Source organism: Amblyraja radiata, chromosome 10 (genome assembly GCF_010909765.2).
Source record: "Amblyraja radiata isolate CabotCenter1 chromosome 10, sAmbRad1.1.pri, whole genome shotgun sequence".
Taxonomy (NCBI): Eukaryota; Metazoa; Chordata; class Chondrichthyes; order Rajiformes; family Rajidae; genus Amblyraja; species Amblyraja radiata.
In genome coordinates this window covers 778,265-850,353 of record NC_045965.1, presented here as the reverse complement: position 1 = coordinate 850,353, position 72,089 = coordinate 778,265, and the positions used below count along the sequence as shown (strand labels likewise).

The 72,089-nt window shown below is 45.4% G+C and overlaps 1 protein-coding gene across 1 annotated transcript; it reads right to left on the bottom strand.

Annotated features, from left to right (window-relative positions):
• Window positions 1-31,957: 31,957 nt before the first annotated feature.
• On the bottom strand, window positions 31,958-69,835 carry tsen15 (tRNA splicing endonuclease subunit 15; the record flags this gene model as incomplete). The annotated part of the gene is made up of 3 exons (XM_033029120.1): window positions 31,958-32,433; window positions 66,661-66,796; window positions 69,703-69,835. Coding segments are annotated over 3 exons (459 nt in total), but the record flags the coding sequence as incomplete, so codon positions are not given.
• Window positions 69,836-72,089: the final 2,254 nt, after the last annotated feature.

Genomic DNA, 72,089 nt, shown 5'->3' with positions numbered 1-72,089 from the left:
CACTGCTGAAGTGTGGAGTCCGCTTCCTCTGACCAGACTTTAACTGTCCTCACAGTGGGTTTAACCCGTCTGATGAGTGGGGAGTACTTAGGGAGCAGGAACAATGAGAGGTGATCAGACTGACCAAGGTGGGGGAGGGGGACGGCTTTGTAAGCTTCAGCCATGTTAGTGTAGACTTTGTCCAGTGTCTTGTCTACTCTAGTGGGGAAGGATACATGTTGGTGGAATTTGGGGAGTACAGTCTTCAGGTTGGAGTGATTGAAGTCACCCGCAACAATGAAGGCTGCCTCGGGGTTGTGCGTCTGTTGTTTGCTAATGGCAGTATGCAGCTCTTTCATTGCAAGCTTGGCATTAGCATCAGGAGGGATATAGGCTGCAGTCACAACAGTGGAGGTGAACTCTCTGGGCAGATAGAACGGTCTGCATCTAACCAAGAGGAACTCAAGGTTAGCTGAGCAGTGACTCTCGATGATGGTGGAGTCCGTGCACCATGCTTTATTTACATAAATGCACAGACCCCCACCTCTGGTCTTACCGGAGTCTGATGTCCTGCCCGCTCGGAGTAAATGATGCCCCGTTAGCTGGATGGCGCTGTCAGGAACGTCAGTGTTGAGCCAAGTTTCCGTGAAGATCAGGATGTTGCAGTCTTTGATCCAGTTGTGGGAGGTGATCCTTAGCCGGAGTTCGTCCATTTTGTTTGCCAGTGAGCGCACGTTGGCGAGGAAAAGGCTAGGAATCGCTACCCTGTGCGGGGCTAGCTCTAACCTGGCCTGTGTGGGGCTAGCTCTAACCTGGCCTTTAACCCACCTCTGCGTCCCCGGCGGTGCTTTCGTACGCGTCGCCGTCTGTTGGTGCTTCCGGTCGGCCGAGCTGGCTTGGTGCGCGCTGGTGTTCTGCCGCTCCGTTGCTCCGCGCCTCCGCGGCTCCGCTGCCGTTCTCCAGCCCCGCGGCTCCGCTGCCGTTCTCCAGCCCCGCGGCTTCGCTGGCGTTCTCCATGATGCTGATGTACTCCTTTTGTAGTGACGAAGTGTGCTATGACAAAGCAAGCCGACTACTTCAGCCTTGGATGGAAGGAAGGACATGTTGCCAGATTACAGACCCAACAAGGTTACAACCGTACAGGCAGGATAGTGGTGCCGCACACGGCAGCCTCACTAGCAGTCAGTCATTTCCACTAGTTTTGTTTTTTTAGTATGTCTAAATCTATGTGTTAATGTCTCTTGGTATGTTTTTATCTTGGGGGGGGGGGGGGGGGGGCGAAAGGGGGAAACCATTTCCAGTCACTTACCTCGCCGACATTTCTCCTAGTCGCATTTTTCGCCCTCCGTCACGGTCTACCAACTTGGATTGGTGCGGCCTTTCCCGGAGACGGCCCAGAGCTTCAGCAGCGGGCGCGGTGCGGACTTCCATCGCGGAGCCAGGAGACAGGTTCCAACCACCGGCCTGCTGACTTTAACAGCATGAAGCCGCGGTCTGCGGAGCTTCTAGCCGCAGGCGTGGAGCGGACTTTACCATCCCGGAACGAGGCATCCCTTGCCAGGGATCGCTGGAGAAGAGCGCCGACCGCTGGCCTGCCTGAGGCCTATAACATCAAGAAACCGCAGTCGCCGGTAAGAAAGTGGCCGATTCGGGAACTCCGAACCCCGGAATGTGTTCCATCTGTCCTGACGTCGGAGCTTCGATCATCCCGACGAGAGGGCTAGTGCATCGGGCCGTCCGTAGCGGTGACTACGGAGGGTCAAGGCCCCAAACACGGGTGAACAAAGGAGGAAGATTGACTGAAGTTTATTGCCTTCCATCACGTGATCACTGTGCTGGATGTTTATGTTATGTTCTATCATTCTTTTTAATTGTGTTGTGTTCTTTTAATTGTGTGGCTGCATGGTAACTCAAATATCACTGTACCTTAATTGGTGCTTGTGACAATACATGTGAATCTGAATCTGGTAAAGGAAATATGCCAGGAGCCCAGGTCTTACCTTATTCACTCAAAGGAAAGTTGTACAGGAGGAATCACAGACACATTTTGCCTGTAGTCGAGCCAGCGCAATACAGCTAAATCCACGTGACACCGATCACTGGGATACTGGACTTGGGTCAAAAGACTATAACACTCTCACTAGAGGCAGACAGAAATAATGGACACTGAGCAGTTCTAGGTTCAGGTGCCTGTAGCCAAGCTGCCTTTGAACACACACGCTCAGCTCGTGTCAGTAATAACCCCAAACACAGAGGCTGAATTCACTTGTCAGATCACTATACATAGACACATTGTTCAGGCTATAGTGCGCTAAAAGCTGACAATCAGGTGTTCAAGTCAATATGTTAATCTGTCTCCGAAGACAGTTTAACAACCTCCTCTCTCACTGCCCCCCCCCCCTCTGTGATTCCCCCTTCCCTCCAATCCCTGTCTCCACCTCTTCCTTTCCTCTCCCCCCCCCCCCCCAATCCCCACATCAGTCTGAAGAAGGGTCTCGACCTGAAACGTCACCTATTCCTTCGCTCCATAGATGCTGCCTCACCCGCTGAGTTTCTCCAGCGTTTTTGTCTACCTTTGATTTTTCCAACATCTGCAGTTCCTTCAAGTTAATATGTTAAGCACATTTACTGGGCTGTGACCTTAATTTTGTGTTTCACAGTGTGTATACTTGTTTGGCTCTAGGACCTGAATTGGATTTTGGTCATTTTGCGACATTTTGTAAGTCCTGCTACATTTACTACTTAACAAGATATTTTGTCATTATATGGAGCAGAGGCCAAGGTAAGGGGACGTAGATCAGTCACAGTCTATGTTGAGCTATTGCAGACGCCATACCCGGAGGAAGTTATCCTGTGTATGCGGGCCTTACACAGGGAGGTACTGGTGATAACAGGGGTTTTTATAACGACTGCGGCAATATCTGTAATGTTGCACCCTCTATAGTCATTAAACTAGGTTTGAAACTAAAGGGCCTGTCCCACTTGGCCGTTATTTGCGCGTAATTTATGCGGCATCATTTATGCGTGGTGACACGCACGTGATACGCGCATGATGCGTGGTGACATAGGCAGTGACGCGTGGTTGCGTGCGGCGTTCCAGGATTTTAGGATGTACAAAATCTTCGTGCACCATCTGCATGATGCACAAATGACGGCCAAGTGGGACAGGCCCTTTAATAACTGGACATTATTGATGGAACCACAAACAAATATCATCATTGTATCTCCAACTACCGGTGACTTTTATGGTCAACTTCCTTCAGCTCTGTGGAAACAAGGTAGTGCAGATGCTGCTTTATACACAGGAGGGACTGATGTTGTCGACCTCCCCGTGGTGAGCCCTGTAAACTGACCTCCATCAGGTGAACGACAACAGAGACAGCAGCAGAAATAATGCGACATCAGTCGCCACAGCGTGCAGCCCTAATGCAACCTCAGTCGCCGCAGCGTGCAGCCCTAATGCAACCTCAGTCGCCGCAGCTTGCAGCCCTAATGCAACCTCAGTCGCCGCAGCTCGGCGCCAACCAGGAGCATGCGCCCTTTTTAGGGCGGGCACCTACGGATGTCGGACCGGATGGCATCACCCAGCTGCAGCTGAATGAGGAAGGCCTAACTGGCTACAGTGCCTGGAGGCCGTTACATGACATCTGCTGCCTCAAACGCAAGAAGAAGAAAACACAGAAGGAGACAAGAGTCCTGGAGTAACTGAGCAGGTCAGGCAGCATCTCTGGAGAGCACGGATAGAGTGGCACGGTGGTGCAGCGCTGGAGTTGCTGCCTTACAGCACCAGAGACCCTGGTTCGATCCTGACCGCGAATGCTGTCTGTACGGAGTTTGAATGTTTTCCCTGTGACCACGTGGGTTTTCTCCGGGTGCTCCGGTTTCCTCCCACACTCCAAACCTACAGGTTTTTAGGTTAATTTGCTTCTGTAAAAATTGTAAATTGTCCCAAGTGTGTAGGATAGAATTAGTGCACAGGGTGATCGCTGGTCAGCGCGGACTCGGTGGTCCTGTTTCCATGCTGTGTTTCTAAACTAAACTGAAGGTCAGGCAGCATATGTAGAGGAAGGCAAGAAATAAAGTGCTGGAGGAACCAGCGGCAAGGATGGGATGGGATTGCTCTAAGGGTGGCTTAGACTCACTGAGTCACAGAGTCACAGAGTGATACAGTGTGAAAACAGGCCCTTCAGCCCAACTTGCCCACACCGGACAACATGTCCCAGCTACACTAGTCCCACCTGCCTGCGTTTGGCCCATATCCCTCCAAACCTGTCCTATCCATGTACCTGTCTAACTGTCTCATAAACGATGGGATAGTCCCAGCCTCAACTACCTCCTCTGGCAGCTTGTTCCATACACCCACCACCCTTTGTGTGTGACAAAGTTACCCCTCAGATTCCTATTAAATCTTTTCCCCTACACCTTAAACCCATGTCCTCCGGTCCTCGATTCCCCATACTCTGGGCAATGGGCTGAATGGCTGCCTTCTCCATTGCAAGAAAGGTTGAGAAGGACTTTGATGATTGTCCCGCTGATAAGATAAGTTCACAGTAAACATGGCTGTCAAAACCTGACAAAACTCTGCGCACCTGCAGCCTGCTTGCGGAATATAAAAGGCTTTTGCTGTCTGGTTTGCATTTGAACTTTTTCCAGACAGCATGCTGAAAAAAAAATAGTGTCTGTCTAGGCCAGAAACTGGATAGGTTTCCACTCTGGTACAAGTTGCCGTTGGCTGTAGACTTTGCTCCAGCCTTTGCCAGGACCCGCATATGAACAGCTGAAGCCCTGTGTGTTTTGGGACTGATGCCATTGTTCTCACGTTTTCACACCATACTCTTCCTTATCTCTGCATCTCCCTCTCCCCCTGACTCTCAGTCTGAAGAAGGGTCTTGACCCGAAACATCACCCATTCCTTCTCTCCAGAGATGCCGCCTGACCCGCTGAGTTACTCCAGCACTTTGTGTCTATCTATCTAAACCAGCGTCTGCAGTTCCCTTCTGCACTCTTCCACTGAGATGCCAAGCGAAGGCCTTATATCAGGTGATGATATAAGGCTCAATCTAAACTGGTTCCCTATGAACGCACTCTGGCGCCTCGATTGTTCCACATGTGACTTATTCAATGGTCATTGGATCCAGGATGTCACGGACAGAGTGCAGAAAATCCTCAAGGGCGAAGGTGAACATCCGGAAGTGGTAGTGCATGTCGGCACAAACGATGTCGGTAAGAAGGGGATGAATATTCTGCAGCGTGAATTTAGAGAGCTCGGAAAAATGCTGAAAAGCAGGACCTCCAGGGTTGTTATCTCCGGTTTGCTTCCAGTTCCTCGTGCTGGCGAGAGCAGGAACAGGGAGATACGGGACCTGAACGTGTGGCTGAGGAACTGGTGCACGGGGCAGGGATTTAGATTCTTAGATCACTGGGATCTGTTTTGGGGTGAGGGGGAACTGTACAAAAGGGACGGATTGCATCTTAACAGGTGTGGGACCAGCATTCTGGCAGGCAGGTTTGCCACTGCTACACGGGTGGTTTTAAACTGAATAAGGGGGGTGGGGTGTCGAATGGGATAGTGGAGGATGGAGTTAAAGGGAAAGGGTTTCTTAAATGTGTGAGCGTAGAGACAGGGGGGTGTAAAATGAGGGTAGAAGCAATAGGTAGCAAGGTGAAAAGTAAAAGTGGCAGGCCGGCAAATCCAGGGCAAAAATCAAAAAGGGCCACTTTTCAGCATAATAGTATAAGGGGTAAGAGTGTTGTAAAAACAAGCCTGAAGGCGTTGTGTCTCAATGCAAGGAGCATTCATAATAAGGTGGATGAGTTGAATGTGCAGATAGCTATTAATGACTATGATATAGTTGGGATCACGGAGACATGGCTCCAGGGTGACCAAGGCTGGGAGCTGAACATCCAGGGATATTCAATATTCAGGAGGGATAGACAGAAAGGGAAAGGAGGTGGGGTAGCGTTGCTGGTTAGAGAGCAGATTAACGCAATAGAAAGGAAGGACATTAGCTTTGAGGATGTGGAATCGATATGGGTAGAGCTGCGAAACACTAAGGGGCAGAAAACGCTGGTGGGTGTTGTGTACAGGCCACCTAACAGTAGTAGTGGAGTTGGGGATGGCATCAAACAGGAAATTAGAAATGCGTGCAACAAAGGTAAAACAGTTATAATGGGTGACTTCAATCTGCATATAGATTGGGTGAATCAAATTGGCAAGGGTGCTGAGGAAGAGGATTTCTTGGAATGTATGCGGGATAGTTTTCTAAACCAACATGTAGAGGAACCAACGAGAGAGCAGGCTATTCTAGACTGGGTATTGAGTAATGAGGAAGGGTTAGTTAGCAGTCTTGTTGTGCGTGGACCCTTGGGCAAGAGTGACCATAATATGGTTGAGTTCTTCATTAGGATGGAGAGTGACATCGTTAATTCAGAAACAAGGGTCCTGAACTTAAAGAAAGGTAACTTTGAGGGTATGAGACGTGAATTAGCCAAGATAGACTGGCGATTGATTCTTAATGGGTTGACAGTGGATATACAATGGAAGGCATTTAAAGACTGCATGGATGAACTACAACAATTGTTCATCCCAGTTTGGCAAAAAAATAAATTGGGGAAGGTAGTGCATCCGTGGATAACAAACGAAATCAGGCATAGTATCAAAACAAAAGATGAAGCGTACAAATTAGCCAGAAGAAGCAGCCTACCAAAGGACTGGGAGAAATTCAGAGACCAGCAGAGGAGGACAAAGGGCTTAATTAGGAAAGGGAAAATAGATTATGAAAGAAAACTGGCAGGGAACATAAAAACTGACTGCAAAAGCTTTTATAGATATGTGAAGTGAAAAAGATTAGTTAAAACAAATGTGTAGGTCCCTTGCAGTCAGAAACGGGTGAATTGATCATGGGGAACAAGGACATGGCAGACCAATTGAATAACTACTTTGGTTCTGTCTTCACTAAGGAAGACATAAATAATCTGCCGGAAATAGCAGGGGACCGGGGGTCAAATGAGACGGAGGAACTGAGTGAAATCCAGGTTAGCCGGGAAGTGGTGTTAGGTAAATTGAATGGATTAAAGGCCGATAAATCCCCAGGGCCAGATAGGCTGCATCCCAGAGTACTTAAGGAAGTAGCCCCAGAAATAGTGGATGCATTAGTGATAATTTTTCAAAACTCTTTAGATTCTGGAGTAGTTCCTGAGGATTGGAGGGTAGCTAATGTAACACCACTTTTTAAAAAGGGAGGGAGAGAGAAAACGGGGATTTACAGACCAGTTAGTCTAACGTCGGTAGTGGGGAAACTGCTAGAATCAGTTATTAAAGATGGGATAGCAGCACATTTGGAAAGTGGTGAAATCATTGGACAAAGTCAGCATGGATTTATGAAGGGTAAATCATGTCTGACGAATCTTATAGAATTTTTCGAGGATGTAACTAGTAGAGTGGATAAGGGAGAACCAGTGGATGTGTTATATCTGGACTTTCAGAAGGCTTTCGACAAGGTCCCACATAAGAGATTAGTATACAAACTTAAAGCACACGGTATTGGGGGTTCAGTATTGATGTGGATAGAGAACTGGCTGGCAGACAGGAAGCAAAGAGTAGGAGTAAACGGGTCCTTTTCACAATGGCAGGCAGTGACTAGTGGGGTACCGCAAGGCTCAGTTCTGGGACCCCAGCTATTTACGATATATTTTAATGATTTGGACGAGGGAATTGAATGCAACATCTCCAAGTTTGCGGATGACACGAAGCTGGGGGGCAGTGTTAACTGTGAGGAGGATGCTAGGAGGCTGCAAGGTGACTTGGATAGGCTGGGTGAGTGGGCAAATGCATGGCAGATGCAGTATAATGTGGATAAATGTGAGGTTATCCACTTTGGTGGCAAAAACAGGAAAGTAGATTATTATCTGAATGGTGGCCGATTAGGAAAGGGGGAGATGCAACGAGACCTGGGTGTCATGGTACACCAGTCATTAAAAGTAGTCATGCAGGTGCAGCAGGCAGTGAAGAAGGCGAATGGTATGTTAGCATTCATAGCAAAAGGATTTGAGTATAGGAGCAGGGAGGTTCTACTGCAGTTGTACAGGCACTTGGTGAGACCACACCTGGAGTATTGCGTACAGTTTTGGTCTCCTAATCTGAGGAAAGACATTCTTGCCATAGAGGGAGTACAGAGAAGGTTCACCAGACTGATTTCTGGGATGTCAGGACTTTCATATGGAGAAAGACTGGATAGACTCGGCTTGTACTCGCTAGAATTTAGAAGATTGAGGGGGGATCTTATAGAAACTTACAAAATTCTTAAGGGGTTGGACAGGCTAGATGCAGGAAGATTGTTCCCGATGTTGGGGAAGTCCAGAACAAGGGGTCACAGTTTAAGGATAAGGGGGAAATCTTTTAGGACCGAGATGAGGAAAACCTTTTTCACACAGAGAGTGGTGAATCTCTGGAATTCTCTCCCGCAGAAGGTAGTTGAGGCCAGTTCATTGGCTATATTTAAGAGGGAGTTAGATGTGGCCCTTGTGGCTAAAGGGATCAGGGGGTATGGAGAGAAGGCAGGTACAGGATACTGAGTTGGATGATCAGCCATGATCATATTGAATGCCGGTGCAGGCTCGAAGGGCCGAATGGCCTACTCCTGCACCTATTTTCTATGTTTCTATGTTTCTATGTTACTATCACATGTACAGAGGTACAGTGAAATTATTTTTATCAAACAGTTTGGTAAAGTATTTCTATACAGTGGTGCAGCGGTAGAGTTGCTGCCTTACAGCGCCAAAGACCTGTGTTTGATCCTGACTATGTTTGTTGTCTGTATGGAGTTTGCATGTTCTCCCTGTGACCACGTGGGTTTTCTCCGGGTGCTCCGATTTCCTCCCACACTCCAAAGCCATGCAGGTTTGTAGGTGAACTGTCCCTGGTGCTTAGGATAGAACTAGTGTATGGGCAGTCTGAAGAAGGGTCTCGACACAAAACGTCACCCATTCCTTCTCTCTAGTGATGCTGCTTGTCGTACAGGTTTGTAGGTTAGTTGGCTTTGGTAAAATTGAAAATTGTCTTTAGTGTGTGTAGGATAGTTCTAGTGTAAGGGGTTAGTCGGTGAGGACTCGTGGGCCTGTTTCTGCGCTGTATCTCTAAATAAAAACAATCCCAGATGATGTACAAACCTATAGAACTAGTCCACTGAGACCACATACAAGAGTTGTCAGGTTTTGGGGCCATTTTCAAAGTCCAAGTTGCTTTCAATGCAGTTGACCATAAAGGCCTGTTGTCCTGGCGGCGTTGCAGGGTTGGCTTGGCCAAGCATGGCCGTGGTGTCCTCCGCCGCTGCTCCACCGCTCCACGCCACTGCAGGCTGCATCTGGACCGCACCCTCGGTCTCCTGGATCGGCGTCTGATCCAGGCGAGCCCCAGGCTGTTGCAGGGCCTCCAGCCGTCACCTCCATCCGGATCCTCCAGTGATCCAGCACTATCAATCCAGACGCCATTAGCCTGGTCTCCAGGAGTCATCCGTTTGATCCTCATCATCATCTTTATATAGCAGAGTAAGTTCATAAGTGCATCAAGATAAGAGCAGAATTAGGCCGTCAAGTGTACTCCGCCATTCAATCATGGCTGATCTATCTCTCCCTCTCAACCCCATTCTCCTGCCTTCTCTCCAGTAACATGGGATTGGCAGGGGAATCTCTACCAGATAATGAAGACCTCAAAAGGAGTAATTACTGGAACATAATTAACAGTAACGTTTTCAGTAATGAACCGTGTCTTCTGCTGGAACCTTAACAGAACAAATCAAACAAATATTCTGGGGGCAACAAGTCAATTCAATTCAATTCAATTCAACTTTATTGTCATTGCACAAATACAAGTACAGGTACAACGAAATGCAGTTTAGCGTCTGGTCATAGTGCAAGATAGTAGAAATAAAAATAAAAATACAAAATAAAAATACAAATACAAATGTGTGGACTGTGAATGAATTAAACTGGTACATAGGCAAATAACTGTATACAAATGGGAGAGTCTAAAGATAGCTAGCGACGGGACTGTGTGTTCAGCAGTGTAATGGTGTTATTGAAAAAGCTGTTCCTCAGCCTGCTTGTGCGAGACCTGAGGCTCCTGTACCGCCTCCCTGATGGGAGGAGGACAAACAGTCCATGGTTAGGGTGAGAGGGTTCCCGGCCCGTCTCAGACACCGTGTGCGGTGAAGGGCAGCCCTGGCAGGGAGCGGGGCACCGATGATGTGATGGGTGGTTTTCACCACCCGTTGTAGTACCTTCCTGTCAGCTGTGGTGCAGCCACTGTACCATACCGTGAAGCAGGTGGTCAGGATGCTTTCGATGGTGCAGCGGTAGAAGTTGGTCAGTATCTGGGGGGACAGGTGAACTTTCTTAAGCCTCCTCCGAAAGTAACGGCGCTGCTGCGCCTTTTTGATCAGTTTGGTGGTATTGAGGGACCAGGACAGATCCTATGAGATGTGTACCCCGAGGAATTTGTAGTTGGAGACGCGCTCCACCTCAGTCCCGTTTATGTGGATGGGGGTATGTCTGCCCCCTCTGGTCTTCCTGAAGTCAACAATGATTTCCTTCGTCTTCTTAGGGTTGAGGACGAGGTTATTATTGGCACACCAGGCTGCCAGGTTCTGGACCTCCTCCCTGTAGGCTGATTCGTTGTTGTCACTGATCAGTCCTACCACCGTGGTGTCATCGGCAAATTTTATGATGGCATTGGAGCCATACTTAGGGACGCAGTCATGGGTGAAGAGGGAGTAGAGGAGAAGGCTGAGCACTGTGGGAGGAGTGTTAGTGTTAGAGTGGAGGAGGTGAGGTTGTTGATCCTAACAGACTGGGGTCTGTTGGTGAGGAAATCCAGTGTCCAGTTGCAGAGGGAGGTGGTGATGCCAAGGCCGCTGAGTTTGGTGATCAAGCTGGCGGGGATGACAATATTAAATGCGGAGCTGAAGTCGATGAACAACAACCTGATGTAGGAGTTGTTGTTGTCCAGGTGGGTCAGGGCAGAGTGTAAGGCCGCAGATATGGCATCCTCTGTAGACCTGTTGGTCCGGTAGGCAAACTGATGGGGGTCCAGTGTGGGGGGGAGGCTGGCTTTGAGGTGAGCCAGGATCAGCCGCTCAAAGCACTTCGCGATGATGGGGTGAGTGCCACTGGGCGGAAATCGTTGAGAGTCCCTGAAGCTGACTGTTTGGGCACTGGCACCATGGTTGTGGTCTTGAGGCATGTAGGGACAACACCCTGGGCCAGTGACAGATTGAAGATATGTGAAGACCAGGGATAGTTGTCCAGCACATGCCCTGAGCACACGCTTTGTGCTCATTCACTTTGCTCAGTACGCCTTGTACAGCAGAGGTGGAGAGACTGAGGGGTTGTTCGTTCGGGGAAGGGGCAGCTTTGATGGCTGGTGTTTTGTTGTCCCGATCAAAACGAGCATAGAAATAGATTAGCTCGTCAGGAATGGAGGTGTTGACTGGGGGGGGGGGGGGGGGGGGGGGGGGGGGGGGGAGGAGGGGGGGTTAACTTTATTGTAGTCGGTAATGGACTTGATGCCTTGCCACATGCGTCTGGGGTCGGAGTTGTTTTGAAGATGCTCCTCGATCTGCAGCTTGTGTTTGAGTTTTGCGCTCCTGATTCCCTTTTTCAGGTTGGCCCTGGATGAGCTGTATCCCTCAGCGTCGCCTGATCTAAAAGCGGCATCGCGAGCCTTCAGCAAGAGTTTGACCTCTGTGCTCATCCACGGTGGACCACAGAGCTGTGTGCTCAGAAACGATTTAAGGGCCTGTCCCACTTTTACGACCTAATTCACAACCTTTTTTACTCGTGGACATTTTTCATCAGGCTAGAAAAACGCCCCGACCTACTTGATGCCACGAGTACCTACGACTAGCATCACGACCTACCCACGACCTCCTATGACCTCGTGATGACCATGCTGCGAGTAAACTCGGTCAAGTGCAAACTCGGCAGAGGTCGTGAATTAGGTCGTGAAAGTGGGACAGGCCCTTAACGAGGATGTTGCCAGGACTAGAGGGTGTGAGCTATAGGGAGAGGTTGAGTAGGCTGGGTCTCTATTCCATGGAGCGCAGGAGGATGAGGGGTGATCTTATAGAGGTCCATAAAATCATGAGAGGAATAGATCGGGTAGATGCACAGAGTCTCTTGCCGAGAGTAGGGGAATCGAGGACCAGAGGACATCGGTTCAAGGTGAAGGGGAAACGGTTTAATAGGAATCCAAGGGGTAACTTTTTCACACAAAGGGTGGTGGGTGTATGGAACAAGCTGCCAGAGGAGGTAGCTGAGGCTGGGACTATCCCATCGTTTAAGAAACAGTTAGACAGGTACATGGATAGGGCAGGTTTGGAGGGATATGGACCAAGAGCTGGCAAGTGAGACTAATGTAGCAGGGACATTGTTGGCCGGTGTGGGTGAGTTGGGCTGATGGGCCTGTTTCCCCCACTGTATCACTCTGTGACTCTATGGAGGAGGCCCAGCTCAAACAGGTCAGTGTGAGATAGGGAGAAGGAGTCAAAGTGTTGAGCAACCGGGAGATCAGGTTGGGTTAGGCGGACTGAACGGAGGTGTTCGGCGAAACGATCGCCAAGTCTGCACTTGGGTCTGAACCTTTTCATATCTCCAGTTTCCCTCTCCTATGACTCACACGAAGAAGGGTCTCGACCTGAAACACCACCCATTCCTTCTCTCTAGAGATGCTTCCTGTCCCACAGTTACTCTAGCATTTTGTGTCTATCTTTGGTGCAAACCAGCACCTGCAGTTCCTTGCCACACAACTCTCTGCTCACAGTGAAGTAATGTTGTGAATTGTGCAGCAACAGTGCCCTCTGCAGTTGAAAGCAAACACGACATGTAACTCGTGTAGAAAAGAACACCATTCTTCAGTCTGAAGAGGGGTCTCGACCTGAAACATCACCCATTCCTTCTCTCCAGAGATGCTGCCTGTCCCGCTGAGTTACTCCAGCATTTTCTGATCTACTCACAACATGTAACTTGCTGATAGTGGAAGCTGGAATCTGAAGTAAAGTTTCCTCCATCTTATAACCATATAACAATTACAGCACGGAAACAGGCCATCTCGGCCCTACAAGTCCGTGCTGAACAACATTTTTCCCTTAGTCCCACCTGCCTGCACTCAAACCATAACCCTCCATTCCCTTCTCATCCATATGCCTATCCAATTTATTTTTAAATGATACCAACGAACCTACCGCCACCACTTCCACTGGAAGCTCATTCCACACCGCTACCACTCTCTGAGTAAAGAAGTTCCCCCTCATGTTACCCCTAAACTTCTGTCCCTTAATTCTGAAGTCATGTCCTCTTGTTTGAATCTTCCCTATTCTCAAAGGGAAAAGCTTGATCACTTCAACTCTGTCTATCCCTCTCATCATTTTAAAGACCTCTATCAAGTCCCCCCTTAACCTTCTGCGCTCCAGAGAATAAAGACCTAACTTATTCAACCTATCTCTGTAACTTAGTTGTTGAAACCCAGGCAACATTCTAGTAAATCTCCTCTGTACTCTCTCTATTTTGTTGACATCCTTCCTATAATTGGGCGACCAAAATTATACACCATACTCCAGATTTGGTCTCACCAATGCCTTGTACAATTTTAACATTACATCCCAGCTTCTATACTCAATGCTCTGATTTATAAAGGCTAGCATACCAAAAGCTTTCTTTACCACCCTATCTATATGAGATTCCACCTTCAAGGAATTATGCACGGTTATTCCCAGATCCCTCTGTTCAACTGTATTCTTCAATTCCCTACCATTTATCATGTACGTCCTATTTTGATTTGTCCTGCCAAGGTGTAACACCTCACATTTATCAGCATTAAATCATATTTGATTATGAAACGATACGATAGAACTTTATTCTTCCCAGCAGGGAATTTGATCTGGCAACAGTAATAAACCACAAGACACACGAAACATGAAATTAAAGTGACCAGTGGAAAGGATTGGGGATTTGTAAAGATAGGGGAGGGGAGAGGGGGGGAGTCAGCCTACCCCACGACAGAAGGGGGAGGAGTTGTACAGTTTGATAGCCACAGGGAAGAAGGATCTCCTGTGGCGTTCTGTGCTGCATCTTGGTGGAACCAGTCTGTTGCTGAAGGTGCCATAGAGGGAGTACAGAGTAGGTTTGCTTATAGATGGAATTCTTGCCATAGAGGGAGTACAGAGAAGGTTCACCAGATTGATTCCTGGGATGTCAGGACTTTCATTTGAAGAAATACTGGATAGACTCGGCTTGTACTCGCTAGATTTTAGAAGATTGAGGGGGGATCTTATAGAAACGTACAAAATTCTTAAGAGGTTGGACAGGCTAGATGCAGGAAGATTGTTCCCGGAAGTCCAGAACAAGGGGTCACAGTTTAAGGATAAGGGGGAAATCTTTTAGAACCGAGATGAGAAAAACATTTTTCACACAGAGAGTGGTGAATCTCTGGAATTCTCTGCCACAGAGGGTAGTTGAGGCCAGTTCATTGGCTATATTTAAGAGGCAGTTAGATGTGGCCCTTGTGGCTAAAGAGATCAGGGGGTATGGAGAGAAGGCAGGTACAGGATACTGAGTTGGATGATCAGCCATGATCATACTGAATGGCGTGTGCAGGCTCGAAGGGCCGAATGGCCTACTCCTGCACCTATTTTCTATGTTTCTATGTTACTATCACATGTACAGAGGTACAGTGAAATTATTTTTATCAAACAGTTCAGTAAAGTATTTCTATACAGTGGTGCAGCGGTAGAGTTGCTGCCTTACAGCACCAAAGACCTGTGTTTGATCCTGACTATGTTTGTTGTCTGTATGGAGTTTGCACGTTCTCCCTGTGACCACGTGGGTTTTCTCCGGGTGCTCTGATTTCCTCCCACACTCCAAAGCCATGCAGGTTTGTAGGTGAACTGTCCCTGGTGCTTAGGATAGAACTAGTGTATGGGCAGTCTGAAGAAGGGTCTTGACACAAAACGTCACCCATTCCTTCTCTCTAGTGATGCTGCTTGGAGAGAAGGCAGGTACAGGATACTGAGTTGGATGATCAGCCATGATCATATTGAATGGCAGTGCAGGCTCGAAGGGCCGAATGGCCTACTCCTGCACCTATTTTCTATGTTTCTATGTGCTCCTCAGGTTGGAGGGGGTGAGCTGTATTGTCCAAGATGCTCCCAAGTTGCCTGATATTTCTTGGAGATATGTTAGTTTATGTCACATGTACCGAGGTACAGCGAAAAGCTTTTGTTACGTCAGTGGAAAGACAATGCATGATTTCAATCGAGCCATTTGCAGTGTATAGATACATGATGAGGGAATAACGTTTCTTCCTTATTCAAACTTTTTCTTTGTTACTCCGAAGTCTTGTGTTTTTTTCATATATTTCCCTTCCTCCTTAGGAGATTGAGGAGATTTGGTAGGTCATTAAGGGCCTGTCCCACTTGATTTTTTCTGCGACTGCCGGCGTCATTGACTGACGTATCAGTCGCTGAACATTTCAAAATCCAGCGGCGACAAAAAAATGTTGCGATACTTGAGGAAACACCACGCGTCAATACATCGTCACCGCCGCGTCATTGCCGAATCACGCCACGACTTTTTCGATGATCTGATACGTCAGTCAATATTGCCGACTGTTGCCGAAAAAATCGGCAAGTGGGACAGGCCCTTTAAACTCTATCGAACTTCTACAGGTGTATGGTTGCCAGCATATTGACTGGTAGGATCAGGCCTGGTTCAACAACTCGAATACCCAGGAACAAAGAAGGTTACAGAGAGCGGTGGACACTGCCCGGTCCATCATGGGTACTGACCTCCCCACCACTGAATGGATCTAGAGAAGACTCTGCCTCAAAAAGACAGCCAATACCATCAAAGACCCACACCCTCATTTACCCCCTACCCTTACGGTCACAGTGGCGCAGCGGTAGAGTTGCTGCCTTACAGCGAATGCAGCGCCAGAGACCCGGGTTCGATCCCGACTACGGGTGCTGTCTGTACGGAGTTTGTACATTCTCCCTGAGACCTGCTTGGGTTTTCTCCAAGATCTTCGGTTTTCTCCCACACTCCAAAGACATACAGGTTTGTAGGTTAATTAGCTTGGTAAATGTAAAAATTGTCCCTAGTGGGTGTGGGATAGTGTTAATGTGCGGGGATCGCTGGTCGGCGCGGACCCGGTGGGCCAAAAGGCCTGTTTCCGCGCTGTACCTCTAAACTAAACTAAACTAAAAAGGTACAGGAGCCTGAAAACCGTAACCATAAGGTTCAAGAATAGCTTCTTCTCAGTGACCAATGAACAATGGTTGAACAATGAACATCACTAACCTTAACAACTATGATCTTTCTATGGACCTATGGATTTCTGATGAATGATTCCCACCCGAAATGTCACCTATCCATATTCTCCAGGAATGTTGCCTCACCCGCTGAGTTACTCCAGCACTTTGTGTTTTTTGTTGTAAACCAGCATCTGCAGCTCTTTGTTTCTTCATATAGGCTGTGGGCCGAGGAGCTTTATTTCAGTGTTTTGTGACCCAAGTCACAGAACTACATGAAATTTTCACATATTGTGTAAAAAAATTATATAAATCACCCCTGAAACTCGTCATGAACAAGACTTGCACATTTATATTAAATTAGAGAAAAACTGGAAAAGTTTCGGGTATTTTTAGTCCAATCAAAGCACGTTTAATATTGAGTTGTCTGCCAGTTGGCCAATCACTTGCTTTGTTTCAGGCTAGCACACATCATAGCTGAGAGAGCTTCAACCTGACCTCCCGGTGGCTCAGCACTTCAACTCCCCCTCCCATTCCCAATCCGACCTCTCTGTCCTGGGTCTCCTCCATTGCCAGAGTGAGCAACAGCGGAAATTGGAGGAACAGCACCTCATATTCCGTCTGGGGACCTTGCGTCCGGATGGCATTAACATTGAATTCTCCCAATTTTGCTAGTCCTTGCTGTCTCCTCCCCTTCCTCAACCCTCTAGCTGTCTCCTCCCACCCTCCCATCCGCCCGCCCTCGGGCTCCTCCTCCTCCCCTTTTCCTTCCTTCTCCCCCCCACCCCCCATTAGTCTGAAGAAGGGTTTTGGCCCGAAACGTCGCCTATTTCCTTCGCTCCATAGATGCTGCTGCGCCCGCTGAGTTTCTCCAGCAATTTTGTGTACCTTCGATCTTCCAGCATCTGCAGTTCCTTCTTGAGAGCTTCACTGATGCCTGTTTTACTGGAGATTCCGATGAAGGTTCTTTGTCTGGAAACTTGCAGCAGGGTAATTGACAACAACATCATAGCAGATGATGATAAGGAGACGTAGAATGGTTCATTGTTAGCTGAAGGGAAGGTGACAACGAGGCATACAATCAGTAATATTTAATCAGGACAGTGAAACTAGTCGGTGAACTAGGATGGGGAGGGACAGAGAGAGAGGGAAAGCAAGGGTTACTTGAAGTTACTTGAAGAGGTGCTGTTCTTCCAGTTTGCGTCTGGCCTCACACTGGCAATGGAGGAGAGCCAGGGTTTAGTGTAAGTCGGAGATTAGATAGGGCGCAGACTCAATGGAGCAGTTCCTGTGCTCAATGGCTTTAATCTTGTCCAAAATCAGGGGAGGGATGAGTTACAAGGCACTCAAGCTTTGGAAGTACTGTAAGTAAGTAAGTCAATTTTATTTATATAGCACGTTAAAATCAACTTGCGTTGAAACCAAAGTGCTTTACATAGAAGAAATAATCAAGTTTCCGTACATCCATAGAATATTTTTTTTTTTTAAATGACACAACACATTATAGAATGTAACATGAACGTCCCCCCACAGCAGAATCAACATGTTCCACTGTGGGGAACGGCACCAGAAAGTTCAGTCCTCTTCCTCTGTGATCACCCGAGGTCGGGCCTATTTGCGGCCTCCGCAGCCAGTCGCCGCAACGGCAGTCCGATGTTTTCAGGCCCTCTTACCGGATGATGGAGCTCCGGCGTCGGGAGAAACACTCCTCAGCGGCTTGGAGTGTCTGGAACGGCCGCTCCCTCCTTGGAGACCGCGGCTCCTGATGTCCACAGGCCACGCTGGGCGGAGCCTGACTGAAGTAAGGGTTTCGGCCGATATACCCGGATGGGACCTCTGTTCCCAACTGCATCCCTGCTGTGGTTTGTTGTGTGATACTGGAATGGGCCGATCAAAACCTTAATAACATGTTCTCCCACATAGAAACATAGAAAATAGGTGCAGGAGGAGGCCATTCGGCCTTTCGAGCCAGCACCGCCATTCATTGTGATCATGGCTGATCGTCCCCTATCAATAACCCGTGCCTGCCTTCTCCCCATATCCCTTGACTCCACTAGCCCCTAGAGCTCTATCTAACTCTCTCTTAAATCCATCCAGTGACTTGGCCTCCACTGCCCTCTGTGGCAGGGAATTCCACAAATTCACAACTCTCTGGGTGAAAAAGTTTTTTCTCACCTCAGTCCTAAATGACCTCCCCTTTATTCTAAGACTGTGGCCCCTGGTTCTGGACTCCCCCAACATTGGGAACATTTTTCCTGCATCTAGCCTGTCCAGTCCTTTTATAATTTTATATGTTTCTATAAGATCATCCCCTCATCCTTCTAAACTCCAGTGAATACAAGCCTAGTCTTTTCAATCTTTCTTCATAGGGCAGTCCCATTATCCCGGGGATCAATCTCGTGAACCTACGCTGCACTGTGTCTATCTTTTGTGTCTATCTAGGGGTGATTGTGGACCTGGTGGGCCGAAGGGCCTGTTATCACAATGTATCTCTAAACTAACACTCAACAAAACTATGTTTTGGTCAGCAGATAGACACAAAAACTGGAGTCACTGAGCGGGTCAGGTAGAAGCTCTGGAGAAAAGGAATAGGTGACGTTTCGGGTTGAGACCCTTCTTCAGATTCAATGATTGGTGACATTTCACCTCATAAGTCTTGCTGTGCACAACGGTGGAATCCAGGGATATATTCCCCCAGGAATATACCTCCGGTCTCGGTGCTTTGAAAATTATAGTGGAACATGCAATGTCTTCAAATCTATGAACAGGGTGGAAAAGCATGAGCCCACAAGAGGGCGTATTGGATGCTGATTGTGCATGTTGGTCTGTGTGCTTGTGAAAGGCATCTTTGTTGTTGGCTTGTGATTTTTGTGCCACGCGCCAACTCATGCTGATCTTTTTTCCAAGGAATTTAATGACTTCCTTGTATATAAGAACTTTAACGGAGAGGTGATTTCTGAGGTGCTGAATTAATTCTTCAAACTCTGTCTTGAATTCACCGTGGGTCAATAAAACATTTCTACAATCGACTCAAGAGAGACATGGAAGTTTTTGATTAAATGTTATCATTGTATGCTTCGTTGTCACCTTCCCTTAGCTAACAATGATCTACTCTACATTTTCCTTGACTCCAGCATTTTGTGTCTACCTTCGGAAGTTTTTATTATTGAGAAAACGCACACCTCCAGATTCAGGAAGTTTCTTCCCAGCTGTTATCAGGCAACTGAATCATCCTGCCACAACCAGAGAGCAGTCCTGAACCTACCTCATTGGTGACCCTCAGACTATCCTTGATCGGACTTTGCTGGCTTTACCTTGCACTAAACGTTATTCCCTTATCATGCATCTACAGTGGCTGGCAAAAGTTTTCATACCGCTTGAACTTTTCCACATTTTGTCACGTTACAACCACAAATGTAAATGTATTTTATTGGGATTTTATGTGATAGAGCAACACGAAGTGGTGCATAATTGTGAAGTGAAAGGAAAATGATACATGGTTTTCAAATTTTTTTACAAATAAAAAACTGAAAAATGTGGCGTGCAAAGGTATTCATCCCCCCTGAGTCAATACTTTGTAGAACCACCTTTCGCTGCAATTACAGCTGCAAGTCTTTTGGGGGTATGTCTCTACCAGTTTTGCACATCTAGAGACTGAAATTTTTGCCCATTCTTCTTTGCAAAATAGCTCAAGCTCAGTCAGATTGGATGGAGAGCATCTGTGAACAGCAATTTTCAAGTCTTGCCAGAGATTCTCAATTGGATTTAGGTCTGGACTTTGACTGGGCCATTCTAACACATGAATATGCTTTGATCTAAACCATTCCATTGTAGCTCTGGCTGTATGTTTAGGGTCGTTGTCCTGCTGGAAGGCGAACCTCCGCCCCAGTCTCAAGTCTTTTGCAGACTCTAACAGGTTTTCTTCCAAGATTGCCCTGTATTTGGCTCCATCCATCTTCCAATCAACTCTGACCAGCTTCCCTGTCCCTGCTGAAGAAAAGCATCTCCACAGCATGATGCTGCCACCACCATGTTTCACAGTGGGGATGGTGTGTTCAGGGTGATGTGCAGTGTTAGTTTTCCGCCACACATAGCATTTTGCATTTAGGCCAAAAACTTCAATTTTGGTCTCATCTGACCTGAGCACCTTCCTCCACATGTTTGCTGTGTCCCCCACATGGCTTGTGGCAAACTGCAAACGGGACTTCTTATGGCTTTTTTTCAACAATGGCTTTCTTCTTGCCACTCTTCCATAAAGGCCCGATTTGTGGAGTGCACGACTAATAGTTGTCCTGTGGACAGATTCTCCCACCTGAGCTGTGGATCTCTGCAGCTCCTCCAGAGTTACCATGGCTGCTTCTTTGATCAATGCTCTCCTTGCCCTGCCTGTCAGTTTAGGTGGACGGCCATGTCTTGGTAGGTTTGCAGTTGTGCCATACTCTTTCCATTTTCGGATGATGGATTGAACAGTGCTCCGTGAGATGTTCAAAGCTTGGGATTTTTTTTATAACCTAACCCTGCTTTAAACTTCTCCACAACTTTATCCCTGGCCTGTCTGGTGTGTTCCTTGGGCTTCATGATGCTGTTTGTTCACTAATGTTCTCTAACAAACCTCTGAGGCCTTCACAGAACAGCTGTATTTATACTGAGATTAGATTACACACAAGTGGACTATTTACTAATTAGGTGACTTCTGAAGGCAATTGGTTGCACTGGATTTTATTTAGGGGTATCAGAGTAAAGGGGGCTGAATACTTTTGCACGCCACACTTTTCAGTTTTTTATTTGTAAAAAAATTTGAAAACCATGTATCATTTTCCTTCCACTTCACAATTATGAGCCACTTTGTGTTGGTCTATCACATAAAATCCCAATAAAATACATTTACGTTTGTGGTTGTAACGTGACAAAATGTGGAAAAGTTCAAGGGGTATGAATACTTTTGCAAGCCACTGTATACATTGTAAATAGATCGATTGTAATCATGTATTGTCTTTCCGCTGACTGGACAGCACGCAACAATAGCTTTTCACTGTACCTCGGTAAACTAAACTAACTAAATAAACTAGTTTCCATGTTATTTTATTATTCTAAATTATTTTATTATTCTATATTGTAATTGTACTTTCTGGATTAGCATGTTCATTCATTCACTTAATCTCAAAACACACATACACCTTTAAATATAAGTAGCAATATCAGTAGCAATGGGGTGGCACGGTGGCGCAGTGGTAGAGCTACTGACTTACAGCGCCAGAGACCCAGGTTCGATCCCGACTACGGGTGCTGTCTGTATGGAGTTTGTACGCTCTCCCCGTGACCTGCATGGGTTTTCTCCAGGATCTTTGGTTTCCTCCCACACTCCAAAGACGTACAGGTTTGTAGGTTAATTGGATAAATGTAAAATTGTTCTTAGTATGTGTAGGGTAGTGTTAATGTGCAGGGATCGCTGGTCGGTGTGGACTCGGTGGGCCGAAGGGTCTGTTTCCGCACTGCATCTCTAAAACGAAACTATTTCCAAGCCTGTGAAAAAGAGGGCTTTTTCTCAGTCTTTCATCCCCAGACATATAGCTTCTGGAATAGCTTGGAACTCACAGCAGCTGTCATTCACCTCAAATGTAGAAAGAGTGCAGTATCAAACCTGTTTTTGGTAACATGAGTGGGTTTTTTAAATAACCAATGCAGACAACAGTTCCAGTCAGTAAATAGTTTGTGGAAAGTTTGCTCAATGCAGCTGCAGTAGCCACACTACCAGGCACCAACACACTATTCCCAAGCCATTAGTTTAGTTTAGTTTATAGATACTGCGCGGAAACAGGCCCAGAGGCCACGCCGACCAGCGATCCCCGCACAACGTTAGGGACAATTTTTCCATTTATACTACAAACCTGAACGTCTTTGGATTGTGGGAGGAATCCGGAGCACCCGGAGAAAACGCATGCGGTCACAGGGAGAACGTACAAACCCCGTACACTCAGCACCCGTGGTCAAGATTGATCCCTGGTCTCTGGCGCTGTAAGGCAGCAAGTCTACCGCTGCGCCACCGTGCCAACCCCTGTGAGAAATGACTGGGGAATGAAAAACTCATTGGAAACCCGATTCTACATGATCAGGTTATTATTCTGTTAAGAAACATACAATTTCATCTTCCCACTGATAACTCTTTAAATGTGATGGACTGGGTTACAACGGCCGCATAGCAGAAGCGTCCACATCACGGGGCTGGAAACTGGAAGTATCCTGAGCTAATTCTGCTACCATCATCATCTATTGCAACAAGTGATGGCTCCCACTGATTGTCGCTGGAAGCTTGTCCATTTTCAAGACGAACGATGACAGCGATGTCAACATTTGTGACATGGAAGATGGACACGAAAGAAGAAGATTGGGTTACAACGCACCATTGTACCGTCAGTAACGAGATGTCATATCTTGGTTGCAAAAGCACCATCTTCTAACAATTTCACAAAGTGCTGGAGTAACTCAGCGGGTCAGGCAGCATCTCTGGAGAAAAGGAATAGGTGACGTTTCGGGTCAGGACTCTTCTTCAGACTGAAAGTAGAGGGGAGGGAACTAGAGGTAGGAAAAGGCCAGAACAAAACAGGGCCGGCAACAGATGACCAAGGAAGGGTGGAGCCCATAATGGCCCATTGTTGGCTGGGGAAGAGGTGATAACGAAGGGGATGTGCACAGTGGAACTAGTAGGATGACTAGGGTGAGGGAGGGGGGAGTGGAAATGCAGGAGTTACATGATGCTGTTGGGGTGTAAGCTGCCCAAGTGAAATATGAGGTGCTGTTCATCCAATTTGTACTTGAAATTAGAGATACTGTTATCTTATAAAGCATGTCAGAAAAGGCCAGCTTTATTATTGTGGGCCAGTAAATTACCATTCAATGTTTTATGGTGGTGTGAACATCACACTAACCACAGTTAAACAATGCCAGGGAGTTGTGTGTGGAACTTGTATTCCATTGTGCCTTGTAGGTTGGACTTTGTAGTGTGTAAATTATTTTATTTTATTTTCTGTTTCTATTTCACACTTCATCTGTCCTGTATGCAAATAATTGATAAGACAGTTTCTTTCAACAGCAACTAAGCCATGGTGGCACGTTGGGACATCGGTAGGGCTGCTGCCTTACAGCGCCGGAGACCCGGGTTTGATCCTGACCACGGGTGCTGTCTGTTCGGAGTTGGTACGTTCTCCCCGTGACCGCAGCGGTTTTCTCTGGTTTCCTCCCGCACTCCGAAGCCCTACAGGTTTGCAGGTTGACACAAAATGCTGGAGAAACTCAGCGTGTGTGGCAGCATCTTTGGAGAGATGGAATTAGCGACGTTTCGGGTCGAGACCCTTCTTCAGACTGATGTCAGGGGAGGGGGCAGGACAAAGAAAAAAAGTGGGTGGAGGCAGTTTCTTTGTGCTGAGTTTCTCCAGCATTTTTTGTCTACCTTCGATTTTCCAGCATCTGCAGTTCCTTCTTAAACAGGTTTGTAGGTTAATTGGCTTCGACAAAGATTGTAAATTGTCCCTAGTGTGTAGAATAGTGCTAGTGTATGGGGGTCACTGGTCAGTGCAGACTCGGTGGGCTGAAGGGACTGTTTCCATGCTGTATTTCTAAACTAAACTAAACTCATCACAAATAGGCACAGCTGCATTGTTTGTATTTTGTAGTTGAAGGATTATGATCCCATTGTTCCAAAGTCCAGCAGCTCCTAATAGGAATCTGTCATGGTTTACAGGTCATGCGGCATCTCTGGAGAAAAATAGGTGATGTTTCAGGTTGGAACCCTTCTTCAGACTGCCTGAATGCACATCCGCATTTGTGTCTATCTTCGGTATGAACCAGCATCTGCAGTTCCTTGTGTGGGAATGAACTGCACATGCTGGTTTAAACCAAAGATAAAGACACAAAATGCTGGAGTAACTCAGTGGAACGCAGCATCTCTGGATAGAAGGAATGGGTGATGTTTTGGGTCAAGACTAAAGAAGGGTCTCGACTCGAAACGTCACCCATTCCTTCTATCCAGAGATGTTCCAGCATTTTGTGTCCATCGGCAGTTCCTTCCTACACATGGTTTACAGGCTGTTTGGCTGCTGCAAGTGAGAGCCTGTTGTCAGTTCATATGACAATTAAATACTCTTGCCTTTTGGATCAGTGGCTATTTTAATATTGTTAATATTCACTTGTGTTATGCTTACCTTGCTCTTTGAACGGTGTCAAGGATAGCCGGCACTGGTTTACGCAGTGATTCAGAGATGTGAAACACAAAGTGCTGTTGGAACTCAGCAGGCCAGGCAGCATCTGTGGAGGGAATGGCCAGATGACATTTCGGAAGAAGGGTCCCAACCCTAAACCTTACCTGTCTTCCCTTCTTTACCTTGCACTAAACATTGATCATGTTATCCCCTTTATCGTGTATCTGTACACCGTGGATGCCTCGGTTGTAATCATGTATTGTCTTTCCACTGACTGGATAGCACACAACAAAAGCTTTTCACTGTACCTCGGTACACGTGACAATAAACTAAACTCAAATTCAGATTCTGTCTTGCCTAGACAGATCCTGTCCATTCCCTCCACAGATGCTGCCTGACCCGCTGAGTTCCACCAGCACTTTGTGTTTTGCTTAAGATTCCAGCATCTGCAGTTCCTTGTGTCTCCGAGATGGATAGTTCAATAGTGCATTATGTGTCACAAATTCAACTGCACAGTGAAATTATTTTGGCATATATTACATGCGTTGCCAATAATTCCAAAGTCCGTTTGGCCCAGGCGTTCCATGTATCGGTCCCAGTTGGAGGCTGCCAGCTCCGCGATTAGGCCTCAGCGCAGACGGAGACGTAGATACGACAAAGAAAAGGTCGCATCCCCCCGAAGGAAGAGACTAAAACAAGTTTCTCCCACCCTCCACACATACACAACTAAAAATAAACTAAAACATACGTCCAACAGGACAAAAGAAAACAAAAAAAAAGGAAAAGACAAACGGACTGCAGGCGAGCCGCCGCTGCTAGGGCAGCGCTGCCACTTCCAGCACTTTGTCCGACCCGGGCCGCGGAGTTTGAACCGGCCCGTTCGCGGAGCTCGGATTCGGCCGCGGGACTTACCATCACCTGGCGGGGAGGCCCAGCATTGGAAGCCTGGATCGCCTCAATGCAGAGGGAGAACAAGGAGGGAAGAGACAAGGTCTTTAAGACTTTTGCCTTCCATCACAGTGAGGAGGTGTCTGGTAGGTAGACTCACTGTGGTGGATGTTAAACTGTGTTCATTGTGTATTCTGTTATTTTATTTTCTGTCATGACTGCAAGGAACGTAATTTCATTCAAACTAAAAGTTTGGATGACAATAAAGGAAACTTTATACTTACTCTGACGTACTCTGAAGATGTTCAGCTTTGTAGGTTGTGTGGGAAAGAACTGCAGTTGCTGGTTTAAATCGACGGCAGACACAATATGCTGGAGTAAAAGAGGGGTCTCAACCCGAAACGTCACCCATTCCTTCTCTCCAGAGATACTCCAGCATTTTGTGTCCACCAGGTTTGTCGGTTAACTGGCTTGGTATAAATATAAATTGTCCCTATTGTGTGTAGGAAAGTGTTAATGTGCGGGGATCGCTGTTCGGCACGGACTCGGTGGGCCGAAGGGCCTAATTCCGCTCAGTATCTCTAAACTACACATCAAAAAGAAAATAGGTGCAGGAGTGGAGAAACTAACAGAATAATGCTGTAAATCTGAAACAAAAACACAAAATACTTGAAATGCTTAACAGGTCAGGCAGAAGTTGACTCAGAACTGCTGTAGATTTTGGGAACAACAGCAGCAGGAGCTTAGCAAGAGATACCACTGATTGGCTCTAGCCCAAGTGGGAGGAGAGAAGTGAAAACAGTTAAAGTAGAGGCTAAGGACAGGCAGACTTTACTCAGAATTGCTGTAGGTTTTGGAGCAACAGCAGCAGGAGATAACAAGAGATACGACTGATTGGCTCTAGCCCAAGTGGGAGGAGAGAAGTGAGTCAGTGCCGGGAAAACAGTTGAAAACTGAGGAATTTGGTTTGTAAATTGGTAAATCAGGCAATTTATCAGTCAATTTAAGCAAGACGGCTCTTAGCGAGCGGCAGTGAGTGAGCGGCCTTGCGAGGAAGTGCCCTGTGAGAAAAGTGTGAGTCTTTGGCTCGTGAGTCTTCGGAGAGGAGACCACGCAATACGCTTGAGAGGTAGAGACGAAAGAAGGAGATGTCAGGCAAGTTGATTCAGTGCGATGCTTGCAGTATGTGGGAGGTCAAGGACACCGCTGGTGCCTCTGGCTGCTACAAATGCGAAAAGTGCATCCAGGTAGAGCTCCTGAAGGGCCGTGTTGGGGAACTGGAGAAGCAAGTGGATGACCTCCGGTTCGTCCGAGAAACTGAGTCGTTCCTCGACAAGTCCTACAGTACGATTGTTATACCTAAGGTACTGGAAGAGAGAAGGTGGGAGACAGTGAGAACGGGAGGGAAGCATGGAATGCCAACGTCCCCGGTGTTGTACCTCTTGTGAACAGGTTCACCCACTTAGAAGCTGTCGGGACAGAAGAGGTGTTTACACTGGGCGGCGGACTGGCTTGTGATGCGAATAGGGCTGTTGAGCCAAAACCAAAAAGGCCTAAGGCAGGCAACGCCATTGTAGTGGGAGACTCCATTGTGAGAGGTACGGACAGGGGTTTCTGCGGCAACAGACGGGATGCGAGGATGGTGTGCTGCCTTCCTGGTGCCAGGATCCAGGATGTCACGGACAGAGTGCAGAAAATCCTCAAGGGCGAAGGTGAACATCCGGAAGTGGTAGTGCATATCGGCACAAACGATGTCGGAAAGAAGGGGAGACTCGAGACTTTAGAGAGCTCGGAAAAATGCTGAAAAGCAGGACCTCCAGGGTTGTTATCTCCGGTTTGCTTCCAGTTCCTCGTGCTGGCGAGAGCAGGAACAGGGAGATACGGGACCTGAACGTGTGGCTGAGGAACTGGTGCACGGGGCAGGGATTTAGATTCTTAGATCACTGGGATCTGTTTTGGGGTAAGGGGGAACTGTACAAAAGGGACGGATTGCATCTTAACAGGTGTGGGACCAGCATTCTGGCAGGCAGGTTTGCCACTGCTACACGGGTGGTTTTAAACTGAATAAGGGGGGTGGGGTGTCGAATGGGATAGTGGAGGATGGAGTTAAAGGGAAAGGGTTTCTTAAATGTGTGAGCGTAGAGACAGAGGGGTGTAAAATGAGGGTAGAAGCAATAGGTAGCAAGGTGAAAAGTAAAAGTGGCAGGCAGACAAAACCAGGGCAAAAATCAAAAAGGGCCACTTTTCAACATAATTGTATAAGGGGTAAGAGTGTTGTAAAAACAAGCCTGAAGGCTTTGTGTCTCAATGCAAGGAGCATTCGTAATAAGGTGGATGAGTTGAATGTGCAGATAGCTATTGACTATGACTATGATATAGTTGGGATCACGGAGACATGGCTCCAGGGTGACCAAGGCTGGGAGCTGAACATCCAGGGATATTCAATATTCAGGAGGGATAGAGAGAAAGGAAAAGGAGGTGGGGTAGCGTTGCTGATTAGAGAGGAGATTAACGCAATGGAAAGGAAGGACATTAGCTTGGAGGATGTGGAATCGGTATGGGTAGAGCTGCGAAACACTAAGGGGCAGAAAACGCTGGTGGGTGTTGTGTACAGGCCACCTAACAGTAGTAGTGAAGTTGGAGATGGTATCAAACAGGAAATTAGAAATGCGTGCGACAAAGGCAAAACCGTTATAATGGGCGACTTCAATCTACATATAGATTGGGTGAATCAAATTGGCAGGGGTGCTGAGGAAGAGGATTTCTTGGAATGTATGCGGGATAGTTATCTAAATCAACATGTAGAGGAACCAACGAGAGAGCAGGCTATTTTAGACTGGGTATTGAGTAATGAGGAAGGGTTAGTTAGCAGTCTTGTTGTACGTGCCCCCTTGGGCAAGAGTGACCATAATATGGTTGAGTTCTTCATTAGGATGGAGAGTGACATTGTTAATTCAGAAACAATGGTTCTGAACTTAAAGAAAGGAAACTTTGAGGGTATGAGATGTGAATTGGCCAAGATTGACTGGCAATTAATTCTAAAAGGGTTGACGGTGGATATGCAATGGAAGACATTTAAAGACTGCATGGATGAACTACAAACATTGTTCATCCCAGTTTGACAAAAGAATAAATCAGGGAAGGTAGTACATCCGTGGATAACAAGGGAAATCAGGGATAGTATCAAAGCGAAGGATGATGCGTACAAATTAGCCAGAAAAAGCAGCATACCGGAGGACTGGGAGAAATTCAGAGACCAGCAGAGGAGGACAAAGGGCTTAATTAGGAAAGGAAAAATAGATTATGAAAGAAAACTGGCAGGGAACATAAAAACTGACTGCAAAAGTTTTTATAGATATGTGAAAAGAAAGAGATTAGTTAAAACAAATGTAGGTCCCTTGCAGTCAGAAACAGGTGAGTTGATCATGGGGAACAAGGATATGGCGGACCAATTGAATAACTACTTTGGTTCCGTCTTCACTAAGGAAGACATAAATAATCTGCCGGAAATAGCAGGGGACCGCGGGTCAAAGGAGTTGGAGGAATTTAGTGAAATCCAGGTTAGCCGGGAAGTGGTGTTGGGTAAATTGAATGGATTAAAGGCCGATAAATCCCCAGGGCCAGATAGGCTGCATTCCAGAGTACTTAAGGAAGTAGCTCCAGAAATAGTGGATGCATTAGTAATAATCTTTCAAAACTCTTTAGATTCTGGAGTAGTTCCTGAGGATTGGCGGGTAGCAAACGTAACCCCACTTTTTAAGAAGGGAGGGAGAGAGAAAACGGGGAATTACAGACCAGTTAGTCTAACATCGGTAGTGGGGAAACTACTAGAGTCAGTTATTAAAGATGGGATAGCAGCACATTTGGAAAGTGGTGAAATCATTGGACAAAGTCAGCGTGGATTTACAAAAGGTAAATCATGTCTGAATAATCTTATAGATTTTTTCGAGGATGTAACTAGTAGCGTGGATAGGGGAGAACCAGTGGATGTGGTGTATCTGGACTTCCAGAAGGCTTTCGACAAGGTCCCACATAAGAGATTAGTATACAAACATAAAGCACACGGCATTGGGCGTTCAGTATTGATGTGGATAGAGAACTGGCTGACAAACAGGAAGCAAAGAGTAGGAGTAAACGGGTCCTTTTCACAATGGCAGGCAGTGACTAGTGGGGTACCGCAAGGCTCAGTGCTGGGACCCCAGCTATTTACAATATATATTAATGATCTGGATGAGGGAATTGAAGGCAATATCTCCAAGTTTGCGGATGACACTAAGCTGGGGGGGCAGTGTTAGCTGTGAGGAGGATGCTAGGAGACTGCAAGGTGACTTGGATAGGCTGGGTGAGTGGGCAAATGTTTGGCAGATGCAGTATAATGTGGATAAATGTGAGGTTATCCATTTTGGTGGCAAAAACAGGAAAGCAGAGTATTATCTAAATGGTGGCCGACTAGGAAAAGGGGAGATGCAGCGTGACCTGGGTGTCATGGTACACCAGTCATTGAAAGTAGGCATGCAGGTGCAGCAGGCAGTGAAGAAAGCGAATGGTATGTTAGCTTTCATAGCAAAAGGATTTGAGTATAGAAGCAGGGAGGTTCTACTGCAGTTGTATAGGGTCTTGGTGAGACCACACTTGGAGTATTGCGTACAGTTTTGGTCTCCAAATCTGAGGAAGGACATTATTGCCCTAGAGGGAGTGCAGAGAAGGTTCACCAGACTGATTCCTGGGATGTCAGGACTGTCTTATGAAGAAAGACTGGATAGACTTGGATAGACTCTCTAGAATTTAGGAGATTGAGAGGGGATCTTATAGAAACTTATAACATTCTTAATGGGTTGGACAGGCTAGATGCAGGAAGATTGCTCCCGATGTTGGGGAAGTCCAGGACAAGGGGTCACAGCTTAAAGATAAGGGGGAAATCCTTTAAAACCGAGATGAGAAGAACTTTTTTCACACAGAGAGTGGTGAATCTCCGGAACTCTCTGCCATAGAGGGTAGTCGAGGTCAGTTCATTGGCTATATTTAAGAGGGAGTTAGATGTGGCCCTTGTGGCTAAGGGGATCAGAGGGTATGGAGAGAAGGCAGGTACGGGATACTGAGTTGGATGATCAGCCATGATCATATTGAATGGCGGTGCAGGCTCGAAGGGCCGAATGGCCTACTCCTGCACCTAATTTCTATGTTTCTAAATTGTGGAGAGAGAAAAACAAAAGGTACTCGACTTTACACTCTTTCTGTCCACAGATACCTGGTCAGTATTTCCAGCATCATTTTAACCCATTCTGCTGCTGGTTTATGCCATGTACATTCATCATGTTCTAGCCCCACACTGATTTGTAGGAAGTCCTCTGCAGCAATATATAAAAAGTATTTCTAAAGTTGCTTCTAATGAGCGTGCACACACTGCAGGAAGAAAAGTAAAACAGTAACTACAACAAAAATATAAATGATGAGTGCAATGGTAGAGTTGCTGCCTTAAGCCTCTGTCCCACTTTCCCGAGTTACCCACGAATTCACCTGAGTTTTCCCCTTGATTGAAACTTCTAGAATGTCTGTAGCGAGTCCGTAGGAGTCCGTGGATATATCGTAGCGGCTCGTTACGCCAGCTGTAGGTACTCGGGGCATCAGGTAAGTCGGGACGTTTTTTCAGCATGATGAAAAATGTCCACGAGTAAAGAAATAGCCCCGAGTACCTTCGGCTGGCATCACCGAGTTTGAATCAAGGGGAAAACTCGGGAGAATTTGTAAGTAACTCAGGAAAGTGGGACAGGGGCTTTACAGTGGCTGCAGCGCCGGAGGCCCAGGTTCCATCCTGATGACGGGTGCTGTCTATATGGAGTTTGTACGTTCTCCCCGTGACCTGTGTGGGTTTTCTCCAAGATCTTCAGTTTCCTCCCACATCCCAAAGACGAGCAGGTGTGTAGGTTAATTGGCTTGGTATAAATGTAAATTGTCCCCAGTGCGTGTAGGATAGTGTAAGTGAGCGGGGATCGCTGGTCTGCGTGGACTCGGTGGGCCTAAGGGCATGTTTCCGCGCTGTGTCTCTAAACTACTATTTTTACACTAAATAGAATTTATAATTTGAACAAGAACAGTAAACCCTCACAGTAATGGCCCTCTATAGCGGATTTTGGTGATAGCGGACTGAGGCTCCCGTTGCACCGCGCTCACTTCCGCCACATGGTGCCACATGGTGGGAGCTTCTGCTTGTGGGAGTGGAGGGAGGGAGCAGCACGAAGGCGGTGTGAGTAGCGGGCCCGTCCCTGGCGCACCTCATGTGGAGCCGGGGGTTCTGTGTCTCCCCGGCCTGGGAATGCCCCTGGATTTAATCCCACCTCCCCCCGATGGCTCTGTGCTTCCTCCGACCCGGCCGGGGTTAAACTGTACCCCCCTCCCCCCTCACTCGGGTATAGCTTACAATTGGCAATAACAGACACCACCCCCCAAGGTTCAATACAGCAAGAGTTTACTGTACTTATTAAATCAATGGGCCTATTGCTTTCTCCAGGGATGCTGTCTGACCCGCTGAGTTACTCCAGCTTTTCGTGTCATATAAATGTGATTTAAAGTCAAGCAATTATCGAAAGCCACTGATTAAACCAACAAAACCATGGGTTCAGTTTTACTCCACAGTATAAAAGGACAATATGGAGGTAGTCCATATCTGGAGTCTGAAGAAAGGACTCGACCCGAAACTTCACCCAATCCTTCTCTCCAGAGATGCTACCTTCCCCTCTGAGTTACTCTGGTATTTTGTGTCTATCTTCGGTGTAAACTAGAAATACGGAGATACTCCTTGGCAACTCTGGAAATAGGAGAATCTTGACACATGGTTTGGGAAAAGGATCATCAGAAAGGGTTGTGACAAGGTGAAGATGGGTCATCTGTGAAACCTCCTTCGTTTCTTTTTACAGAGTTTGCCGTCTGCCCCCTCGCTGATCTGTGGTGGGTCTGGTACGACAAAGCCATCGGTAAGTTGATAATACACCACGGTAGAGTCGGAGTCCACGATGGCCAGGATGAACGCACGTTTACTTTGGTTGCAGACACATTCCATGATTCTTCTGATCCTAAAGAAAAATTAAAAATTAATACATGCTTCGACTACGGAGTTTGTACGTTCTCCCCGTGGCAGCGTGGGTTTTCTCCGGGTGCTCCGGTTTCCTTCCACACTCCAAAGGCGCACAGGTTTATAGGTTTAAGAAAGAACTGCAGTTGGTAGTAAAATTGAAAGTAGACGCAAAATGCTGAAGAAACTCAGCGGGTGAGGCAGCATCTATGGAGAGAAGGAATTGGCGATGCATTCGGGTCGAGACCCTTCTTCAGTTTGAGGAAGGGTCTCAACCCAAAGTGTTGCCAATACCTTCTCCCCATAGATGCTGCCTCACCCACTGAGTTTCTTCAGCATTTTATGTCTACCAGGTTTGTAGGTTGATTGGTCTATGTAAAAATTGTAAATTGTCCCAAGTGTGTAGGATAGTGCTAGTGTACGGGGTGATCGCTGGTCTGTGGGGACTTGGTGGGCCGAATGGCCTATTTCCACTCTATATCTCTAAAGTCTAAAGGTAGAACTACTGATTGGAAGATCGCTGGTTGGCGCAGACTAGGCGGCCAAAGTGTATCTCTAAACATGAAATGAATGCCATGGCAATCACTGTATTCTGCTCTCTAAACGCCATAGACATAAAATTCTGGAGTAACTCAGCGGGACAGGCAGCTTCACTGGGGAGAAGGAATGGGTGATGTTTTGTGTCGAGCCCCTTCTTCATACACCATATCTCCTCCAGTCATGGATGGATACCTTTCAGTGAAAGCATCCCCTATTGAAACTGCTCATTTATCTAGTCTATGCCACATTGTGGGCATTAATTAGCACTGAACTGATGACATGGAGGAATGTACAATTCAGATGACTGATTATCTAGTATCCTGACTAATTTGTCCTGTGCGATATCACAAAGAGCCCCTGCTTTCTTTGAGAGTTAAGCCCTCTGGGAACAGATTAACTTTGTAGTAACATACTGCAAAATGAATTCAGATCATTTCATTCAAAGCCAAAAAAACATAGAATGGCAGAGATGAGTCACAGTTAGTGTTGCTGCCACATAGTCCAGTGATCCGAGTAGGCACTGACGAGGTAGAATCACTGTGGATTGAGTTGAGGAATTGTAAAGGCAAGAAGACACTAATTGGCGTTATCTACAGACCCCCAAATAGTAGCCCGGATGAAGGGTGCAAGTTGCAGCAGGAGTTAAAACTGGCATGTAACAAAAGTAATGCCACTGTGGTGATGGGGGATTTCAATATACAGGTAGACTGGGAAAATCAGGTTGGTTCAGGACCCCAAGAAAGAGTTTGTTTGGATTCTTAGAGCAGCTTGTAATGGAGCCGACCAGAGAAAAGGCAATTCTGGATTTAGTGTTGTCCAATGAACCAGATATGATAAGAGAACTCGAGGTAAAGGAACCGCTTGGAGGTAGTGATCATAATATGATTAGTTTTAATCTGCAATTTGAGAAGGAGAAGGTTAAATCGGAAGTGGCAGTGATACAGTTGAACAAAGGGGACTATGAAGGCATGAGAGAGGAACTGGCCAAGGTAGACTGGAAAGGGATCCTAGCAGGAATGAAGGTGGAACAGCAATGGCAGGAATTTCTGGGCATAATCCGGAAGTAAGTAAGTAAGTAAGTAAGTAAACTTTATTTATATAGCGCATTTTAAGCCAATTTACATTGACCCCAAAGCGCTTTACATAATTTAAATAATAATAAGTTCCATTGCAAACCATAGAAAAAGGTTTAAAAAAAAAAATAAATAAATAAAAAAAAAAAAAAAAATGGACACAACATATTACAGAGTTCAACACAAACATCCCCCCACAGCAGAATCAAAACATTTCCACTGCGGGGGAAAGGCACCAGAAAGTTAAGTCCTCTTCCTCTGTGAAACATCCCGAGGTCAGGGCCCATCTGTGGCCGTGCAGCCAGTCCGATGATTTTCAGGGCCCTCTTGCCGTAAAGATGAAACATCGGCGTCGGGTGAAACATTCCTCAGCGGCTTTGAAAAGTCTGGAGCGGCTGTCCCCTCCCCGGAGACCGGAGAACGCGGCACTCGTAGTCCTCCGGCCGGAAGATGCAGGATCATTTCATTCCAAAAAGGAAGAAAGATTCTAAGGGGAGTAGGAGGCAACCGTGGCTGACAAGAGAAGTTAGGGATAGAATAAAACTAAAAGAAAAGATGTATAACACAGCAAAGAGTAGCCGGAAGCCAGAGGATTGGGAAACTTTCATTGGACAACAGAAGGAAACAAAACGGGCAATACGGGCTGAAAAGATGAAGTATGAAGGGAAGCTGGCCAGGAATATAAAGAAGGACAGTAAAAGCTTCTTTAGATATGTTAAGGGAAAAAGAGTGGAAAAGTCAAATGTGGGTCCCTTGAAGGCAGACACGGGTGAAATTATTATGGGCAACAAGGAAATGGCAGAAGAGTTGAATAGGTACTTCGGATCTGTCTTCACTAAGGAAGACACAAACAATCTCTCAGATGTACTGGTGGACAGAGAATCGAAGGGGGTAGAGGAATTTTCATTAGGCGAGAAATAGTATTGGGTAGGCTAATGGGACTGAAGGATGATAAATCCCCTGGGCCTGATGGTCTGCATCCCAGGGTCCTCAGGGAGGTGGCTCTAGAAATAGTGGACGCATTGGTGATCATTTTCCAATATTCAATAGATTCAGGATCAGTTCCTGTGGATTGGAGGATAGCTAATGTTATCCCACTTTTCAAGAAAGGAGCGGGAGAGAAAACGGGGAATTACAGGCCAGTTAGCCTGACTTCGGTGGTGGGAAAGATGCTGGAGTCAATTATTAAAGAGGTAATAATGGGGCATTTGGATAGAAGTAAAAGGATTAGTCCAAGTCAACATGGATTTATGAAAGGGAAATCATGCTTGACTAATCTTCTGGATTTTTTGAGGATGTGACAAGTAAAATGGATGAAGGGGTGCCAGTGGATGTAGCGTATCTAGACTTTCAGAAAGCCTTTGATAAGGTCCCGCACGGGAGACTGGTGACTAAAATTAGAGCACATGGTATTGGGGGTAGGGTGTTGACATGGATAGAAAATTGGTTGGCAGACCGGAAGCAAAGAGTAGGAGTGAACGGGTCGTTTTCAGGATGGCAGGCAGTGGCGAGTGGAGTGCTGCAAGGCTCGGTGTTGGGGCCACAACTGTTTACCATATATATTAATGATTTGGAAGAGGGAATTAGGAGCAACACTAGCAAGTTTGCAGATGACACAAAGGTGGCAGTGTGAACTGTGAAGAGGATGTTAGGAGGTTGCAGGGTGACCTGGACAGGTTGAATGAGTGGGCAGATGCGTGGCAGATGCAGTATAATATAGATAAATATGAGGTTATCCACTTTGGCGGCAAAAATGAGGGGGCAGATTATTATCTCAATGGGGTTAGGTTAGGTAAGGGGGAGGTGCAGCAAGACCTGGGCGTCCTTGTACACCGGTCACTGAAAGTTGGCTTACATGTACAGTAGGCAGTGAAGAAAGCTAATGGAATGTTGGCCTTCATAACAAGAGGATCTCAGTATATAGTAAAGAGGTTCTTCTGCAGTTGTATAGGGCTCTGGTGAGACCACATCTGGAGTATTGTGTACAGTTTTGGTCTCCTAATTTGAGGAAGGACATCCTTGTGATTGAGGCAGTGCAGCGTAGGTTCACGAGATTGATCCCTGGGATGGCGCACCTAGAGAGTTGTGAATTTGTGGAATTCCCTGCCACAGGGGGCAGTGGAGGCCAAATCATTGGATGGGTTTGAGAGTTAGATAGAGCTCTAGGGGCTAGTGGAGTCAAGGGATATGGGGAGAAGGCAGGCACGGGTTATTGATAGGGGACGATCAGCCATAATCACAATGAATGGCGGTGCTGGCTCGAAGGGCCAATTGGCCTCCTCCTGCACCTATTGTCTATGTTTCTATGTCTATGTTTCTAAAGCTGGAACAGAGGAGGAGCAGGACAAAATGTGGCAGGTAGACACAAGAGAGGGGGTTTGATAGGCAGATGATTGGAACGATGGCGTGGTTGGGGGAAAAAATACCCTGCACAAGAAGTACTTCTCATCCACTGTTAAAATCAGCTGGCTTGTCTTCCTGTGATCTGCTGCGGAACATTCACGACATCAAGGGAACCATTGTTGGATTTGGTGCAGTTAATCCCCAATGAATACATGTGCACATGCCTCAATAAGATTAGACTTCAGCAAAATTACAATAAAAACAAGCCTGACAATGGGGCCTTAATAGCAGAACTCTCTCCTCTATGCATATGACCTTGTTACCAACACTGGCAGAGAATGAAACAGGTTGAGAGGCCAACTCCCCCTCCCATTCCCACACTGAGCTCTCTGTCCTGTCCTGGGCCTCCTCCATTGTCAGAGTGAGGCCCAGCGCAAATTGGAGGAACAGCACCTCATATTTCACTTGGGCAGCTTACACCCCAGCGGTATCAGTATTGATTTCACTAACTTCAAGTAACCCTTACTTTCCCTCTTTCTCCGTCCCTCTCCCATCACAGTTCTCCGGCTAGTTTCACTGTCCTCCTGATTAAATATTACTGATTGGATGCCTCGTTGTCACCTTCCCCTCAACTAACAATGGACCATTCTACATTTTCCGTCAACATCGGCCCCTTTAAACTGTTTTCACACCTTACCCTTTCATATTTCTATTTTTCCCTCTCCCCTGACTCTCAGTATGAAGAAGTTCTCGTCCCGAAACGTCACCCATTCCTTCTCTCCAGAGATGAGTTACTCCAGCTTTTATTTGGTGCATCTGTACATCACAACATGGGACAATACTGTAATGACAGAAGGTAAAGTGCCTTTCCATCCAGATCCAAGAGCTGAAAGTTTGTACTTTAAGCTGCCTGGCGGAACACCGAAGGAATATTTATGAACGGGACCATTCGGCCCTATGCCGCTCCCACAGACTAGTTACCCTCCCCTTAAAATGCCATTGAGAACTAATGCAAAATATCACAGCAAGTTGCTATTGCATTTATGAAATCAGAAGTCTTTCCTATTTATTTGACTCAGATTCGATTACAATCTGTTGTGCACCTCTCTAAGGTCACCCTTCAACCTCCTGCGCTCCAAGAAATCAAGTCCTAGCTTGGCAACATCCTCGTTAATCTTCCCTGCACTCTTTCAAGCTCTGTGGCATCTTTCCTACAGAATGGCCACCAAAACTGAATAATGCTCCGTGCATCCTCACTAGTATTGGTAGCAGACTAAAGAATTCAAAATGGAGGAGCATGAATGAGTTTGTAAAGTGGGAATCAAGACAATATTTGAAAAATATATACATTTTATATTTATATATATAATATTTATACATTATACACATATAGATATATTTATATATTATACATTTATATATATTGTACATACAAATATATATTATATATATATATATCCTTATAACTATAAAACTCAGGACTTGGATGTGTCTCTGTGTGTCTTTGTGTATTTATTTGTTTGTGCGTTTTCACATCTTCTCGAAAAAACGACGTGCGAACGGGAAATTGTTTACATATTCCGGTAGAGATTTACCCCCTGGAGTCCAAAATCGGCTTATCTGAAAATGTTGTGCTTTATTTCTTGAGTTATTAATAAAAATCTTCACAAATCCGATCAAACTTTGAAATCAAAACGCTTGTTTTTCGCTGATGACGTGACAATGGATCTGCCTGCCTGCTGTCTGCTCGCGCTGCGACTGACGTCACTTCCCACCCCTCCCTCCTCCCCCCGTTATACAAAAGTCGCCCTGTCGGCTGAAGACCAAAGATCATAGCTGAAGACTGCGGCACGCGCTGCGAGTGAAGAACGAGCAAGTCGAGCCCTGTACTAGAGGTCTCAGGTCCAGTCCGTCGTTGACGGAAAACCGTTGAAAAAAACACCGCTGTCTTCTTGCTCGTCCTGCGAGTGATGTCTCCCCCTCCCCGACCACTCCCCCCCATACACGAGCCCAGCCTGCAGTCTGGAGCTCCCACCCCTCAAACTCTACCCTCTCCCTCTCTGCCCCCCTCTCACTCTCTGCACCCCTCCCTCTCTGCCCCCCTCATGCTCCCTCTCTGCCCCCCCCCCCTCTCTGCCCCCCCCCCCACTCTCTGCCCCCCCCCAATCCCTCAAACTCTACCCCCTCCTTCTCTGCCCCCCCCCCCCCCCCCGCTCCCTTGCTGCTACCCTCACGTTCCCCCTCCTCCCTCTCTGTGCCTCTGTGTCCCTCTCTGTGCCTGTGTCCTTCTCTGTGCCTCTGTGTCCCTCTCTGTGACTCTGTGTCCCTCTCTCTCTATCCCCCTCCCTCTCCAGCCGGGCCTGGGAGTTGGGGGCTATGCATGAGTGGATAGGGCGGGGATGGGGTAAAAGGAGTGAATGAATAATATTAATATAATATCAATGGGGGTGGTTAGTGTGTGTATGAGGGGTTGGTTAGTGTGTGTGTGACGCCGCAGGCCGCTCCCTCCCCCCGCAACTGCGCTTGAGGGGACGGGACTCAACTGGTCCTACTTGGTCTAGTATATATATATATATATAATTATATATATACGTGCATGTGGGTGTGCGTATATATATGTGGATATGTGCGTATATATATAAAATTAATGTTTAAAATTATTATTTCCAAAACAGACCTAACAGAATAATTTGAAATTATTGCAATTATTATTTATAGTCATAGCATGATACAACGTGAAAACAGGCCATTCAGCCAAACTTGCCCACACTGACCAACATGTCCCAAGAATAAGGAGTAAGCCATTTAGAACGGAGATGAGGAAACACTTTTTCACACAGAGAGTGGTGAGTCTGCCTCAGAGAGCGGTGGAGGCCGGTTCTTTGGATACTTTCAAGAGAGAGTTAGATTGGGAGTCAGGAGATATGGGGAGAAGGCAGGAACGGGGTAATGATTGTGGATGATCAGCCATGATCACACTGAATGGCGGTTCTGGCTCAAAGGGCCGAATGGCCTACTCCTGCACCTATTGTCTATTATCCTCTCCACATCCACTCCAAGGATATACAATCGAAACACCAGAGTTATTTTGACGTGTTTCATATTTTAATCATATTAATGTATCTTGATGCAGAAGAAGTATGAAAATAAATGAAGTGTAAGTCAAGAGTGCAACCAAAGGTGGAGTGGCTGCATAGTGTGTTGCTCAGTATTAATTACCTAAGAGATCCTTCGGCCCACTGAGTCCATGCTGACCATCGATCATCCGTTCACACGAGTTCTACCTCTTTCCATTTTCGCATCCACTCCCTACACACCTGGGGAAATTTACAGAGGGCCAATTAACCTACAAACCCACACATCATTTGGGATGTGGGAGGAAACCAGAGCTCTCGGAGGAAACCCACACGGGCACAGGGAGAACGTGCAAACTCCACACAGACAGCACACCCAAGGGCACAATCGAACTCTGGCACTGAGGCAGCGGTTCTACCTGCTGCGCCACCGTGTCGCTGAACCAGTATGACTTTCAACTCAAATTACAATCAAGTTACCTTGCTAAAACTAACGAAGTAATAGCAAAAATATCTTCACAATCATAATCTACCATTTAAGTCGCTTTTTAACAAAAATGAGCTCAGTTAATGAGTAAGCCTTTCATCAATTGAATTGCCGGCCGACATACAAATGCTTGTAGTTTAGTTTATTGTCATGTGTATCAATTTACAGTGAAAAGCTTTTGTTGCGTGCTATGCAGTCAGCGGAAAGACGATATATGTGATTGCAATCAAGCCGTCCACAGTGTACAGGTACAGGATAAAGTGTACAGGTACAGGAGGGCTAATGGAAGGAGCATTGTACTCTGTATTCAGAGCAGGGAACAAAATGTGATCTTTATGAGGCATCAATGAGTCAACAGTGGCAAAAATCCAAGGACACTGCTTCCAACAAACCTCTCTCATCACTGGTGAATACTGTTCAACATGGGTGGGAACACATATCATAAATTGAAACCTCTTGACATGTAATTGTGTATGCAGAGATCAGATGACTCAATGGACTACTAATTGGATCTCCGGAGAGGTTTATTTCTAGCAACTTGATGAAAAATCAGGATCCTACAGGTGTTTGGATCAGAAAGAGTCGAGGTTGTGTAAAGGCTAATTTTAAAAAGCACTTGTATTTCGCTGCAGCAACCTGGGGCTCGACTGGATCGGGCACCGCTGCAAAAGACTGAGCGCACGGACTGGGCATGACCTGCAGCGGTACAGAGCACAGAGCCAGGCCCACCCTGCAACACCGCCACGACAACGGGCCTTTATGGCCAGGTTAACAACTCAGCACCTGTATCACAGAGGTCGACACAGTGGCGCAGCTGTAGATGTGCTGCCTCACGCCCCAGAGACCCGGCTTTGATCCTGACCGTGGGTGGAGTTTGGAGTTTTCCCAGTGATCGCGTAGGTTGCTCCCACATCCTAAAGACGTGTGGGTTTGCAGGTTAATTGGCCTATGTAAATTGCCTCTAGTGTGTAGGGAGTGGATACGAAAGTGGGATAATATAGAACAGGTGTGAACAGGTGATCGATGGTTGCCGTGGGCTCGGTGAGCTGAATGGTCTGTATCCATGCTGTATCTCTTTCTAACCCATCTGAGAAAGGGCATGATTAGTGCACATAGTTTTGGACCTTGATAGACCTTCTTAGCCAAGAATTGTTTCATAATCCTGATCTAACATTGTAGTCTGGCCTTATCCCAGTAACTTCCTTTGACCAAATCATATTTGTCATGTCATTAACATCCACTTGTGAGATGCCATCAAACTGAAGCATTAACTCTCCACATGTGGTTTCATCTGCTACATATTTCCTTGGAGCGCAGGAGGAGGGGTGATCTTATAGCGGATACAAAATGAAGATGGGAAAGAAACGGAAAATGCACAGTCTTTTACCCAGAATAGAGGAATCAAGAACCAGGCTCTTCGGCCCACCGAGTCCGCACCAATCAGCGATCCCTGTACACTAGTACAATCTTACACACTAGGGCCAATTTACAATTATACAAAGCCAATTAACCTACAAACCTGTACGCCTTTGGAGTGTGGGAGGAAACCGGACATGCTAGAGAAAACCCATGCAGGTCACGGGAAGACTGTGCAAACTCCATACCGACAGCACCTGTAGTTAGGATCAAACATGGGTCACTGGAGCTGTGAGGCAGCAACTCTACTGCTGAGCCAGGTTTAAGCTAGGAGGGGAAAGATTTAATAGGAACCCGAGAGGTTCCAGAGAGAGGTTCCCGAGAGAGAACCAGAGGCGATAGTTGCGGCAGGTACTATAACATTGGAAAGGCATTGGGACAGGTACATGAACAGGACATATTTAGAGGGATATGGGTCTGATGGGGGTAGGTGGAACTAGTGTAAATGTGATATCTTGGTCTGCATGGGCAAGTTGGGGTGGAGGCCCCATGACGTTTGTATTTTTAATCGTAGTTCCCTGCATTGATTAAATAATACAATGCTTGTTCCATGAACTCTTGTATTTAAGACAGCTTTTTAAGGTTACCATGTGGTGCAGAATGTCTCAGGCATATGAAAAATAACAGTTCTGGTAGCGAATCAGACGGCTTTGCAACAGATTTAACTTTATGCAAGGTTTTCACAGTAACATGGAATTTGTTCATCACAAGGGCAAGGGAACCAGGATGGGTGATGTTTCGGGTCGAGACCCTGCATCATTGTATTAACAGGGTAGAGAGCTGGAAAAGAGGTGTGAGAGAGACAAAGCCTGGCAAGTGATAGGTGGACACAGGTTGGAAGGGAAGGGGGAGATGGGTGGACAAAGGCTAGAAATGGAAAAGCAAAAGGCTGCAAAATAGGGAGAAAAGAGTGAAATGTAAAGCCAGAGGGAGACATTTTGGAAGAAGGGAGGGGGGAAAGGGGGCAGGATAACGGAAAAAAAAGTGGGGTAATTTTTAGCATTGGGCAAGATTTGTGCTGTAATATGCATTTTCTTTTAACAGTACAAAAGAACATGTTGGACTATGAAAAACCAGTCCCTCCTGAATCCTGTTGCTTGTGCAAAGTACCTGAAGCACCCTTTGGCCTTTGCAACTGCAGGCTCGGCAGATGCGTGAGAAGGGACTTCTCAATGAGATGTCAGTACAGGTCACATTCCTGCCATGCACAATTTCATGCCATACTTCATGCAACATGCAACAAGCAAGAACTTGCGGCCAAAGTTCTCTTTGCACTGCAACAAAGAGAACGCAGCTGAAGAATTCATCGTTCAGCTTGATTCTTCGCAACATGCACGGTTCTCAATTGTTGATTAACATCAGATAATACAAATATTTGAGTGACAATACAGCTGGTCAGGAAATCTACATTAAAAATGAACTTCAAAAGCTGCACATGGCGCCTTTAATATTTTAAAGTAGTAAATAAATAATCGGACTATTTCGAGTCCTAGTCATTGAAATCACAGTGTGGAAACAGGCCCTTTGGCCCAACTTGCCCACGCCGACCAACATGCCCCATCTGTACTAATCCTACCTGCCCAGATACTTCTAAACCTATCCTGTCCATGTGCCTGTCTTTTGGTTAATTTAGTTTAGAGATACAGCGCAGAAACAGGTTCCTCGGCATACCGACTCCGCACCGACCAGCGATCACCCCGTACACTAGCACTATCCTTTACACTAGAAGCCAATTAAACATGTAATTTAAATTTGAAGATTGCGTCTAAGTATTTTTCTAGTTACATTTCTATTTGTTTTGAGAAATTCAGCACAGTAAAACATTTCTGCATAATTATGGTTCAAATTGTAAAACTAAATGGGGCCTCCCTTCAGTTCCCACGGCTCCATTATCTTGAATGTCATAGAGAGTCATGAAGCAAATATAGCTCGGCGTTTTATGACAAATAAAGAGGGTTAAGCAATGTATTGGGGTACATACAACAGTGAACCAAGAGATCCAAAGATACAATGTTTTTGGGATAGCTGAAACCTGATTATTTTCTCGGCAATTCATTGTTACAAGACAAAATAAGTTAAAAAACAGCAGCTTGTTTGGATGTCAGTAAGATAGAAGCAGAAGTAGGTTGTACATAGGTAGTGTTGGAAAAACTCTGCGGGTGAGGCAGCATCTATGGAGCGAAGGAAATAGGCAACGTTAGGGTTAGGCCCTTCAGTCTGAAGAAAGGTTTCGGCCCGAAACGTTGCCTATTTCCTTCGCTCCATAGATGCTGCCGCACCCGCTGAGTTTCCCCTGCACTTTTGTCTACCTTCGATTTTCCAGCATCTGCAGTTCCTTTTTGAACAATAGGTTGTACATAGGGTTGCCAACTGTCCCGTATTAGCCGGGACATCCCGTATATTGGGCTAAATTGGTTTGTCCCATACGGGACCACTCTTGTCCCGTATTTGACCGCTACTACTCTGGTCGAGGGAACTGTCGGATTGGAGCGCCGCGTCCAGTCCCGCCTCACCCATCTCGACGTAGTGCAGCCCATGGAGTGCAGCAGGGTTGCCATAATGATTTTTAGAATGGTGTTGGGCCATTTCTTGAAGCATTGAGATTTGTCATGTTTTGGCAGAGGATGTAGTACCCAGACTGGTCTTCAGACCTCTTCATAATGGATTTTGGTTATAGCGGATGGACCTACCGATCTTCACCGCCAGGCCGGGCTGCCGATGCCACCCATGGCCCACACAGCATCCCCAGCCACCGCACATTGCAGTACTGACACCTTGGAGCTTTGTAGCTCAGGGCAGGTCAGGCTTTGGTTTTTAAGACTTCAGCTGACAAAAGGCACCTCTGTCAGTGCAGTTCTTGCTCAGCCTAAACGTTATTGTTGGATCTTTACACATGAAAAGCCATATATTACACTCTGTTACAGCAGAATATCTGCAATAACAGCCCTCCATTCCCCTCCTATGGTCTGATATAACGAGGGTTTACTGTATTTTGAGTTGCATTGAACAAGCAGAAGCAGACATGGTTAACCTATCGCACAGGCTGATTGCCCAAGAAAATGTAACACTGTTTGCTAAAAAAGCACACCCTTCAGTGAAAGTTTATCATACCCATGTAAAATAGCAGTCGCCATTAACTAGAGAGCAGTTCTGAACTACTTTCTACCTCTTTGGAAACCCTCGGGCTGACTACCTTTGACCGGACCTTACTAGCTTTATCTTGCACTAAACGTTAATCACATGATTCCCTTTTTCCTGTATCTGTACGTTGTGGATGGCTCAGTTATAATCATGTATTGTCTTTCCACTGTATTCTGGATAGCATGGAACAAAAGCTTTTTACTGCACCTCCGTACACGTGACAATAAAACAAACTCAAACTCAGCATAGATACACACAAAATGCTGGAGTAACTCAGTGGGACAGGCAACATCTCTGGAGAGAAGGAATGGGTAACCTTTCAGGTCGAGACCCTTCTTTAGTCTGAAGAAGGGTCCCGAGCCGAAACGTCACGCATTCCTTCTCTCCAGAGACGCTGCCTGACCCGCTGAGTTACTCCAGCATTTTGTGTCTATCTTCGGTATAAAACAGCATCTGCAGTTCCTTCCTACACAAACTCAGTATAAATGATTTCACACGTGGATGCCTCATTAGTGAAATCAAAGGAACTATATTAAAACCAAATAAAATTGTTGTGTTGTTACTCTCCAAGATCACTACAAAGACAGATAAAGCTACAATTGCATGGGATCAAGCAGGTTGGTTAGATGTACAAGACGGTGCACTATTCTCAACAGAAGCTTTCCAGCTTTAGTTTGAGAGATATAGCATGGAAACAGACCCTTCGGCCCACCGGATCCACGCCGACCAACAATCACCCATACCCTAATGAGATCCTACACACTTGGGACAATTTACACAGGCCAATTAACCTACAAATCTGCACGTCTTTGGAGTGCGGGAGGAAACCGGAGCACCTGGAGAAATACCCACGCGATCACAGGGAGAGCGTACAAACTCCGTACAGACAGCACCCGTAGTTAGGATGGAACCCGGGTCTCTGGCGCTGTGAGGCAGCAACTCTACCACTGCATCACCCTGCCAACCCTCATCTTTCCCATCTCAATTTGGATACAGTTCTAGATATCCTTGCCAATATTTGCAGGTTTAAAAAAAAAATCCAGGAGAATTCCAGGTACTAGAATCATGAGAATGAGGGGTTTTTTTCCAGCGTACAACACATAAGGTACATAGCATTCTGCTTACAAACAGTCCCACAGACTATTGCTCAAGGGGCTATCAATCATTTGTCTCAACAGTGGCAACGTCACAAGGGCTTGCTTTCAGCAGTTCGGCTGACCACAGACCCCAGGAAGACACTCAAATAACAGATTTGTTTAAAACATCCACCTCAGAACATTCCTATTTCCCCAAGGCAGAGCGAAATGGCCGACAAGTTAAACAGTCTCTCGAAACTTCAAGCGGATGACTGAACGCCTTTAATAAAAGGGCAGGCTGCCTGACTTTGTGCAAGCTAAAAAATACTTTAAACCGTACAAATAACATTTTTCAACCAAACAAATTCATTTAGGTTCAAAAATGAAAAATAAAATCACAATTATCATTAGGGTGGCAAGAGTTGCTGCCTTGCAGCGCCAGAGACCCGGGTTCGATCCTGACCGCGGGTGCTGTCTGTACAGAGTTTGCACGTTCTCCCTTGACCTGCGTGGGCTTTCTCCGGGTGCTCCGGTTTCCTCCCATACTCCAAAGAAGTACAGGTTTGTAGGTTAATTGGTCTCTGTAAATTGTCCCTAGCGTGTAGGATCTAACTAGTGTACAGGGTTGTCGTTGGTCGGCGATGACTCGGTGGGCCGATGGGTCTGTTTTCACGCTATATCTCTAAAACTAAAACTTGTAAACTGTTCTTCGTGTAAGGGGCTCGCTGGTCGGTGTGGACTCAGTGGGCTGAAGGGCTTGTTTCCGCATTGTATCTCTGAACTAAACTAAACTAATCATCACAAAATATTTAGATTAATAGGGGAGATTCCTCCAGTACTTTTGCCAATATTTATCCCATTATCAAAATCACAATACAAATTGATCTGATGATTTTAACATTGTTGTTTGTGGAAGATCTCTGCACACACATTTACTATTGCATCTTTTGGGTTACAATGCTGCAATTAGGAGTGTGATGGAATACTCTCTACTTGACTTGACATCGGTAAGTCCAACAACTCTCAAGTAGCTCGACTGAACCACAGTTTGGTAAACAAGGGCAACAAGTACATGGAAACATCGTACTTGCAGGTCCCTTCAAGTCACACACTATTCTGATTTGGAAACATATAGTTGGTCCAAAAAGTAACTCCCAACCCAAACAGCACAGTGGGAGTAGCTTCACATGAAGGACTGCAGCAATTCAAGATGGCGGCACACTGCCACCTTCACAAAGGCACTTCAGGATCGAAGGAGGCAGCAGAGAGTGGTGAACAAGCCCAGTCCATCACACGTACTGATCTCCTCATCATCAAAGGGATCTGAGGGAAGCAATGCCTTCTGAAGAAAGCCAGTACTATCAAAGTCAAGAATTGAACAATAATCTTTAATTGACATATGCACCAACATGAAATCCTTACATGCAGCAACTTACCAGGCCTGTGCCACCTTGGCCAAGCTCTCATATCACCACCATCAGGAAGAAGGTACAGGAGCCTGCAAACTATGACCACTATATTCACAAACAGCTTTTTCCCAGCAACAGTCAGGCTCTTCAACAGCGCACAACACTAATCTCAACCATGATCTTCTATGGACTGTCTTTTGTTGCCCTATAATAGTTATTAATTTATTGTATTTTTGATTCTTGTATATTATCTGTGTGTGCGCAGTGGTAGAGTTGCTGCCTTACAGCGTCGATCCTGACTATGGGTGCTGTCTGTGTGGAGTTTGTACGTTCTCTCCGTGACCGTGTGGGTTTTCTCCGTGTGCTCCGATTTCCTCTCACATTCCAAAGACGTGCAGGTATGTAGGCTTATTAGCTCCGGTAAAATTGTAAATTGTCCCTAGTGTGTAGGATAGTGCTAGTGTGCAGGTAACACTAGTCGGCGCGGAGTCAGTGGGCCGAAGGGCCTGTTTCCACACTGAATCTCAAAACTAAACTAAACTATTGCAAATTGGAGCTGCACAGCTGCAGCGAGTAAGAATTTCATTTGTTTGGTTTCCAGTATATGTTAAAGAATCACGTGTGTTTAATTGTCATATGTACCGATAACGGAACAATGAAATTCTTAAGGGCCTGTCCCATTGTACGAGGTAATTCAAGAGCTCTCCTGAGTTAAAAAAAAAATCAAACTCGTGGTAAGCACGTAGAATGTACGTAGCGGGTACATCGGAGCTCGGGACGTCTCTTAGCGGCTTGTAACGCTAACGGCAGGTACTCGGGAAACACGGTAAGCTCGTGAAGGCTCGTGAAGATTTTTCAACATGTTGAAAAATGTCCACGAGAGCCCCGAGTACCTACGAGCGGCTATTACCGTAATTCGCCGAGTTCGAATCAGGGGAAACTCGGGAGAACTCTTGAATTAGCTCGTACAGTGGGACAGGCCCTTTACTTGCATCAACATTACAAGCCTGTAAATACAATACTCATACTAAACAAAAACAAACAAAAAACAATTCAATCATTTAATGTGACAATTAAACACTCTTGACTTTTGGCAATAAACACTGGCTTTCCAAATGTGACTAAGTGAGTAAATATAATGTATTCTGGTGACAGAACATTGCTTTGAACGGCAAAGGGTCGAGAAGAACATTAAATAAATGCACATGGTGTGGTTAAAGTAAATAGCAACGTGTTGTTTAAGGGGAAGTTAAATAAATGTACAAGACGAGTAGGATATGGCAGAATGGATGGATGATGGTGGTAGGAAGGAACCCTAGATGCTGGTTTACACCAAAAATAGACACAAAATGCTGGAGTAACTCAGCAGGACACACAGCATCTCTGGAGAGAAGGAATGGGTGTTGTTTCGGGTCGAGACCCTGTTCAGGTCTTGACCCTGAAACTTCACCCATTCCTTCTCTGCGAGATGCTGCTTGTCCTGCTGAGTTACCCCAGCATTTTGTGTCTACTTTTGGATAATGGTGGCGTGGTCCTATGTAGAAGATAGATAAGCTCTAGACTGCTGAGATCATCATCATCATGATTGAAAACATCAACGGGCACGTAGCCTTACAGTGCTATGTACCACAGAGATTGCAACTTCTACTGAAGTGTGGATGGCCGTTGGCTCGCTAGGAGTTCATCCGCCCTTTAGCAGGTCTTGTTTTTGGTCCTACTGGGGATCCACAGCCCCCTCCTCACCTGGCAAACCAGACGGTTTAGTCGCCGACTATCCGACCATGGAGCAGGTAGCACGGGATTACATGGTACCCGTGGTGGGGGGAACTCCCCCCAACCTGACAGATTGGACCAAGTGTCCTGTTTCATGAGACAAATGTTTCTTGTCGGTCCTTGTACGCCAAGCCAGAGCATGTGCTATTAAACCATGCAGACCGCCACAACAACAACTGCAACTCCAATCTGTATTGTGTGGTAGATGTTACCACATCCGCACCGACCAATGACAACCCGTACATTAGTTTTATGTAATGCCACTTTCGCATCCTGCACACGAGGGCCAATTTTACAGAGGGCGAATTAACCTACAAACCTGCACGTCTTTGGGATGAGGGAGGGAGCTTGAGCACCGGGAGGAATCCCACGTGGTCACAGGGAAAACTTGCAAACTCCACACAGACAACTCCTGAGGTCAGGATTGAACCCAGATCTCTGGAGCTGTGAGGCAGTAACTCTACCGCTGCGCCACCCAAGATTAGATTATCCAATTCGCCACCTCCACTACTCTGCTCAAGAGACGCCGTGCTTTCTCATCCTCTGCACAATTTTGCAGTTCTCTTTTCCCCATGTGGAGAACAAATTCCCACTGTCTCCACCAAAACAACTGCCCTCTACTGCTAAACTTATCCCACTCTTCATCATTCACCAGCCCTTCAGCAGGACGTTCAGGAGGACCATCTCATTCCCTTTTATCTGGAACCAATTCAACATCACTAGCGACGTCTTCCCATCTCCACCCCTTTCCGTTTTCTGCAGAGACCGTTCCCTCCGTAACTCCCTGCTTAACTCATCCCTTCTCACCCAAACCACCCCCTCCCCAAGTTCTTTCCCCTGCAATTGCCGGAGATGCAACACCTGTCCTTTTACCTCCCCCCTCGACTCTGTCCAGGGACCCAGACAGTCCTTTCAGGTCAGGCAGAGGTTCACTTGCACCTCCTCCAACCTCATCTACTGTATCTGCTGTTCAAGGTGTGGACCTTGGTGTGGACCACACATCGGTGAGACCAAATACAGACTGTGTGATTGTTTGGCTGAACACCTTCGTTCAGTCCACCTGGGCCGACCTGATCTCCCAGTTGCCAAACACTTTAATTCCCCCTCCCATTCTCACACTAACCTTTCTGTCCTGGGCCTCCTCCACTGTCAAAGTGAGGCCTAACCCAAATTGGAGGAACAGCACCTCATATTTCGGGCAGCTTACTCCCCAGCGGTATGAATATTGATTTCTCTAACTTCAAGTAACCCTTGCTTTCCCTCTCTCTCCGTCCCTCCCCCACCCTTTGTTGTATTAGTTGCAATGTCGTCCTGGTAAGTTTCATTGTCTGTAACTCATTTGCACCTACACCACAGTTAACAATGGCCTGTTTCCTTTATCATTGTGCCATTTTTGCATATCTTTCATTCATGTGTTCTATATCTCTCTACATCACCGTCTATATCTCTCGTTCCCCTTTCCCCTGACTCTCAGTCTGAATAAGGGTCTCGACCCAAAACGTCGCCCATTCCTTTACTCCAGAGATGCTGCCTGACCCACTGAGTTACTCCAGCTTTTTGTGTCTATCTTTAACTCCATCCCTACTTGCAAACCAGAGTCATTGAGCCCCGACCCATTCTGAATTTACTGAAAGGTAATCTGATCCTAGCGTAGCGGCATCTTTCCAACACTATCATCTTCTTTCACTCAACCTCCTCACTATTCATATTTTTGCATCTTTTAAAGAAATGGGGTCTGATCTGGTGTGACCTTCTCCAGCATTCCTTTCCTCTATCTTCTATCTCTATCCTCTTGCCGGGGCCAAGGAAAGAGCGTTCACGTCGCGGCCCTGTTTCAACCAATCTTTCCACCACCACGCACAAGAAGCGCAAGACAGACACCATTGTGCAGATGCCGAGAAGTGTGTTCAGCTCTGGCTGAACAACTTCTATTCTTGTGTGTGGACTCGATAAGAAGAAGAAGATCCTCTTGCCATTGTCAGCTTCGCTATTCTTCTTAAAGATAGACACAAAGTGTTGGAGTAACTCAGCGGGACAGGCAGCTTCTCTGAAGTACATGAATAGGTGAAGTTTCAAGTCGAGACCCTTCTTCTCACGCTCTATCCATCTTCCTGGCCACTTGGATCTGGTTATGCCACCATTTTCTTTTTTTTTAATATATTTTTTTATTAAAGATAATCAATTACAATGCTTCAAACAACTTTATATCAAATTAATTCAATTTGCATTAAGTAAAACACTAGTAATACTTATCTACTATTTTTTTAGAAATAATGATAGAGAAAGAATAGAACAGTTATAAATCATTAAGAGAGTGATTAAATAATAATTTGATTATATATAAGAAAGAAAAGAGAAATGAAAAAAAAATTTAAAAAAAATAAAAAATTTGAGTAACCACAATATGTATTATTAATAACACTACTACAAGTGATAGTATCAATAAAGACATATATGTTAATTCCAATATAAAAATGAATTATTCTCACCAAATCCCGCAGGGTGCACGCCGAGCTGTGTTGCCAAGAACAGCTACTTCTCTAAATACTGTATATATGGAGACCATATCTGTTCAAAAGAATTATACTTGTCCAATAGGACAAATCTAATTCTTTCCAGATGTAACGTCTCCATCATCTCTGTTGCCCACATTTTGGTTGTGGGGGATAATGTTCCCTTCCAAAATTTCAATATGATTTTTTTCCCAATTATCAAACAGTAATCAAAGAAATTTCTTTGATTTACTGTAAGTGATAGATGTAAATCCGGAATTCCAAATATTATTAGCTTTGGGTTAGGGTCCAATTTAACTTTGATGACTTCAGAAATAACTTTAAAAATTTCTGTCCAGTAATAATTCAATTTAGGACATGTAACGAAACTATGTATTAAATTTGCCTCTGCTTTCTTGCACTTATCACAAATAGCGGAGAGATTCGGAAAAATACTATTTAATTTAGTTTTCGAATAGTGTAACCTATATAATACTTTAAATTGTATCAGTATATGTCTGGCGTTTAATGAACACCGGTGTATTCGTTGTAGACTTTCTTCCCAGTTTTCTTTTGTTATAGCCAATCCCATTTCATTTTCCCATGCTTGACGATATGTTTCCGTTATTGGATTCTCCTTATCCAAAATGATGTTATATATATAGGCTATTAATTTTTCTGTATTTGGATGTAAATTAAACAGTTCGTCTAACAATCCTGCTTCTTTATTTTTATAATCTTGTGTATTGGATTTAATATAATCTCTAATTTGTAAATACCTAAACAAATGTTGTGGAGACAATCCATAAATATCTTGTAACTCCTGGAATAAAAGAAATTTTCCTTTTCTATAAAGGTGTTCTATCCTTGTAATTCCTAAATCATCCCATTGTTTAAACCCCCCATCTAATATAGCAGGTTTAAACGATGGATTATTCATAATTGGTAATCTAAATGAGAGATTATCCAAATGTAGAGTCTTAACTATTTGTTTCCAAATACGTCTATTATTATATATTATTAGGTTGTCTTTATAATATTTTTTTTGTACTTCCGTTGGTGCAAAAATTATCGAACCTACATTGAAAGGTAGACAGTCTTCCTTTTCTATATTTAACCATGTCGGTTCATGATCCATATTTACCCACCAGAAATTCATATTCTTAATCTGAACAGCCCAGAAATAATATAAAAAGTTTGGAAGTGCTAATCCTCCATTTATCTTAGCTTTGCATAGATGTTTTTTATTTATTCTGTGATTTTTATAATCCCAAATAAAACTATTGACAATATTATCAATTTTTTTTTAAAAAGTTTTCGGAAGAAAAAAAGGAATAGCCTGAAACAAATATAACAACTGCGGTAGAAATACCATCTTTATGGCACTTATTCTACCAATCATGGATATAGGAAGTGTTTTCCAATATAAAATATTTTTTCTAAGTTTATCTAATAGTTGAGGATAGTTGGATTTTATTAATGAGTTATGAGTTTTAGTTACGTTAATCCCTAAATATTTAAGTTTGTCTGTAACTACTTTTAATGGGTATTGTTGTAATGTATTTAGATTTATTCCTGTTATTGGCATAATCTCGCTTTTATCCCAATTAATCCTATACCCAGAAAATGCACCAAACTTAGTTATAATGTTTAGCAGGTTGGGAATACTAATTTCCGGTTTTGTAATGTAAATCAAAACATCATCTGCATATAAAGAAATTTTATTAATTGTTGTATCAGTATTATAGCCATATATTTCAGGTTCAGTTTCAAGTCGAGACCCTTCTTCTCACGCTCTATCCATCTTCCTGGCCACTTGGATCTGGTTATGCCACCATTTTCTAACTTACTTTCCTACACACTAGTCATTCTAGTCTAACAATAGAGAGCATAGCTATAAGGTGACGGGAGGAAATGTAATGGGGATGTGCGGGGCAAGTATATTTTTAAGGCAGTGAGAATGGTGTGTTCCTGGAACGCATTGCCAGGGGTAGTGGCGGAGGCAGATACGATAGTGGCGTTTAAGAGGCTTTTACATAAACACATGGAAGTGCAGGGAATAGAGGGAATATGGAACATGTGGAGGCAGATCAGATTAGACACAAAAAGCTGGAGTAACTCAGCGGGTCAGACAGTATCTCTGGCAAAAAGGAATAGTTGACGTTTCAGGTCGAGACTCTTCTTCAGACCTTATCTGTCTATCTGTACTGTTGTATGTTACATAGAAACATAGAAAATAGGTGCAGGAGGAAGCCATTCGGCCCTTCGAGCCAGCACCGCCATTCATTGTGATCATGGCTGATCATCCCCAATCAATAACCCGTGCCTGCCTTCTCCCCATATCCCTTGACTCCACTAGCCCCTAGACATATAACATATAACATATAACAATTACAGCACGGAAACAGGCCATCTCGGCCCTACAAGTCCGTGCCGAACAATTACTTTCCCTTAGTCCCACCTGCCTGCACTCATACCATAACCCTCCATTCCCTTCTCATCCATATGCCTATCCAATTTATTTTTAAATGATACCAACGAACCTGCCTCCACCACTTCCACTGGAAGCTCATTCCACACCGCTACCTCTCTGAGTAAAGAAGTTCCCCCTCATGTTACCCCTAAACATCTGTCCCTTAATTCTGAAGTCATGTCCTCTTGTTTGAATCTTCCCTATTCTCAAAGGGAAAAGCTTGTCCACATCAACTCTGTCTATCCCTCTCATCATTTTAATGACCTCTATCATGTCCCCCCTTAACCTTCTGCGCTCCAGAGAATAAAGACCTAACTTATTCAACCTTTCTCTGTAACTTAGTTGGTGAAACCCAGGCAACATTCTAGTAAATCTCCTCTGTACTCTCTCTATTTTGTTGACATCCTTCCTATAATTGGGCGACCAAAATTGTACACCATACTCCAGATTTGGTCTCACCAATGCCTTGTACAATTTTAACATTACATCCCAGCTTCTATACTCAATGCTCTGATTTATAAAGGCTAGCATACCAAAAGCTTTCTTTACCACCCTATCTATATGAGATTCCACCTTCAAGGAACTATGCACGGTTATTCCCAGATCCCTCTGTTCAACTGCATTCTTCAATTCCCTACCATTTACCATGTACGTCCTATTGTGATTTGTCCTGCCAAGGTGTAGCACCTCACATTTATCAGCATTAAACACCATCTGCCATCCTTCAGCCCATTCTTCCAAATGGCCTAAATCACTCTGTAGACTTTGGAAATCCTTTTCATTATCCACAACACCCCCTATCTTGGTATCATCTGCATACTTACTAATCCAATTTACCACCCCTTCATCCAGATCATTGATGTACATGACAAACAACAAAGGACCCAACACAGATCCCTGAGGCACCCACTAGTCACTAGAGCTCTATCTAACTCTCTCTTAAATCCATCCAGTGATTTGGCCTCCACTGCCCCGTGGCAGGGAATTCCACAAATTCACAACTCTCTGGGTGAAAAAGTTTTTTCTCACCTCAATCTTAAATGGCCATTGTGCGGTTTTGGTCCCCTAATTTGTGGAAGGACATTCTTGCAATTGAGGGAGTGCAGCGAAGGTTTACAAGGTTAATTCCCGGGATGGCGGGACTGTCATATGCTGAGAGAATGGAGCAGCTGGGCTTGTACACTCTGGAGTTTAGAAGGATGAGACGGGATCTCATTGAAACATATAAGATTGTTAAGGGTTTGGACACGCTAGAGGCAGGAAACACGTTCCTGATGTTGGGGGAGTCCAGAACCAGGGCGACAGTTTAAGAATAAGGGGTGCCATTTAGAACGGAGACGAGGAAACACTTTTTCTCACAGACAGTGGTGAGTCTGTGGAATTCTCTGCCTCAGAGGGCGGTGGAGGCGGGTTCTCTGGATGCTTTCAAGAGAGAGCTAGATAGGGCTCTTAAAAATAGCGAAGTCAGGGGATATGTGGAGAAGGCAGGAACGGGGTACTGATTGTGGATGATCAGCCATGATCACATTGAATGGCGGTGCTGGCTCGAAGGGCCGAATGGTCTACTCCTCCACCTATTGTCTATTGTCTTCCCTTTATTCTTGTTCTTGTTCTATGTTCACAACTCCCTCTGTGCAACCCCAAGATATTAGCAGGGCATTTTATTTATAGTACAAAATCACCCGTCCACAGTAGCCCAAACACTCCAATACATCAAGGCTAATTAAATATTTGCCAGTCAGTTTGTAATAGAGTGTTGAATCAAAAGTTGAATTTGGCATTCTCAAGAAGGGAAAATGAGAGGTGGGGGGGGGGGGGAGTGGGGGGAATGGGGGGGGGGGGGAGATGAGAAATCTATTGCAGGCTCACATCTGTCTCACTAGAGTTTGGTGCCAGCCAGATCTTGCCAGATTATTTATGCAGGTTACAGAACCCACCAAAAATGTGCCCCATTTCCAGCCCAGCCCCCCCCCCCCCCATTTTGTGGTGCATTAATGGTGGAATAAACAAAAATCCTGTGGGTACCACAAAAATGAAACTGGCTGTTTCAAAGGTATATTTGTGATATTCCGCTGTATCTAGGCACGTCTCCAATGTAAATTAATAACCTGCTCACTCCCAGGAGAAAGAGAGAAAATGTCCATTCATCCACTTCATTGCGTGTGGACCTGACATCATATGGGAAACAGCCGTGCTAAATGAACCTGTGCTGTCTCATTGGTTTCACCATAGAGTCTTACAGTGTGGAAACAGGCCCTTCAGCCCATCTTGCCCACACCAGCCAACATGTCCCAGCTACACTAGTCCCACCTGCCTGCACTTGACCCATATCTCTCTAAACCTATCATATCCATGTACCTATCTAAATGTTTCTTAAATGTTGCGATAGCACCTGCCTCATGTATCTCCTCCGGCACCTCGCTCCATACATCTACCATCCTTTGCATGAAATAGTTACCCCTCAGATTCTTATTACAACTTTCCCGCCCCACCTTAAGCCTATGTCCTCTGATTCTCCATTCACATACTCTGGGCAAGAAACCGCCCGTCTACCCGAACTATTCCTCTCAGTTACTCCAGCACTCTGTGAAACGTCACCTATCCATGTTCTCCACAGATGCTGCCTGACCCGCTGAGTTACTCCAGCACTCTGTGAAACGTCACCTATCCATGTTCTCCACAGATGCTGCCTGACCCGCTGAGTTACTCCAACACCTTGTGACCATTTTTTTGTTGCCTTAGTGACCTTAGAGGCAGATCAAGAGTATTTCTAATCCACATTTCTCAAAGAATGCTTTGGCTTGAGTAGCTTACAACCGAACGATATGAACATTGAATTTTGGCAATTTTAGGCCATCCCTTTTTCCCTCGCCTTCTTGCCCATGTCCCACCTAGACACATCCATTTCCCCCTCCCCTTCCTGTCCTGCTGAGTTACTCCAGCACTTTGTGCCCTAATTAGTTTGGTTGTTTTTAAAACAATCAATGATTCATAGACATGATCCTTATCAAAGCCGACACATACTAAATTCCTGTTGAGTTACTCCAGCATTTTGTGTCTATCTTCGGTGTAAACCAGCATCTGCAGTTCCTTCCCACACAATGAATCCCCTTAACATTCTGTGGATAGAACAATCTGTACATTCAAAGTTTAGTTTAAAACTAATAGCTTTCAAAACCAAATGAACTTGCCCAACAAACCTCTCTGCCTCTTCTGAATTTGCCACTCACATTCTCTGATACACATGATGAGGAGAATGTAGAGTATAATGCTCTGTTACGTTACAAATAATGAACTAACACACTCAGGGTTTTCATCCAAAGACATTGGGAACTCGGCAAGTCCCGGTGAGACATAGGCAGCACAAGGTCCTGGTGAGCCGCGTCCACACGGCAACTGTAGGCCTGTCTCACCGGCTGTGGAACCGGGAGGTAAGGACCTGTCCCACATAGGCAATTTTTTAGGCACCTGTGGCGACTGTCACTGTCACGGCATGACGCCGGAAATGCACCCACCCCACGACAATGTCCGCGACAAGCCACCACCTAGTCGACATCAACCTACGACAAGCTACGTCAACCGGCGACAAAATTCCTCAAGACTCGGGACGTCCACCTACGACCACACCTACGGTAACCTACGACCACACCTACGACACCCGAAGTCAACCTACCCCCAACCAGCGACAAGCTACGACAAGCTATGACCCTGTCGGCCACAAATGAAGACAACTGAAGACTTCTCTTGACGCCGGAGCTGTCGCCGGTTGACGTAGGATGATGTAGGTCGCCAATGGAATTCACCGAGGTCATGATCCAGTGACAAATAACGTCACCTGGGCGTCAACCTACGACGGAAGACAGGCAACGTCAGGCAACGTCAAGCCCACTGTCAGCAAGAGGTTTTGAACATTTCAAAATCCAGCGGTGACAAGACACTTAAGGAGACCGCTCACGACAATACAGGCGTCACCCAGCATCAATGTGGCAAAAGCCTATTTTTCTTCGCTCCATAGATGCTGCTGCACCCGCTGAGTTTCTCCAGCACTTTTGTCTACCTTCGATTTTCCAGCATCTGCAGTTCCTTCTTAAACAAGTTTTCTACATGGTTTGAAGCACTCTGAGTAGCAATGTTACAAAATTTTGAGATTTTAAAAATCAAGTCTGTAATTTATCCCATCAGATAAAGCATAAAAATAAGTTTAATTTGACATCTAATTCACTTTCATATCTCAAGTATTTAAAAAGTTATGGCCATTTTCATACTCGGAAATGAGCATCTTGTTCCCTATTGATTTTCTATGGACATAACAAAAAAGTTGTGATCGTGAACAGTCAAAAGCCCATAACTTTCTTAAAAATTAAGAGAACTGAATGAAATTTTCAGTTATCATAGATTGAAGCATTCTGAAACAAATATAAAATAATCTTACTTGGATGACCTGAAATTAAAGCATATAATTAGTTAGTTACCTAATTGCAGCTAATTTCAGACTTCAATTACTAGATCTCAACATCTATCCATTTCTTAATAAATGATTAACATTTTTAAATAGCCTAAATGTCCAAATAATATTCACAAATAATTCACAATAAAACATGATTTTAAAATCTCATTTACATTAATTTATAGGCCAAATGGAAGGAATTCAGTGTTCAATTGCTGTAAATAAATGCCCATTTAAATCAGCTTTCTAGCGGGATCCTGTGGAACGCGCTGGTTTAGAACGTTCACATTGCGGTAGATTTGTGCCTCAAATGCCGAGAAAAATACTGCGCGATATAATGGGCCCAAATTGAGCTACTTGCAATATTAAATTTTGTATAAAAGGATCTTTAGAAGCCCTTTTGAATGTAAAAATATACAACCTACCTTCTGCTATTTTCTTTATGAGACTCTGCGGTTGCTGACGGTCGCGGGTTTAAAGATTGATTTTTAAACTACTATAACTATTATTCAAGGCCTTTAAACCTAATAATAGCTTTTGCGACGGGGTCTATCAGCGATTTTTCGTTAATAATTAACTAGGCTGAACATTTTCGATTGGAACAGCTTAGAGAAAATCGCGTTTTAAACCCGCCCCCTCTAAACGGCGCCAAAATCGCGCACAACCTCAGCGGCAGATCTTCAACGACGCTTCAGGTAGGCTTTGCAACATACCTACTCTGAGTGAAGCTCAAACAGTAACCTGGCAATTAGGCTTGAACAATGCAACGCTCTCGAACTGTAAGTAAATTAGACCACAGTGAAAGCACATTATTTGAACTGAAAGAAAAACACTAAAACAAAATGGAAAAGTCATATGACTACAATTAGTGTATCCCCCATAAATATTATTGCATGATCAATTCTGGGCCAGGCAAAATACTTCAATTAACCATATAACCATATAACCATATTAACACAGATATTGCGAAAAATATGGATAGGGCAGGTTTTGAGAGATATGGGCAGGTGGGACTAGTGTAGATGGGGCATCTTGGTCAGCATGTTCAATTTTGGCCAGAGGGCCTGTTTCAATGCTGTATGAGTCTTATCACAAACAGTAAAGAAATATTTGACATGCTGGTTTTCGATGATAGTGCAGTTTCATGGCCATTTTTATGACAGCACCATTGTGTGAAAGGATACATTTAGAAGATGTATCTTTCACACAGTGGTGTTGTAATAAAAATGGCCCTGAATTCTCAGTGACTTGTCTGAACAAGATTTGCTGGCTGTACAATAAGAAAGATTTGACAGCATGACTAGCAAGAAATCCACACATGAAAAGCATATGGTAAAGTATTATAATGTATGAAATTGGAATTTTTGCAACTGTATATTTAATCATCGAAGTGTTGGAGTAACTCAGTGGGTCAGGCAGCATTACCGGAGTGCATGAATGGGTGGCGTTTTGGCTCAGGACCTTTCTTCGGAATGGGGAAGGCCTCCGACGCAAAACATCGCCTATCCATGTCCTTTTGAGATGCTGCCTAATACGCTGGTTTACTCAAATACCGTGCCTTATTTCATAAAACAGCGTCTGCAATTCCTTATTTCCACGATTTAATCATTTGGTAGTTTGGTAGACTTCATTGTGGGCTGCAGGGGCCTGTTCCAATGCTGTACTTCGCAATGTTTTCTAGGTGTCTATGCCTCTTGGAATTATATCAACATAATGGGCCTTATATTTAGGTGAGCAGTGCAAATTTTATAATGTAAAATGTTGCGATAGTACCTGTCTCAGCCACCTCCTCCAGCAGCTCGTTCCACACACCCCTTTGTGTGTAAACGGTACTCTTCAGGTCCACCTCTTCCCCCCCCCCCCCTCTCCCTCCCCACCCCGCACCTTAAACCTATGTCTTCTCATCCATGATTCCCCTACTCTGGGTAAGAGACTCGATCTAGTCCTCTCATGAATATGTCTCCTAACTCATGAAAGTATAAAACAAACCTTAGATGCCAAATCATAAAACCTAATGTTGCTCTGGTAAAACCTGCTAGTTCACATTTTTTTCCAAAAACAAACACTACTTCCTAGTATTATAAAATATTACAAACATCAAGATGTTCTTTGTTCAAGGAGTTCAACCAGTTTCCTCTATTTACATCAAAAAAGCCAAAGGATAAGATAACAGTGGCACAATTTACTCATCTTCTAGTCTGGCTTGAAAACTCTGAAACTCCTTTCCAAAGTGTTATAATAGTTTCGAATGGCCATACAGCATGGAAACAGGCCCTTCGGCCCTCCAAATCTACTCCCTATGCATTAGGAACATTTTCACAGAGGCCAATTAAGCTCCAAACCCGCACGTCTACGGGATGTGCGAACCCGCACGATCACAGGGAGAACATGCAAACTCCACACAGACAGCACCCGAGGTGAGGATCGAACCTGGGTCTCTGTAACGCAGCAGCTCCACCAGTTGCACCACTGTGCCACCAGTTTTTAGTTTTAAATGTTTATGTAAAGTTTGGAATTCACAAAACCAAAGCTATGAGAATGAAAATTCTAAATGCAGACAGCTAGTAAAATAAGTGTATAAACTGTACAACTTTGAGTTGAAGGGGCAGTTTCTGTAATGTATTATTCTACATATAAACGTAGAACGATAAAAAATAGGTGCAGGAGTAGGCCATTCGGCCCTTCGAGCCAGCACCACCATTCAATATGATCATGGCTGATCAATCAAAATCAGTGCCCCGTTCCTGTTTTTTCCCTCATATCCTTTGATTCCGTTAGCCCCAAGAACTAAATCTAACTCTCACATGAAAACATCCAGTGAATTGGCCTCCGCTGTCATCTGTGGCAGGGAATTCCACAGATTCACAACTCTCTGGGTGAAAATGTTTTTCCTCATCTTAGTCAGAAATGACCCACCCCTTATTCTTCAGAAGGAACTGCAGATGCTGGAAAAATCGAAGGTAGACAAAAATGCTGGAGAAACTCTGGACTCCGGACTCCAGAACCAGGGTCTCGACACAAAACATCACCCATTCCTTCTCTCCAGAGATGCTGCCTGACCCGCTGAGTAGTCCAGCATTTTATGTCTATCTTCAGTGTTAAACCAGCATCTGCAGTTCCTTCCTTTCTATCGCTGAAAGAAAAGATAAGAGATGTTCCACAGCATTTTGTCTCAAGAATCTTGTGTTTTCCAAATATATATTTTATGAAGCAAACAGTGTTTACCTTAAATACCTGCAGATTCCGTATTTAGATTTAGTTTAGTCGATTATTGCCACGTGTGCCAAGGTACAGTGAAAAGCTTTTACATTGCACGCTATCCAGTCAGCAAAAACATTATACGGGTATTAGTGTGGATGTCAGGGGTTCTGGGGAAAAGGCAGGAGAATGGGGTTGAGAGGGAAAGATAGATAGATTAGCCATGATTAGACCTGATGGGCCGAGAGATTCACCCAGAGAATTGTGAATCTGTGGAATTCTCTGCCTCAGAAGGCAGTGGAGGCCAATTCTCTGGATGCTTTCAAGAGAGAGTTAGATAGAGCTCTTAAAAATAGCGGAGTCAGGATATAAGGCAGGAACGGGGGTACTGAATGTGGATGATCAGCCATGATCAATCACAGTAAATGGCGGTGCTGGCTCGAAGGGCCGAATGGCCTACTCCTGCACCTATTGTCTATTGTCCATTGAATGGCCCAATTCTGCTCGTATAACGTATGAATATACAAACTATGCATGATTACAATCAGGCGGTCCACAGTGTACAGATATAGGTTTGGAAGAGAGGTTGGTTTGCGTGATGGTCTGGGCTACATCCACAACTCTCTGCAATTCCTACACAACAAAGAGCTTGGTGTTGACAGGCAACCCCTCCCGACTCCCCCTCTCTTGCAGTTAAGGGCCTGTCCCACGTGGGCGGCTGTCGGCATCATTGACTGACGTATCAGGTCACCGAAAAATACGCGGCGTGATGGCGTATGACGTGGCGTGATGCGGCTGTGACGCGGCATGATGACGTGTGACGTGGCGTGATGCGGCTGTGACGCGGCGTGATGACGTGTGACGTGGCGTGATGGCGTATGACGTGGCGTGATGCGGCTGTGACGCGGTGTGATGACGTATGACGTGGCGTGATGCGGCTGTGACGCGGCGTGATGGCGTATGACGCGGCGTGATGCGGCTGTGACGCGGTGTGATGACGTATGACGTGGCGTGATGCGGCTGTGACGCGGCGTGATGGCGTATGACGCGGCGTGATGATGTATTGACACATGGTGTTTTTTCAAGTGTCACAACATTTCTTTTGTCGCCGCTGGATTTTGAAATGTTCAAAATCTTTTGGCGGCGACTGATATGCCGCTGGCAAAATGGCCAAGTGGGACAGGCTCTTTAGAGGTGCATTTGCTCTCCTCGTGAGCTCATTGCACCAGTGTACACTGTGGGTTGGATCCAGCATCACAACGCCTACACAAGGCAAACTTAATCCTGCAATAAATGCATCAGCCGTGCTCCTTTGATCAGAAAACACGGGAGCTAGAACAATGTTGAACTGTAAATTCAGACAGAGTATAAAATTAACTTCGCCCTGCTCCACAGAAGGGTCTCGACCCAAAACGTCACCCATTCCTTCTCTCCAGAAATGCTGCCTGTCCCACTGAGTTACACCAGCATTTTGTGTCTATCTTTGGTGTAAACCAGCATCTGCAGTTCCTTCCTCCACACTCCACATTGTGTGGGTTAAAATTGCTCATTGTATCTCCGCATGCGGTTCAACCTGAAAGTCCACTTAAACATTGCTGGAAAATGACGTCAATCACAAATTGCATCTTATTTTATAGGCAGACAGTACAAAATGATCACACCAGTCAGAACCCAACTATTTAGGTCAATTCAATTTAGTTTAGAGATACAGCATGAAACAGGCTTTTTGGCCCAGTGAGTCCACACTGACCATCAACCATTGTATTGGGAAGGGTGATTATAGAGTGATGGGTTGTATATATGACTAAGATACTGTATAGTATATGCGGTTTCTTCTTTTCTTTTTCTTTTTTGTATGGCTTTGTAAATATTTGATTAGTGTTCAAATGTAAATAACTTGGTGTACATATAGTGGCTGGTGTACATATGGTGTACATATAGCTGCTAAATTTGTATAAGATAATTACAAGCAGTTGAATAAGGGGTGGGAATTAATAAGCTTTGGCTTCTTCCTGCTCCTTTTCGGACACATACGATTTCATTTATTTATAGATATTGTTTATGACACTTTATAAATATTCTTGTTTTGTTTTTTGTATGCTGTTTCACACTTGCTTTTTATTCTTTTATTCTGTTTGAAACAAATAATAAAATAAATAAATAAATAAAATGCCCATTCACACTAGTTCAGTTTAGTTTATTATTGTCACGTGTACCAAGGTACAGTTGAAAGCTTTTTGTTGCGTGCTATCCAGTCAAGTCAATACATGATTACAGTCAAGCAATCTACAGTAAACAGAGAAAGGATAAATAGTGGGATGAGAGAGAGCTCAGAAGGGGAGGAGAAAGTAGGGACTACCTGAAATTAGAGAAGTCAATTTGAGTGCCGGATGGAAGTTAGTGGTGAAGCGGATGAAGTTAGTCAGTTGTGCGTGGGTGCAGGAGTCAGCACCAATGCAGTCGTCGATGTAGCGGAGGTAGATCTCGGGGATGGCGCCCTGATACGTCTCGAACAAGGATTGTTCGACGTACCCTACAAAGAGGCAGGCATAGCTAGGGCCCATGCGCGTGCCCATAACTACGCCTTGTATTTGGAGTAAATGGAGGAGCCAAATGAAAAGTTATTAAGGGTAAGGACCAGCTCCGCTAGGCGGAAGAGAGTATCAGTAATTAAGGGTAAGGACCAGCTTCTTGTTCGTGGCGTACCATGGCCCCATCCCCAAACTCAACCTCCGTTACATCGACGACTGCATTGGTGTCACCTCCTGCACCCACACACAATGCACTGACTTCATCCATTTCACCACTAACTTCCATCCGGCACTCAAATACACCAGGACCATTTCCGACACTTCCCTACCATTTCTTGACCTCACTATCACCATCGCAGGTGATAGACTTCTGACTGACATCCACTACAAACCCACTGACTCCCATGGCTATCTGGACTACACTTCTTCCCACCCTGCTTCCTGTAAGGACTCCATCCCCTACTCCCAATTCCTCCGTCTACACCGCAGCTGCTCCCAGGATGAGACGTTCCACACCAGGGCATCAGAGGTGTCCTCATTCTTCAGGGAACGGGGGATCCCCTCTTCGACTATAGATGAGGCTCTCACCAGGGTCTCTTCTATACCCCGTGACTCTGCTCTCACTCCCCATCCCCCCACTCGTAACAAGGGTAGAGTCTCCCTTGTCCTCACCTTCCACCCTACCAGCCGTCACATACAACAGATAATCCTCCAACATTTTCGCTGCCTTCAACGTGACCCCACCACTTGCCACATCTTCGCATCTCCTCCCCTGTCTGCTTTCTGCAGAGACCGCTCCCTCCGTAACTCCCTGGTCAATTTGTCTCTTCCCACCCGAACCACCCCCTCCCCGGGCACTTTCCCTTGCAACCGCAGGAAATGCTACACTTGTCGCTTTACCTCCCCCCTTGACTCCATTCAAAGACCCAAGCAATCTTTCCAGGTGTGGCAGAGGTTCACCTGCACCTCCTCCAACCTCATCTATTGCATCCGCTGCTCTAGATGTCAGCTGCTCTACATCGGTGAGACCAAGCGCAGGCTTGGCGATCGCTTCACCGAACACCTCGACTCGGTTCGCAATAACCAACCTGATCTCCCGGTGACTCAGCACTTCAACTCCCCCTCCCATTCCGAATCCGACCTTTCTGTCCTGGGCCTCCTCCATGGCCAGAGTGAGGCCCACCGGAAATTGGAGGAGTAGCACCTCATATTCCGCTTTTGGGGCAGTTTGCACTCCAGCGGTATGAACATTGACTTCTCTAATTTCAGGTAGTCCTTGCTTTCTCCTCCCCTTCTCAGCTCTCCCGCAGCCCAATGTCTCCCGCCTCTTCCTTTCTTCTTCCCACCCCCCACATCAGTCTGAAGTAGGGTTTCAAACCGAAACGTTGCCTATTTCCTTTGCTCCATAGATGCTGCCTCACCCGCTGAGTTTCTCCAGCATTTTTGTCTAACTTTGATTTTCCAGCATCTGCAGTTCCTTCTTAAACAAAGATAAATAGTAGAACATGTAGTGCAACTATTTAAAGAGAGTTTAAAGGTCAATGAGGAAGATGGGAGACTACTCTCCAGCTGCTGAGAGGGCAGTTCAGTTGCCTGACAGCAGCCGAGAAAGAACTGTGCCTGAATCTGGAGGTGTGAATGTACTTCATGCCTGATGGAAGAAGGAAGGAGTGAGACTGGCCCTTGATTATGCTGGTGGCCTTAATCTTGAACCTTAATAGCCCTGTCCCACGGTACGAGTTCATTCCAAGAGCTCTCCTGAGTTTAAAAAAAATCAAACTCGTGGTAACCACGGAGAATGAACGTAGCGGGTACGTCAGAGCTCGGGGACGTCACTTAGCGGCTCGTAACGCTAATGGCAGGTACTTGGGAAGACTCGCTAACGGCAGGTAAGCACGGGAAGACTCGTGAAGATTTTTTGACGAGTGGCCATTACCGTAAATCTCCGAGTTCGAATCAGGGTAAACTCGGGAGAACTCTTGGAATGAACTCGTACCGTGGGACATGGCTTTAAGAGAGTTTATTGTCATGTGTCCCAGATAGGACAATGAAATTCTTTCTTCGCTACAGCACAACAGAATATAGCAGGCATAAATAAATACAGAACAGAACTGATCAGTGTGACTGTAAACCAATGAATATTTATATACACACATAAATAAACAGATGAAGTGCAATGGGCTATTAATGTTCAGAGTTTTGTTTGAGTTGAGTTTAATAGCCTGATGGCTGTGGGGAAGTAGCTATTCCTGAATCTGGATGTTGCAGATTTCAGGCTCCTGTACCTTCTACCTGAAGGCAGCAGGGAGATGAGTGTGTGGCCAGGATGGTGTGGGTCCTTGGTGATGCTGCCAGCCTTTTTGAGGTAGCGACTGCAATAGATCTCCTCGATGGTAGGGAGGTCAGAGCCGATGATGGACTGGGCAGTGTTTACTACTTTTCCACTCCTGGGAGCTCAAGTTGCCGAACCAAGCCACGATGCAACCGGTCAGTATGGTGTCGATGGAGTCAATGGAAGGGAGGTTGCTTTGTGTGATACTCCCACAACTCTTTGCAATTCTATGTTAACCCACTTTGGCATCCACTCCCGACACACGAGGGCAATTTCACAGAGGCCATTTTGGTATGCATATGAAATAGGAAAGAGCAAATTACTGGAGAGCTTATAGATGACAAACTGCAAACCAACGTGAAATGGATCTCACTTTCCCTCACCACCTACAGGAGATTCATTAACTCCCCGGTCACCACTTACCCTTCGTGACTTATGGTGGTATGAACAGGCAATGGTACCACCACTTTCACCTCCTCCTCTTCCCCGGGGCAGCCTTGGAGATAGACCAACTCAAGCTCTTTTGATCCCTTGTACGTCATATTTGTCCAATTCCTGGCTTCCAAAATAAAACACAAAAATTAGTTTGCTAACAAATGAGGAACGACGGATGCTGGAATCTTGAGTGAAACACAAAGTGCTGGAGTCACTTAGCAAGTCAGGCACCATCTGCTGAGGGTCTAAAGAAATGTCCCAACCCCAAATGTTGCCCATCATATTTCCTCCAGAGATGCTGCCTGACCGGCTGAGTTACTCCATCACTCTGTGCTTTGCTTAAAAACATTCTACAAATCTTACCATAATATAAATATAATAATCTTCTTCTTTTTGTATACAGTGCAAATATTAAATCCACCTGCTGGATTAAAGCTTCCATTATTCAGCTTTAATGATGTTACACAAATCTAAATCTGGAAAGCAGCTCGCATTACCACGTGCCATTTCACCAGGGGGCTGATGCTGTTATTTTCTTGCTGGTGGAGGCTGCATGCGTGGAGTGGATGTGAAGAGGATGTTTCCACTAGTGGAAGAGTCTAGGTCAGGAGGTCATAGCCTTAGAATTAAAGGACATTCCTTTGGGAAGGAGATGACGAGGAATTTTGTTAGTCTGAGGGTGATGAATCTGAGGAATTCTTTGCCACAGAAGGCTGCAGAGGCCAAGTCAATAGATATTTTTAAGGCAGAGATAGATTCTCAATCAGTGCGGGTGTCAGAAGTTATGGGGAGAATGCAGAAGAATGGGGTTAGGAGGGCGAGATAGATCAGCCATGATTCAATGGCGGAGTAGATTTGATGGGCCAAATGGCCTAATTCTGCTCCTATCACTTATGTCCTTATGACCTTATGCTTGGGAAGCATGAGAGGTTTTGAGACTCCTTGTCACAAAGTGCTGGAGTAACTCGGCAAGTCAGGCAGCATCTCTGGAGAACAGGGATAGATGGCGTTTCGGGTCAGGACCCTTCTTCAGACCGAATCTTTAGTACAAGAGTCAGGAAGTCATGATGCAGTTTTATGGGGCATTGGTTGGTCCAATTGGATATTGGGGGTTTGTGTTGTTCTGGTCACCACAATACAGGAAAGACATGGAAGCTTTGGAAAAGGTGTACAGGAGGTTTACAGGAAGATGCTTGGATTAGTGGGTATGAGCTACAGGGAAAGGTTGACAGACATGGATGGTTTTCTTTGAAGCATCAAAGGATGAGCGGAGGAGACCTGGTAGAATATATAAAATTATGAGAGCTATAGATTTAAGTGACTTTCAGATAGGCACATGTACGTGCGGAGAATGGAGTGATGTGGATCGTCCGGGTACTGGAGATTCGATTAACTTGGCATCTTTACGGCATGGACATTATGGACCGAAGGGCCTGTTCCTGTGCTGTACTATTTCATGTTCCACGACATGTATCTGAATCAATGCAGTTCCCAAAACTGACAAGTTGCTTTAGAACACGAGGAATTGTGCATAATTCAGTAGCAGTTTACAATCACCAAATAGATTAAATGGTCGGTAATTAAAACGGAAACAAGAATCTAGTTAAGTTATGACTTCTGAAGCCCAGAGGTGAAGCATTGTTGAGTGCAAGAGTTACAGACAATTTGAGTTAGTCTCTCTCTTGGATGAGGTCATTGTTTTTTTACACCTGGATTTGATTCAATCTAAAAATCTATTCAACAAATGGCGGCACAGTGGTGCAACGGTAGAGTTGCTGCCTTCCATCCTGACTACGGGCGCTGCCTGTATGGAGTTTGTACGTTCTACCTGTGACCACGTGGGTTTTCTCCGGGTGCTCTGGCTTTCTCCCACATTCCAAAGACGTACAGGTTTGTAGGTTAATTAGCTTCTGTAAATTACCCCTGGTGTGTACGATGCAAAACTGGGATAACAGAAAACTAGTGTGAACGGGCGATCGATGGTCGGCATGGACCCGATAGGGACTTAGTGACTGTTTCCACACGATATCTCTAAACTTAACCGTCAGCTTGCCTCAGCTGACGATAGACACAAAATGCTGGAGTAACTGAGCGGGACAGGTATCATCTCTGGAGACAAGGAATGGGTGATGTTTCGGGTCGAGAAGAAGGGTTTCGACCCGAAACGTCGCACATTCCTTCTCTCCAGAGATGCTGCTTGTCCCCAGTTTTTGTGTCTATCTTCGGTTTAATAATAATAATAATAATAATAATAATATATTTTATTGTCATTGCACATAAGTGCAACGAGATTTGGGTTTGCAGCTTCCATCCGATGTCATAACTTAAATAACTAATAAAATGTAGATTTAGATATAGATACCCCGAGAAACATGGTTTGTAAAAAGAACATTACAACAGTAAAACAGTTCAAACAGACTAAAGTGCAGATGTGTCTGTGCGACCTGACCATCCGAGGGAGACAGTCCAGGGGGGATGGGGGGCACACAGCAGGGCCGGTTCAGAGCCGCTATAACTCTGGGAATTAAGCTGTTCCTGAGTCTGGAGGTTCGGGCGTAGAAGGCCTTGTAGCGTCTGCCGGAGGGAAGTAGTTCGAACAGTCCATTACAAGGGTGTGAGGAGTCTTTATGGATGCTGACGGCCTTCCTGAGGCACCGTGTGTGGTAGATGCCCTCCAATGCTGGTAGCTCTGTCCCAATGATCTTCTGCGCTCTGCAGCATCTGCAGTTCCTTCCCACACAATTGGTCTCAGCTTCTGCTAACATAATCCTTCTCACCTCTTTAACAGGTAACATTACTCTCGACTTTCCTCTCATGCCTCTTTAATAGAACAGCATTGTGCTCTTTGTGTGACACTGAACATTCATCTCTATTTACATCAATTCCACCTCCCCGCAAGAGGGCCTCTCTCTCTCTCTCTCATCAACCTCATCCCCTCCCTCCCTCCCTCCCTCAGTGGATAACAGCAGAATATTTGTTACCCTAAAAGGTACATATAAAACAACAAAATAAACTGGGGTGCATTCTTACCTTCCACTAGGTCCAGGAAAACCAGAAATGCAGCGTAGACTTGTGAGCTATCTCCAATATCCAACGCCATCATCTCTACAAACTGAAAATAAAACCATGAATTATAAATTATAACATTTAAATTCAGCGTGTTTCATTTCTTTAAAATATCTTTTTTGTAAAACAACAGGGAAAGCAAAATTTGACAGGAAAAAGTCCCCAGTAGTTTAGTTTAGAGATACAGAGTGGAAACAGGACTTTCGGCCCAGCGTGTCAGTAGCGACCTGCAATCACCCGTACACTAGTTCTATGCTACATACAATTTACACCAGCCAATTAACCTACAGACCTGCATGTATTCGCAATGTGGGAGGAAATCGGAGCACCCGGAGAAATCCATGTGGTGACAGGGAGAATGTACAAACCACAAAAATCCAGCACTCATAGTCAGGATTAAGCCCGGGTATCTGGAGCTGTAAGGCAGCAACTCTACCGCTGTGCCACTACTAAGTACACTCAGCACATCCCTCACAATGACATGAGGTTTCGAGATACGGCATCGACCTATCCAACACTAACAATCTTCCGGGTTGCTGGTCATCCCATTATGTACTGGCGGGAGATTACAACAACACAGAAATCTCTTCAAGTCTGCCCAATGTAATGGAAGTGTGTTCTCTCATTAGCCACAGACCCAAACTCATAAAATTTGGCTTGGATTTGAACTAACAATGGAACAATATTTTGGCCCGCCTATATCGTTTGAGGAATAAAACCACAGCAACTTTTTAATTTTTATTGTGCCTTTTAAGGACGATTTTGAAATTAAAAGTAAAATCAAAAACATACAGAGATGATTAAGAACATAAAAATATACTTCAATTTTCCCCTTTAAATTCCAGATTAGGAATACTTATGCTAATTGTGGGGGAAGCAATGAAGAGAAAGAGCACAAGAGCATTTTATACCAACCACACGCTGTGTTACTCCAGCACTTTGTTTTGCTCAAGATTCTAGCATTTGCAGTTCCTTGCGACTTCAGACCTGGTTGATGTTTAGTTTAGCTTAGAGATACGGTGCGGAAACAGTCCCTTTGGCACACCAAGTCCACGCCGACCAGTGATCACCCCGTACACTAGCACTATCCTGCACAATTGTGACAATTTACAATCTTTACTGAAGCCCAATTCATCCACCAATCTAAACATCTTTGGAGTGTGGGAAAAATTAGAGCAACTGGGGAAAATCCATGCGGTCACATGGAGAATTTACAAACTCTGTACGGGCAGCACCCGTAGTCAGGATCAAACCCGGGTCTCTGGCGCTGTGAGGCAGCAACTCTACAGCTGCACCACTGTGCCCCAAAAAAATTAATGTTTCCCAAAGAGAAAATGTGAATTCCAATCTTCCCTATGAAGACCAGCATAGAAACATAAAAACATAGAAAATAGGTGCAGGAGGAGGTCATTCGGCCTTTCGAGCCAGCACCACCATTCCATATAACCATATAACAATTACAGCACGGAAACAGACCATCTCGGCCCTACAAGTCCGTGCTGAACAATTATTTTCCCTTAGTCCCACCTGCCTGCACTCATACCATAACCCTCCATTCCCTTCTCATCCATATGCCTATCCAATTTATTTTTAAATGATACCAACGAACCTGCCTCCACCACTTCCACTGGAAGCTCATTCCACACTGCTACCACTCTCTGAGTAAAGAAGTTCCCCCTCATGTTACCCCTAAACTTCTGTCCCCTTAATTCTGAAGTCATGTCCTCTTGTTTGAATCTTCCCTATTCTCAAAGGAAAAGCTTGTCCACATCAACTCTGTCTATCCCTCTCATCATTTTAAAGACCTCTATCAAGTCCCCCCTTAACCTTCTGCACTCCAGAGATGATGGATGATCGTCCCCTATCAATAACCCGTGCCTGCCTTCTCCCCATATCCCTTGACTCCACTAGCCCCTAGAGTGCTATCTAACTCTCTCTTAAATCCATCCAGTGACTTGGCCTACACTACCCACTGTGGCAGGGAATTCCACAAATTCACAACTCTCTGGGTGAAACAGTTGTTTTTCACCTCAGTCTTAAATGACCTACCCTTTATTCTAAGACTGTGGCCCCTGGTTCTGGACTCGCCCAACATTGGGAACATTTTTCCTGCATCTAGCTTGTCCAGTCCTTTTATAAGTTTCTATAAGATCCCCCTCATCCTTGTAAAATGGAGGAAAGTGATGGCTGCAACAGACACCAGCACTGAGTTTGCCCCAAGCTTGACGCAGGTCTCCACAAGACCAGGATTTATTGACCCAAAGGTTCCTGGACACTGTGGACCCCAAGGTTTTCCGCACTCCCCACCAACCAGAGCTTAGCAGTTGCCCAAAATGGAAAGCAAAAATATT